Here is a 70,712-nt window from a genome sequence, read left to right on the forward strand (position 1 = left end):
TATATTGTAAAAGTATTTAAGATTTTTAAAATAATGCTCAAATTATTGTTTTTTATAATTGATTTTTAAAAATTCTCAAAAGTAATTATTCAAGAAAAATTTGTTTTTAAAGTCAATTTAGACTTTAATTAGGAAAAAATTAAAGTTTGAGGGTTTAATAACACTTTTTAGGAGTTAATTTAGTTAAATCAGTGGTTTAATTGTATAAATATTGAAGTTTAATAGACAATTAAGAACTTGATTGAAGAAATTCAAAACCAAGAACCAAACTAGAAAAGACGTATGAATATAAGAACTGAAATTGATCAAATCAAGAGCTAATTTGAAGTAATTGGAAGTTTGTTAGTCAATTAAGAATCAAAATGTACAAATTTAAAATTAAAAACTAAAATAAAAAAGACAGTTAACTTAAGAATTGATATTTGAGTCTAGCGGGTGTTAAATTACATGCAACTAAAAAGTTTTTGTTTCACTTAATGTTCATGAAATATATTAATTAAGCATACAACGAATGTAATTTTGGTTTGTTTATGTGGCTTTAATTTAATAAGATTAATTACATTTATCAACTTGTTTTTACTAAATAAATATGTAGAATAATAATAATTTTTAATTTGAAAATTAGATAATATTTATATAATCACAATACATGATACATGTATTAACTTTAATATTTTTGGATAAAAAATAAAGTACCATGATAAATTATTTTTTATCAATTAGTATCTACGTTAATAAATTAATAATATATCAATTAATTAATTTTCTATAATTCTAATAGTATTAATTTGTAGAAATTTAACAGAAAATGTTTCAACAATTCCAAGTAATTTAGAAGTAAAACTTATATGTTTGATAAATAGCCAGCACCTTCGTTATAGCAATCTTTCTTCTTGATCAAAGCGGCTTGTATCCAATACCTATCTAGTACTTGGTAAGATAATGTAATTAATACTTGTAAAAGGTTAATTTTTAATGGCTTTGAAAACTCTTTAATACTTAAATAAATATTTTTTTTAAAAAAGATAATGATGTTTTAAAGAGAGATGCTCTGAAAATATATATACAGTAGAGAATAAAGATTTTGAATCATTTATTTGGATAATTTAAAGGGTATTTATAACCCTTAAATCTTGTTGTTTTGTTGAAGGGATGGAGAGTTTCTTCCTCTTATTACTACTAAAAATATCACTACTAAAAATATCATTTTTATCAACATTAATATTGATAAAAATAACTCTTACACAGTATTAATATTAATAGAAATATCTCTTATACAATATTAATGTTGATAGGAATACAACAAACTCAGAATATTTTCATACAATATTATTTTGCATACATAATATTAATGTTGCTAGAAATAACTTTTATATAATATTAATATTGATGAAAAAAATAAAAATTTTAAAATTTTTATATATTTAAAAATATATGAAGAGCAAAATTTAAAATGTAGCTTTTTCTCGAGGCTAAGCCTATGAAAGCTCATTCTTTTTCTAAACTGAGCTTTTTCTCGAAACTTAAACATATAGGCCGAGTTTAAGGTGTTGTAATCTTTTTCAAGGTTGAGCCAAGGAGAATTATACCCACACACGTTGTTGCCTGGGTTTTGAGGGCTTTAGATTTAAAGCTGGACGTTAAATTTAGGTTTATCATGAAATTTTCTAAATCAAAAGCTATTAAACAACTCAATCAATGTGAACAAGTTATACCGAACATTCATTTGGCCATATGCTTTAACTAAAAGTGTGTACTACAAAAGGACACTTGAATTGCAACACCCAGCAGGAAGACAAAGTTAGCAATATCAGTATCCAAACCATTCTGCAAATTCCGCATCATTACTCCATCAAGAAAAAAAAAAATCAGACTATCTTGCTATCTTCAGAATAATAAGGAAGATATCAAAACTACTACTAATAAGAGTTCTTGCAAAATCGATGCATTAAACCTGTCTTCGTTTCTCTTTGATGACATCAGCCCTATTAACTCATGTTCTTTACCTTTTCCAATTTGGATTAAGAGTCTTAGTGGACTTAAAATTCAGGAAAAACTAAAAAAAGACTTGCTGGGGTGAATCAAACAACATGCTTGGCTTAGTATTGGTTGGGCAGCAACATCAAAGTTAAAGTAGTTTTAATTTAGTATTTCCAAATTGTAACTGGGGTTAACCAATTCTTTGTCCTGGCCTATTGGCCCTTTCATTTCCATTGAGAATCCCATATAATTATCCAATTTATTCTTTGATATACAGAGAGGTCAAAACTGGAGGCTGGAACGAGCCAACCACCCTGCGTCATCCATGGAGAGTGATGTTACACCTTGGCTTTATGATGATTAAAATAAGTAAAGTGTCGTAGGACACATATATTATGTTTGTTGAAAGACAAATAAAGATGCTCCAACAAATCCTAACGATAAATTCCATGAACTACTGAGGCGGGCAATATTGATCGTGTCGGCTAACTTGATCATCAAGTCTTCAAGTCCTCAATTAAAAAAAAAATTGATAAGAAAAAAAAAAAAACTTCGCTAGCTAGCTTCACTAGCTTATAAATATGGCACTACTTTCAATATTGTGATCGAAGCCAAGACACCAGGTTGATAACTAGAAAAATGTGGACTGAGCTAAGCGCTACCATATCTAGTCTAGCGGTTGCTTTCTTCATGTTTGAAAAATATTTTAACTATTTTCCTTATACAATTCGTGGGTATGTTGAAAGAAATTTTCGGAATGTGGTTAATTTTGTGAACCCTTATGTCGAAATTTCTTTCCATGAATTCACAAGTGAACGCCTCAAGCGTAGCGATGCCTTCTTTGCCATTCAAAACTATCTCAGCACCAGCTCTACCGAGAATGCTAAGAGACTCAAGGCTGATGTTGTCAAAGACAGCCAATCTGTAGTCCTCAGCATGGAGGAATATGAAGAAGTTACCGATATTTTCAACGGGGTCAACGTCTGGTGGGCATCAGGCAAAATGCCCCCCCAATCAAAATCCATTTCTCTGTTTCCTGGCTCTGAAGAAAAGAGGTATTACAATGGGCACAAAGAAGAAAGATGAGATCAAGAAGGACCTTTTCAAGTTCAGCAAAGGCAAAGACTATTATGCAAAGATCGGAAAGGCTTGGAAGCGTGGTTATCTCCTATATGGTCCTCCCGGAACCGGCAAATCATCTATGATTGCTGCTCTGGCTAGTTAATTGGATATGATGTCTATGATATCTAATTGACAACCATTAAGGACAACAGCAAGCTGCGGAAGCTACTCAATGAAACGAAAGGGAAGTCTATTGTTGTGATTGATGATATCGCTTGCTCAGTTGATCTCACAGGTAAAAGGAGAAAGATGATGATGAAGCAGACAAAGAGAAGGATACAATTTCCAAGATGAAAAGGGAGGCAGAAGAAGAAAGCAAACTCGGTGGTAAGGTTACTTTATCAGGGCTTTCGAACGTTATTGATGGGATTTGATCGGCTTGTGGTGGAGAAAAGATTATTATATTCACTACCATGTACGTGGACAAACTCGATCCTGCTTCGATTAGGAGGGGGAGGATGGATAAGCATATAGAAATGTCATATTGCTGCTTTAAAGCATTCAAGGTGCTAGCCAGGAATTATTTGGATATTGAATCGCATGAATTATTTGGGAAAATCGAAGAGTTGTTTGATGAGACAAAGATGTCCCCAGCTGATGTTGCTGATAATTTGATGCCAAAGTCTGACGAACAAGATGAGGAGACTTGTTTGAAGAGATTGGTTGAAGCTCTTGAAGCTCTTGAAGTTTCAAAGGAGGAAGCTAGAAAGAAATCAAAAGAAGAAATGCTGAAGACCAAGGATGGAGTAGTCACTGAAGGTTAGGACAGAATGGAACCGTTTGGGATATGAAGCAGCTTGGTTGGATCACAGTGTTGTTGAAGTGAAAGCGTATTCTATGATGTCTTCTGTTAATTAGTATTGTATAGTATGGTTTCGCAGTCCAGGATATTTGTTCCAGTAAATGAGTGTCATGTCTTTCTCTTGTAAATCTGTAAGACTGTACATGAGAAGTGGAATTGGGTGTATTATTAATTATATAGTATGATATTGCAATAATCTCATCTAGTTACCAGAGTGGTCTCCTTTCGTTGCATGCTTGTTTCTTGTACCTTATATTTCTAATCTTTTCAGCTCCTTGTCAATGCTCATGCACTGATTTGTGGCTATATTTGGCTAGCAAAGCTTTTTTTACATGTTTTGCACTGATCAGATAGTGCTGATTTATTTATTTATGTATTTATTGTTATATATCAATTGAAGAGTTTTTTGTGGAGACTTAGTGTAAGCAACTAAAACTCCAAGGATCAAATATATAAAAATTAAAAAAAAAAATCAAATCCAACTGTAATCCAATTGGTGAACAGTAACACCCATCTCTAGTAAAGCCCAATAACTTGAAACTAAGTTGTGAAGGCCGCCATCAGTACAAACAATACAATAGGGCTTATAGTCCACAAAACGTTAAAAGCAAACAAATAAGTCCAAAACTGATACCTAAGCATGTTCTTGGTGACGATTCCTCCGTTCTCCGCTGCTCTGTTCCACCCTACCTTTAGGGATTGAGAGTTGCTTGAATTGAATGATCTTCAAAAACGTTGCATAGGTAAGTAGCATTTTATCTTCTAATAGTACTTTCACAAATTTCGATTCCCAATGTTTAGATTTCTCTGCAAAAGCTTAGAGTTAGGCTGTTCAAATAGAGTTAATTTATTAGTTCATAAAGAACTTCACTCTTTTCTTGAAAACCCTTCAATATTATCATGTCTCAGACACATTTCATCAGTGAATACAGATGATATAAAAGAACATTCCTTTACAGTCTCATACCTTATGAACAAATGCGGGTTTTCTCTAAAATCTGCTTTAGAAGTGTCTAAACAAGTTCATTTTGAAACCCCAGATAAGCCTGATACTGTTCTTGCCGTTTTCAAGAACTGTGGCTTCTCAAAATCCCATATTTTGAACCTTGTGACGAGACGGCCAACGGTGCTTTTGTCTAAACCTAACACAACACTTTTGCCCAAGCTTGAGTTTTTCCAATCTAAAGGTTTTTCCAGCCGTGATGTTATCAAAATCATATCATCCTACCCATGGGTTTTGATGTACAGCTTAGAAAACAAGTTAGTCCCTGCTTTTGATTTCCTTGAAAACTTGCTCCAATCTGATGCCTCGGTCATCAAAGCAATCAAGCGTTACCCTGGTATTCTATATATTAATGTTGAAAACATGGCACGTGTTGTTGATGTTTTACGAGACAATGGAGTCCCTAAAAAGAATATTGCTCTGCTAATCCGTTCCAAGCCTTCTATTATGATTTCAAATCTGGAGAATTTTAAAAAGCTTATACAGAAAGTGGCTCTAATGGGATTTCGCCCTTCAAAGAGTCAATTTGTTTGTGCAATCATGGTGCTGATGTCCTTGAGCAGATCCACTTGGGAAAAGAAGTTTGCTGTGTATAGGAGGTGGGGTTTGTCTGAAGAAGAAATTCTTACAGCATTTGTAAAATTTCCAATGTTTATGCGCATATCTACAGAGAAGATAGCTGGATCAATGGATCTTTTTGTCAACAAATTAGGTTGGGAGTCTTCCTATATTGCCAAAAATCCAACTTTTTCATCATATAGCCTTGAGCAAAGGCTAATTCCAAGGGCTTTGGTATTGCAATTTTTAGTTTCTAAAGGCTTGGTTGAGAAGAGTTTCAGGAGCCTTGCATTCTTCAATACACCTGAAGATAAGTTCCGGCAGATGTTTATTGATCATCATGCCGAATCTACCCAGATATTGAGATTTTATGAGGAAAAACTTAATCTTTCATCAGTTGTAAACTCTTCTGCATTTTAAATCACGGTCACTCTACATTTTGTCTTGTTTTCTTATTTTGTTCTTTGTTTCAGGATTTCCATAAATTTGGCATTTCATATTGCAATTTTGTTTCTATATCATTTGTGTTTCCCTCAATCAAACCCTGAAACTTGTCCTCACTGATGTTTTTACAGCCGTCTGCCCTAATAGGATAGATGCACTTCTCTTGCCTCGTACAAAATTTGATCACGTGTACCATCTTATTGTTGCTTGTTAACCATGATTTTACACGATAAGAGATGATCTAATCCAATTCAGGTATATGCTCACCCTCATTTTCTTGGTGATTGCTTTCATGAAACAGAGAGGCTCGGACTTCATTCTGATTTGATACTGTATAGAAGTGGAGGTCACTCATGCTTCGCATATTAGATCTTCCTTTCTACGGATTGTTTATACTAGTCGAAGTATTGAAAACATAAAAATTTGTTTAACTTTGAGATTATCGGAGGATTTAGAAAGTTTCCATGGCTTAAGATACTTCCAGTAACCTTCATCCTATGAGTGCCGGATTTGATTTCTGATGCAGAGAAGATGTTAAGCCATTGTCAGTTTCATGGATTCATCCCACCTGACATTAATTAAAGGGTTGTGCTAAGACCAGCTTGTGTCTCAACAAAGTTAGAAGCTTTGCAAAGCCAACCTCAGCAGAGGACATTAGTCACCCAAAAAAATGGATGCATAAACTCCGACCTTGTTTATCATCACTTCATGACCAATGCACCTAAAGAGCTAGACGTTTTCCTATCCCTCAAGCTGAATAGGACCTATCTTATTGAAATATAATTACAAATAAAAGTAGGTGTCAAAGTTCATTATATTTGAATCATTGAAAGAAAACAGGATTATCGGGCACGTGTGGCACAACGAGATATTAGAGTTAAGGAGTTGTCATCCAATTATGTGGTTTAGGCTCATTAAAATTAAGAGATTTAGATGAATTGATTTTATTAAAATTTTCAAGGTAAAAGACTAAGAAAAATATTAGTACCCTTTAACACATCATACCTGCATAATATAAGATATATTATTTAATCTAAATATGGTTTAAAACTCACATTAGATTGCACCTTACCATGGATGTAGTCTTGCACCTATTTTTCTTGGCATAACATCTTCTCTTTAGTCTATCCTTACATTCTTCGGGTTCTATGAATGCTTGATAAATGTCAAAAATAATCTTATCAAAGTAAAATTAAAAATCAAACCCTAAAACTTAAATATCATGCATGAAGAAACTAATAATATATAGTAAAAAATCAAACTCTAAAACTTAACGATATGAAATTAATCTATATAAGATCACATATATACAGATGAGTTAATTAAGCAATAAATCTATCTTCATTGTTTCTCTTTCAAATCTCATAAATAAATAATTAGCACACCACTAATTAATAATCATATATTTCAGCTAGTTTTAACTAGCAAATTAAAATAAGACTCTAAATCTATTCGAGCATGCATTTATATAAAAATATTTTGACTTCAAATCTTACAAACAAAGAATAAATAAATAATTAACAAAATATTAATCAATAATCACATATTTCGGCTAACTCTAACAAAAACCAAATTAATGAAGCTTAAAGCTAAGAAAAATCAAACTCTAAATCAGACATATTATAAGAAAATGTATCACTCAAATTTCTTTTATCATATAAAGATTGATTTACCAATTGATAAATTAAAATCAAAAGAAAGAGAGAGTATATATTATTGTTGTTGTTCTTCTTCTTCTTCTTGTTAAGAAAGTAAGTAGAAGCAAGTAAGGTTTTTTATGTAATGAACAAGTAAAGGAAAAGGGAACTTCTCACTCTCTTATTAATGTATACATCTTCCTACTAGAGGGATGCATGAGCAGAAATTTTTTTAATAAAAAAAATTTTTTTTGAATATTAGGACCAAATTTCTTGATCAAATAAAGTCAAGCGAAATTTTCAAAGAAACGACAATCAAATTAAAGTAATTATTTAGAACATCTTTAAGTTAAATATATTTATTTTGAAAACATTTTTATATCAAATATAAAAAAAAAGTCGAGCAAATTTGTTCTCGTTATTTTCAGTAGTTAAGGTACTTTTTTCTGGAATATATTTGAATGGAATTTATTTATTTTAAAAAAAATATTTTTTTAAAAAAAAAAAAAAAAGTCTAGGCTCACCCATAACTAATTACTACCCCAAATAAACCCCAATTCAATTTAAAAACATCAAAGTATAATCGTTCAATTGAATCAATCCATGCTTAAATTGTCCAATGCAAGAAAGCTCAAGAATATACCATAGGTTGCGCTAAATCAGAGCCCAACCCATTTCAACATAGAGAACTACTTGATTCACCCGAGCCTTCGTCGCTGTTGATCTCCCTCTCTAGCTGGCCGTTAGATATAGGACCACTATCAATGGACAAATGAGATTGAGATCTTTCTGTGGGTTTTTCAATGCGTCATCATCCCACCGGGATTGTTGTCGGACCATCATCAACCGCGGTTTGTGAGGCGCACACGCCAAGTGAATAGCACAATGCACCGCAATGGCATTTTAGTAATTTCATAATTTGACCGGATGCATTTTGATCATTTCATAGTTTGACCATGGGGATTTCAGTGATTTTGAAATCTGATTTTATTTATTTTAACTTATTTTATTTATACTTGTAATTTAAAACAATTATCTTTATATGCTTATTTATGGATATTTGATTAAATAAAATATCTGCAGCTCACCAAAGCATGCCACACCTGATGTTTGTAAATGTCCTTTAACGGAACCAGGAGGGGGGTCGGGGACACAGGAATTTTGACGGGAAAATAAGGATTGTAAATGTCCTTTAACGGAACCAGGAGGAAGAGGTTGTGATTTGATTTTTTTAATATCCTGATGTTTGCTGAGTTGATATTTGAATGATTGGCCGACCATTAATTTGCATGATTGATAATTTAATTTATTGATGTCATGCATGATCACCTTATTATTTATTGATCAATTGTGTATGATGCTTCTTCGAAAAAAATATTTTCCAAGCAAATCCTGAAATTTGCATTATGATCATGAATGTGCGATATTAGTAAATATGAGAGAATTCAATAAATATTAATGCACACTAGTAATACAAGTTAATTTTTACTATAAGATGACTTGATGAATATTGATTGCTTTACTATAAATTCTTTTATGTCTTTATTATTGATATTAAATTAATTTCAAAGCTTGTTAATTATTTTTAAAACTTATATTTTATGATCGATTCATTTATAAATAGTTTATTTTTATTAATTCTTTTTAAAATATTATATTTAACAACGGTATTCGTTAGCGATTTGTTTAGATAAATTAATTTCAAAACTTATATTTATAGACCGGTTCATATTTAACATATATTTTTTAAAATATTATATTTAATTAATCCATCTATGAACAATATAATTGGACCATTTGAGTTATAGCCCTGACCAGTTTAACTATCCTTGTGATAATCATAGAGATAGACCCAGCGAGTCCAGTTATCCTTGTGATGATCATACTGATAGCCCCAACTACTGATTAAATAAAAAGTGCCTAAGCAGCTTTGATCTTTTCTAATTATTGGGTTTATAATTTTCTAATTTCTTCATGATTCATGAAGATCAAAGCCCAATAACCTGAAGGCTGTCAAGGCCAGGCTATCAACACAAACTTTTGAATAGGGCTTTTAGTCGCGAGACGTTAGAAGAAGTGCAAAAATAGACCCAAACTTGTTCTTCGTCAGGGTTCGTCTATTCTCCTCCCCGATGCCCAATCTTGTATGCACTGCTCCGCTGTTAGGGTTTAAGAGCTGCTTCAATAGAATGGTAAGTAGCATTTTACTCACTACGACTTTCTCACGTTTTAATTTCCAATGTTCAGATTACTCTGCAAAAGCATAGTGATAGGGTCTTCTGTTAGAGCTTCATCAGTTCATTATTTTCTTGAAAACCCTTCAATATTATCATGTCTCAGATACATCTCATCAGTGAATACAGATGATGATATAAAAGAACATTCCTTTACAGTCTCATACCTTATGAACAAATGTGGGTTCTCTCTAAAATCTGCTTTGGAAGTTTCTAAACAGGTTCGTTTTGAAACCCCAGATAAGCCTGATTCTGTTCTTGCCGTTTTCAAGAACTATGGTTTCTCAAAATCCCAAATTTTGAACCTTGTGAGGAGACGGCCACCGGTGCTTTTGTCTAGACCTAACACAACACTTTTGCCCAAGCTTGAGTTTTTCCAATCTAAAGGTTTTTCCAGCCGTGATGTTATCAAAATCATATCATCCTACCCATGGGTTTTGATGTACAGCTTAGAAAACAAGTTAGTCCCTGCTTTTGATTTCCTTGAAAACTTGCTCCAATCTGATGTCGTGGTCATCATAGTAATCATGCGCTCCCCTCGTATTCTAAATAGTAATGTTGAAAGCATGGCACGTATTGTTGATGTTTTACGAGACAATGGAGTCCCTAAAAAGAATATTGCTCTGCTAATTCGTTGCCAGCCTTCTATTATGATTTCAAATCTGGAGAATTTTAAAAAGCTTATAGAGCAAGTGACTCTAATGGGATTTCATCCTTCCAAGAGTCAATTTGTTTCTGCAATCACAGTGCTGAGGTCCATGAGCGGATCCACTTGGGAAAAGAAGCTTACTGTGTATAGGAGATGGGGTTTGTCTGAAGAAGAAATTCTTACAGCATTTGTAAAATTTCCAATGTTTATGCGCAAATCTGCAGAGAAGATCGCAGCATCAATGGATCTATTTGTCAACAAATTAGGGTGGGAGTCGTCCTATCTTGCCAAAAATCCAACTACCTCATCATATAGCCTTGAGAAAAGGCTAATACCAAGGGCTTTGGCGTTGCAATTTTTAGTTTCTAAAGGCTTGGTTGAGAAGAGTTTCAGAAGCCTTGCATTCTTCAATACATCTGAAGATAAGTTCCGGCGGATATTTATAGACCATCATGCTGAGTCTACTCAGATATTGAAATTTTACAGAGAAAAACTGAATCATTCATCAGCTGTAAACTCTTCTACATTTTAAATCACAATCACTCCACATTTCGTATTGTTTTCTTTTGTTCTTTGTTTCAGGATTTCCATAAATCAGGCATTTGATATTGCTATTTTTTTTCTATATCATTTGTGTTTTACTCGATCAAACCTTGAACCTTGTCCTGGTTGATGTTTTTACAGCCATCTGCCCTAATAGGATAGATGCACTTTTCTTGCCTCGTACAGAATTTGATCACTTTTACCATCTTATTGTTGCTTGTATGTGATGATTTTACATTGTAAGAGATGATCTAATCCATTTAAGGTATATGCTTACCCTCATTTTCTTGGTGATTGCATTCATGAAACAGAGAGGCTCTGGAGGTCACTCATGCTTCGCATATTTGATCTTCCTTTCTACGGTTTGTTTATACAAAACATAAAAATCTGTTTCACTTATAAATTACTAGTCCATTGCCCCCCATTACGCGGAACAAAAAAAAAATTAAAAACACTACTAAAAAAAATCTGAAATAGATTTTAATAATAAATTGATTGATATTTTTATTAAATATTAAGATGAAAATATATTATATTAACTGAGATAACTTGTAAAAATTGTGTGGATAATTTTGAAAAAAAAACAATAAGTTGTAAAAGTCGCATGGGTAATTTAAAAAAAAAAAAACAAAGTGAAAAGCTCACAATCCAATTTTTTAAAAAACAAAGTGAAAAGCTCACAATCCAATTAACTCAATCCAATTAACTCAACGTTAAAAGAAAAATGATAAAAAAATAACACTTAATTAATTAAAAAAAGCATAAATGAACTCAAGTAAACTAAGTAAATCTGTATTGCAAGTTATAGAAGTCTTTGGATTCAATAAAAAAACATATATGGAGCTTTTATTAATGATAAAATTGAATGAGAACTTTTTTGTATAAAACATATTGTTTTAAAAGGAAAAAAAATCATAATAAAAACATGTGGTTGAGATAGTAAAAGTAGATCATTAATAATAAATAATAAATTTTTTTTTTTTAGTTTTGAGCTAAGTAAAAAAATATATCATGATGAAATTATATTTTTTAAAATTGAGAGATAAAAAAAGTATTAATAAAAAAAAGAAGAAGCAAATAATAGCTTGAATGTCTCTGATCAAACTTGTTAAAACTATAACTTTTTCATGATCTCAATTAGATTTGGTGATTTTTCTTAGCAGGATATAAAAAATAAAAATTAAAAAAAAGAAGAAGCCGAGGTACATTCGGCCAAAATACCAGCCCAGCCACACTCCGAGACTTAGTTTTTTTTTTTTTTAATAGATAACTGTGTTATCTGTCCTGTTTGTCTTTATTTTTTAGAAAATATAATAGCAGATAACGCATCATTTGCTTTATCTAACCATCAAAAGTTGCTGGAAAAATATATGTTGTTAGTTTTTTTGTGAAGGATTATATCTCAAGAGCATCGAATATGTACTAGTTTCATATGCAACTGAAGGTCCGCTGCTGGAAGAATCCCTGTGAATAATTATTTTCTCCTTAGGAATTGCTTGCGTGATCTTCCAAGCTTGTGGTCAGAGTATACACGAAGCTTGTTATAGAACATTGTGGCAAGATCTTGTTCTGAAGCTTCTTTGGAGTAGAAAAAATGGATTTCAGAAAAGAAAAAAAAAGAGTTTTTATCAGGATTAATTACACCAAAAGGGTGTGTTCAGGCTATTTCTACCAAAATAGTAAGAAATACATCAAGATTACAACTATTTTCTTATAAAAAACCAAATTCATGATTCATAAGGCGTTTCATTTGTGATAATCTAATATATATATGAAAATATTATATTATTCATTTCATTTCTTTATTTGAAAAATAAAGGTGAAGAATCTTTAAAATTTGTTTTTCAAATTTAATATAAATTTGGTAAGAAAATTTTTTTTATAGAAAAACATTATATTGAAACAGAAAGTCTTAGTTTTCTTTTACCAACTTTAATTTTCTGAAAAAATAGACCTTTATTAGTTGCTTGGTCTTTTCTAACTATTGGGCTTATAATTTTCTAATTTTGTTATGATTTATGAAGATTAAAGCCCAATAAGGTGAAAGTTGTAAAGCGCAGGGTATCAATACAGGCATTTGAATAGGGCTTGTAGTCCAGAAATGTCAGAAGAAGTACAAAAATGAGACCCGGACTTGTTCTCGGTTAGGTTTCCTCCATCCTTCTCCAGTCTGCTCTGCTGTCCTCCACTGTTAGGGTTAAAGAGTTGCTTCAATGGAATGGTAAGTGGCCTTTTATTCACTACTACTACGACTATTTTCTCACTTTTCAATTTCCAATGTTTAGATTACTCTGCAAAAGCATAGAGATAGGGTCTTCTGTTAGAGCTTCGTCGGTTCATTATTTTCTTGAAAACCCTTCAATATTATCATGTCTCAGAAACCTCTCATCAGTGAATACAGATGATAATATAAAAAAAGCACCAATTTGAGCAAGGGAATGTCTCAAGTCTCAATGATAAAAAGATTACTCATACCTTATGAACAAATGTGGGTTCTCTCTAAAATCTGCTTTGGAAGTTTCTAAACAGGTCCATTTTGAAACCCCATATAAGCCTGATTCTGTTCTTGCCGTTTTCAAGAACTTTGGCTTCTCGAAGTCCCATATCTTGAACCTTGTGAGGAGACGGCCAGCGGTCCTTTTGTCTAAACCTAAAACAACACTTTTGCCCAAGCTTGAGTTTTTCAATTCTAAAGGTTTTTCAAGCCCTGATGTTATCAAAATCATATCATCCTACCCATGGGTTTTTAAGTACAGCTTAGAAAACCAGTTAGTTCCTGCTTTTGATTTCCTTGAAAACTCGCTCCAATCTGATGCCGTGGCCATCAAAGCAATCAAGCGTTTCCCTCGTATTCTAAATGTTACTGCCGAAAACATGGCACGTGTTGTTGATGTTTTACGAGACAGTGGAGTCCCTGAAAAGAATATTGCTCTACTAATTCGTTCCCGGCCTTCTATTATGGTTACAAATCTGGAGAATTTTAAAAAGCTTATAGAGGAAGTGACCCTAATGGGATTTCATCCTTGCAAGAGTCAGTTTATTGAAGCAATCAGGGTGCTGACGTCCATGAGCAGATCCACGTGGGAGAAGAAGCTTGATGTGCATAGAAAGTGGGGGTTGTCCGAGGAAGAAATCCTTCAAGCATTTGTAAAGTGTCCATGGTTTATGTCCCTATCTGAAGAGAAGATCATGGCAGTTATGGATCTATTTGTCAACAAACTGGGCTGGGAGTCTTCCTATATTGCCAAAAATCCAACCTTTTCATCTTATAGCCTTGAGAAAAGGCTAATTCCAAGGGCTTTGGTATTGCAATTTTTAGTTTCTAAAGGCTTGGTTGGGAAGAGTTTCAGAAGCCTTGCTTTCTTCAATACACCTGAAGACAAGTTCCGGCAGATGTTTATAGATCACCATGGTGAGTCTACCCAGATATTGAGATTTTACGAGGAAAAACTGAATCTTTCGTCAGTTGTAAACTCTTCCGCTTTTTAAATCACGATCACTATACATTTTTTTCATATTGTTTTCTTCTTGTGTTCTTTGGATTTCCGTAAATTAGGCTTCGTGTATTGCAATTTAGTTTCTATTGTCACCTGTTTTTCACTCAGTCAAACCTTTGAAACTTGTGATGAGACTGCCTTCGGTGCTTTTGTCTAAACCTCACAAAACACCTTCGCCCAAGCTTGAATTTTTCCAATCTAAAGGTTTTTCAAGCCCTGACCATGTCAAAATCATTTCATCGGACCCATGGATTTCGAAGCGCAGCTTAGAAGACCAGATAGTCCCTGCTTTTGATTTCCTTGAAAACTTGCTCCAATCATTTTTACTCATGATGAATGATGGTTTTTACACCATGAGAGAGATCTAATCTAAGTTAGGTATGTGCTGACCGTCCTTGTTTTCTTGGTAACTGCATGGTGGATCGGAACGGCGGAGAAATGGAGGCCAATCTGGCATTGCGTATTTGAGATCTTTTCCCTTCTACAGTTTGTTTTTAACTATAAGAATTATTCTAAACACAACATATTTTTCTCGAGTATAGATTCTTTTGGGGTTCGGAAGGTTTCCGTGGCTTAAGATCCTTCTAAACATGAGACAGAGGAATGTTTACCGTACAGAGCCATTTTTGAATGCTAAGATCCAAATCTTGACGTTGAGACATTGCTAGTTCAAGGATTTTTGTTATGGAGGATTTAATGTCAAGAGCTTCGCTTGGATAATAGTTTCATTTGCTCTAGGAACAGTCCTTTTTATTGATGGATTAAGTGTTCTACAAAGCTTCTGTCCTGATATAGCACACAAGGGTAAAAAGAAAGCAGAGAAGGCAGGAGAAACTGATAATAACCAAACAAAGTCTCGAAAAACCACCACAAACATTTTATTTTAGTTGGAAGCCACAGGGAACAGCGGCCGTCGACACGTACTGGGATAGCTATTGGCTGCTGTCATGGATATATACAAATACTGGCATCATTATGCATACGCAGATAGCGAAGCTTAGATAGTAAAGGATCCAGTATCCTCTATTTATGCAGTTACTCTTCCTTGTGGAGTTCTTTGAGGAGGTCCTCATTGTCAACCAGAACCTACAAGTACGATCCAGTATCCTCTATTTATGCAGTTACTCTTCCTTGTGGAGTTCTTTGAGGAAGTCCTCATTGTCAACCAGAACCTACAAATAAGTGTAAAGAAAAAATAATAATAATGCAGATGCCACAACTAAAATCTGTGCATCCGAGGCCAATTCAGAACACCAGAAACGATTTAACATTCCATTTAGGGAAGCCTGGCACAGCGCATCTACACTCAGTCCTGCGCCAATTTCTAAGTGTTTCTACCCCGAACAAACAAAGCTTTATCAACACATACAACTGCAAGATCTCACATGCCATTTGTGACTATCAGACCAACATATATCTATTTTCCCACATACAGGGACAACTGATTCATCTTATAAGACCCATACAAGTCTAGCTATTAACTCAATATACAAACAAATTCAACTCAGTTTTCCCACTTCCAGTCACACCTGATTCTTCTTATACAACTCACAACTAATAAGGAAAACAATCGAATGGGCGAAGAACCCATTTGTTAATAAGGGGCAACCGCAGGTGCATCCGTAAAAATCAACTAAGTTGCACCCCAAAAATCAACTAAAAGATGCTTTTAACGAGGTACATCCACAAACAAGCCCGTATGGTTTGAAAAAAGCTAAACAACAAGAATAAAACAACAAGAAAAACTCCAAGAACAGTGATCTGAATTTGGGACCCAATGGTGGGTTCTAATGGTTCCCGTGCATTCTTTAAGTTTCTTCTGCTTGTTTTTTCGTTTAGTATTACTTACATTGTTTGTGTGGTTCGGATTTTGTCCTGGATTTTCCTAATTGTATGTAAAATTTTTGGTTTTAAAAGTCTCACTTGTCACATTTTTGCTACTATTCAATTGATAAGTTGGATAAAGAAACTTGGAATCTAGAATTGATTATAGGAAACTTACAGATTTCCAGCCATCTGGATCTAGAAAAGAGGTGATTTTGGTGTTGATTCCAGGAATTGGTCCTGGTTGACGTGTTATCTTACCACCAAGCTCTTGCGTAACAAGGTTGACAACCTCAGCACTTTTGTACACATCATCAGTACTAATTGCAACCTGTAGGAAGTACCGGAGTCATCAATGTCTAAACTAGGGAATCGTTTAGGGGTTCGAGTAGCTTGGAAAAATGAATTTTAAAAAACCTGTGCATATGCATTTCCCTTGGTGTATTCAGTCACACCATAGTTGTAAGTAAATTCCAGAACAGTTGTCTCATATTCATCAGCATACCCCACCATGGCCAATGTGTACTGTAAATTGAATCAACAAGGTGAGGGAGCTCCAAATGCCTACTCCTTATCTCAAAGCATAAAGAGCACACCTACTATTTATGTATTAACTGAGAGACAGCATTATACCTTGTACTCAGGTCTATCAATCTTCCTCAATAGCTTCATCCCCAAGGCCTGCACGGAAGGAAAACCATGAAGCTTGAATCAAACGTGTTATTTAGTATTGTTGCTAAGTTCCCCAATGCCTGCAACATTGTAGCGTAAAAAATGCATAGAACATTGACTTGACTGTATTACTAAACAGATGGGATGATCATAAATCTCTAATTACCCCCAGCATATCAACCCAAAAAAGGTATTTGGCTCAAGAGCAATACATTCATAGTCTTCATTTTTTCTTGTACCAAAACAAATTTGTAATGTGTAATTACTTTCTTTATTAACAACCTCAAGATGAGCTTGCACATAGTAATCTATTACACAGGCCAATCAATCACTAACCCAAATATAATGGATTCTTTACTTAGAAGCCCAAACATTCTTTCATTCTTTTTGCTCATAAATAACTGCTCTGCCCAATGCCACAAACATCCCAGAACAGACAAAAATCAAGTAAAATGACCAGCTATACCTTTTCATAGAACTTGATAGAGCGATCAAGATCTCCAACACGGAGCATTAATTGGCAGAGGGGCTCAGGAGTTGGACCTCTCTGGATGAGCTCAAAAGCATAGCCATCAGGATCCTTCACGAAAGCAATTACAGATGTTCCACCTTTGACCGGACCAGGTTCCCTAGTAATGTTACCACCAAGGGCACGGAGCTTTTCTACTAGCTTATAAACCTAAAAGACCATGAAACACAAGATTTATTCCAAGCACCAAGGAAAAATCTAATCCTAATAACATAATATCACACTTACATCCTCAGTTGCAATTGCAAAATGACCAAAACCTTCTCCAATATCATATGAAGTCACCCCATAATCTGTAAATCAACAACAAGCTATATAAACTCCTAGAATCACGGAGGTGAACGAATCAAAAGAGTATATATGATTTTTAATGCCAGTCCTACTGATTCCTAACCCCTTTGCTACTAAAGCAAGGCTCGAACATCACAAATAAATTAAAAAAAAGAGGAAACAAACAGAATCCATGCAACCAGTAAAAAAACCAAGGAATCCACTGCCACTCAACAATATAAAGAGATTATGCAGCTTATCTCTTCTATTATTCATAATACCTACCATAAATCCACCCTTTTCCCATCTAATTTACCATTCACCAACTAACCGTCCATAAATAACTAATGAATTCAATAATAATAAAAAAAAAGACTCTAAAGTAGGATCAGGTTTTGAGAGGGAAATACTGTAAGTTAATTCAACAACAAAATTAGACTCTTCAGGTCCAAACCCAAGAAATGCATTGGAGTATTTCTCTTCTGGTATATCCCTGTGCCTCAATAACTTCATTCCAAATCCTTCTGTATAAAACCTACACCATCAACAAAAAAGACAAAACTTACCAAAATTTCCAAAATCACAAAAAAAATCCAAATCCAGATTATTTACATCAAATGCATACTTGTTCGTTCCATATCACACCATCAAGTACTTAAATCCACTAAAACAATTGCAGAAATTAACGAAGCATAGCATAAGAAATCTAATTTATATTATACACATCAATTATAAATTTGCAAATCAAGAGAAAATTAACTGCAAAACAAGATAAAAAAGTCGAATTAAAGTAAAAGATTTACTCACTCAATAGTGCGATCAAGATCACCAACACGATACACGGCATGAAGCAAACGACGCTTGTCTTTCTTCGGCCATTCCAGCAACTCGGCGTTTGGCGTCACTGCTTTCGCTGCCCCCTCAGCCATACCGTAATTCTCCATGACCACACAAATTAAGCAAACAAAATCAAACGATAATCATTAAATTAATTAATCAATCGCTCAATCGAAACCCTAAATTTTTAGATTAGAGAGAGATGTTACCAGAAATTAGATAGTGTAGAGTGGAGAGTGGAGAGTAAGAGCTGAAATGATCGTAGCACCTAGAAGGGTATTTAAAAGAACAAATATTAGAGTGACGGGGTTGTTACGTTGTGAAGTTGTTGATGTTTACCACGTGTTGGATTTTGTGGGTTTGGTGCAAGATAATCGAGTCATATGTGTCTGTCGTTAGAGTAATAAGATGCATCGCTGTTAGCTTAGTGTTTGACAGGTCTGGGTAACGGACACAATGGGGGAAACGTGGCGCTCTTTTTGATTGTTAGTGAACTGGATAGCGTCACGTAACGTGGAAAGATTTTTTTGTTTTTAATTTTTGGATTTTTGTTTTATGATGGATTTTGGCGTTAATTTGAATTTTTTTTCTTGTTCATAAATCTTGATATTGAAAAATCGGATTTTCATGAAATTCTTAAGATAATGTGACTTTGAAGAGATTGGAAAAATGAATTTAATAATTACGTACCATCTTACATGCTCCAAAATTTATATTTCAAATATATATATATATATCTTTAATTGTTTTTACAGGTATACTGTTAGATATATAGTGTTTTGTTGTTATTTTGGAAATAAAAGACAGATTGTTAAGACAGAGAATTTTTTTTAAAAAAATATATATATATATATAAATTTTATAAAATAAATTTATTTTATATTTTTATTTTTGTAAATCAAATGCATTCATCTCCATTTCTATGAATCTTTATATTTTATCGTGAACTGTAACCAAATTGACATTTATTTTATTTTTTGCTTTAGAAGGCGTTGCTAAGCTTTTTTGAATGATGGGTCAATTCCTAGTAAAAAGGAGTGGCTGCCAGCCATAAGACCTTTCACCGATCCTTTGGTTGATAGTATTTGGAGTCATCCTAAAAATACTATTCAGATTCTTTTGGAACCTGGTGAGTTATTGCTTTCAACAACTCCGGTAAATATTATTTATTTAAAAATAAATTAAAATAATAATAATAATATTATTATTATTAATTTTTAACATTAAAAATATTAATTTAAAGCTTTTTAAAATTTTAAAAATATAATTGGACCGTGATTTGATATGATAATATTAAAAATTAAAAAATACAGTGATTTGCACTTGATTTGATCACAACTCCTATGACTAAGATTTATAAAACAAAGATATATAAATAAAATACAGTGATTTGCATTTAATGTGATAGCCTTCACATGATTTCATCCACGTGTCCTGTGCTTATTAAAAATAAACAAGATTTTTTAAATTGTACATCACAGAGTTTAAGTTAATTGTGTTGTTATAGTGGTTATTTTTTAAATTAATTTTTTATTTAAAATATATTATTTTATTTTATAAAATTATTTCTTAACATTAACTTGTTAAAATAATTTAAAAATACTAAAATTTTATTTAAAAATAAAAAAATATTATTTTTTAATAAAAAAACAAGTTAAACTATAGCCCACGCAAAGTAGTAGCAAGATTTTTATGATGATAGGAAATGGGGAAAGAAATAATTTGTTAGGATTTATTTTAACCTTTCGTTCCTTTCTAAAGATGCTCCTCATCACAATTTTAAAGGCTATTTTAAGGCAAGTTTAATGGTACGATATAAAAGAAAAAAAAAACAAGAAGAAGAAGAAGGAGGAGGAAATTTTAATAGAAAATAGCTTAACTTTAGGGTGATTTATGAAGTAAATATTGACCAATAAAATCGTAAAAATGATGATTTTTAAAAGGTACGTTTAGATAGGATCTAACTAATAGATCTTGAGTTTTATTTTGAGTAGCAATGATGATGCTCTCGGATGGAGTCTTGCACCCATTTTCTTGGCATACCATCTCCCCTTTGTCCGTGCTTGAATTCTTCAAGGTCGAATCAATCAGGTTCCTATCTTGATGATGAGTGTTAAGAATAATCTCATCAAGCATGTTCTGTTACGTTTAATGCAAGCTCAATTATTTCTGAAGGTTACCTTGTAAAACCAAGGATTTCCACCACCTTAAAGCGTTGATGAGAGCACTTTTTAGGCTTGATCTGTTCTGTTCTTGTTATGAAAGATCCATCAACATCTAACTGAAACAAGAAAAAACGCAGAGATACCTGCAAGATAAATCTCTGCTAAAAAGGAGCTGCGCGCCTCAATCAACGAGGTGATGCTGAGAAGTGTGGTTTCTACATTGCTTAAACGAGCTATCAACTTCAGTTGCTTGAGGTTGGTCTCTATATGATACAGATATCTTGAAAGTCTGTAAAAATTATGAACAATATACTCGCAATAATCTCCTCCTATATATCGACAGTTCAGCAAGTTGGGGAGCATGCTTCAAAGGCATTCTGATAATCAGTCCACAATAGTTGAACGATACAAGATTCATGGCTGACTGAGCAGCAAATTCAAACCTTTTCTTTATTTAAATTATGGATTAGCATGGTAATCTAATGACACTTTTAAAGGAATAATGGAAAATCCTCCGGATTCACCTGACTGTCTGCAATCGAGAACTCAGGCCTCCAATCCTTACACCTAGAAACTCCCATCAGGAGGAATGAAAAGAATTTTGAAAGAGAAAATCAAGATCATGCCTTCAGCACATTCCCTTAATTTATCTTGAACCTCCAGATTCATCTAGATCATACATAAGTACGGTGATGAAAGCCGAATCATCTCTTCATTGCAGATTCGGCCAGTATCTGAATAGCTGAATCCATCGGATAGCAACCGAGAACACGAGTAACAATTACCAACTCCAGTAGAGGGGGAAACAGAATAAATTTTTATGGAGTTCTTGTCTTTTGTATTTGACGTGGAAATTTCAGTTGACTGGAACGAGCTCCTTTGGGGCCATCACATATTCCTCGAAACAGATTTATTCTTGGTTAACAATCCCATGTAGATTGATTATGTACCAAGGAAAGGAAGATACGCATGGCCAGGAAGACAAATTTAGATTCTACTTTATGCAAACAAATGTTGGAAAACAGATATCCTTTAAAAGCCTTTTCATAATATCTCAAAGGAACATCTTCATCTATAAATACTGGAAGCTGGACGTTGGATGTCAACCTGACTTGCAATGCCTTCCTAACAAGAACTCATAAAGAAGACAGCTTCATTCCCAAGGCCAGAAGAAAAAACAAGAAGGAACTAGACTAGCTTAAAATTCATATAGTTTTCTATTATTTTTCGCATGAGATATATTGGCGAGCTTATGGAATTTGATTAGAGTACAACAAGAAAAATGATTCATTCGTAAACTAGCAATCTTAACTGGTGTTCAAATGTTTTAGATAAGGGCTAATTATACTGAGAAAAAAATAAAAATCACTGTAAAACAATATTCTACATAAATTAAGCTTTTTTGAATTTGTTTTTAATAATTAAAGATAAATATTATACTTACATGCTAAGAAATTGTCCAGTATATTAATGCTTGTTATTAAAGGTAAAAAATTAAGACAGTGATTCGAGACTCACCAAGGCATCACAATCAGATCCTCACTTTTGAAATACACGACCACTCAAGTAGAGAAATCATACCAAGGGAAGTCTCAAATTCCTCTCTCTCGTTTTCTCTCTTCTCTAAGCCTTTTTCCCTACTGCTAGTATTGATTATGCATTGTTGTATTGGATATGTTAGTGAGGAGTGAGAGAAAGGCCATACGAGTTTGGTGGTGGTTATGTGATGATTGCGTGAGCAAGGGCAGCTAGTGTGTGGTGGTTTGGTTCTTGACGGATCAGCATGAGTGATGGTGCTTCTGCGATGATTGCGTAAGGAGTGATGTTGGTACTGTTGATAATGCATTATTGTATTGGATATGTCAATGAGATGTGAGAGAAAGGCCATACGGGTTTGGTGGTGGTTCTGTGATGATTGCATGAGCAAGGGCAACTAGTGTGTGGTGGTTGGTTCGTGACGGATCGGCAACAGTGATGATGGCGTTGCGGATGGCTAGTAGAGAAGGGTTAGTTTGGTGTTGTGGGGTTGTGCTAGTGGTTATGGAGGCTATCCACCGGATTGGTTCTTGGTGGCAATTGGTGGGGACGGTGGCTGAGGTTGGCAGTACGTGGAAGAGTATTATATATTTATATATATAGGTTTCGGTGGTCTGGTCTCTCCGTGTCTAGTGCATACTATTGAGGGCCTTGTGAGATTGAAAAATATTGAAAAACTTTTTTGTTCTCTAATTTCTTCTTGAATGGATGAAGACCTCAAAATTTGGAAACTTTGTAGTTAAAAATTAATTTATTTTCCTTTCTCGAACCATCTAGGATCTCTTCGAATATCTTCATTAAAACTATATTGTTTTTCCAATTTGAAGCATAATCCCTCTTTTATTTTATATTTTTAATCTTTGAATTATATTATTTGATTCCTATTATCTTATTTGATACTCCAAGACTTTGGAGTTTGTTTAGGTCCTCTTTTTCTTGCTTGTCTGCCATATCACTCCCTTTTGTTTTAATTTTATGAAAAAAACCCGCCACGCCAAATAAGACAAGTAAAAATGCCAGAAATCATGAAATGAGGGTAAAATTCATAAAACCACATAATTTGCAGCAAAACAGGCTTGGAAAATAAAATCAAGACATATAAAACCAAACTATATGTTAACACGGCATCCTTAATAAGCCACAAAAAGAAAACATCTACTGGATTCAAGGGAGCAAGAGTGGGACGTTGAAGCTTTTACTTTCTTCCTAACCATTTTGATGGGTGAGAGTACTAATCTCCTCTTCATCTGTAAGCTCTGTTGGGCTTTCTGCTATCCAGGATGCCTCCTAGGGTGGCCAAGGCATCTTGGTACTTCGAAATCTTGAGGAAACCCCTTATCATGGTTACTTCATTGTCTGTGAACTTTGCTTTCTCCATTACCATATCAATGAGCTTAATCAGGGTTCCCACCATAGCTAAAGAAAAGAGTCCCTCGGCCAGCATATAGAAAGATGAGAATTCAGGTACATATCCTCTCTCTAGCATTTCCATAACGAAATCAACAGCTTCTCCAATTGGTCCTCCACCCTGGCACAGCCCACGGAAAACAATCTTATATGTGACAGCATCTGGAGCCTCAGCCTTCTCTATCATTTCCCTGAAAAGTCTCACGGCTTCTTTTGATCTCTTCCGTCTAAATAGTGCTTGAATTACAGGGTTATAGGCATGTGGGGTCAGATTTATGCCTTTCATTTGAATGGTTCTGAGGAGCTTAGTTGCAGCCTCAACTCTACCTGCCTTGCACAGTCCTGCAATCAAGGTCCCATATGTGACAATATCTGGTTCACACCCATCGGAAGCCATAGTTTGAACAATATCTGCTGCTTTTTTTATGTCCCCTGCCTTGCAGAAGTACGTAAGCAGAGAATTGTAGGTGAATTTGTCAGGCCTCAACCCTTCCATTATCATCTGGTCCATCAATTGAGAAGCCTCCTCCACCCTCTCGCTCTTACAAAGACCGTCAATAAGGGTATTGTAGGTCACTGAGTTTCTGGAAACCCCTTGGAGTTCCATCTGGTCAAAGATCTCCTCTGCTTCTGCAATCCTCTTGTTTTTGCAAAACCCATCAATCAAAGTATTATACGTTATAACATTTCTTGCACAGCCACTCGCTTCCATTTCCTTAAGCAGATTCAGAGCTTCCTGAAGCTTCCCTCTAAAACAAAGGCTGTCAATCAACATATTGTAGGTAAACTCATCAGGATGGCACCCTTTAGTCTTCATCTCCTTGTACAATTCCATTGCAACGGTATGATTTCGACTCAAGCACAAACCTTGTATAAGAGAATTATATGTACAAACATCTGGTAAAATCCCCTTACCAGTCAAGACAAGAGCAAGTTTTGTAGCCTCTTCAACTTGGTTCTCCTTACACAAGGTACTAATAATAGTGTTATAAGTAACCGTATTCGGCGAGCAATCCCTCTCAATCATCTGGTTGAGAACTTCCACAGCCTCATCAACCTCACCCAGCTTACACAAACCTGAAATCAAAGAATTATACGTGTATATATCCGGATCAAACCCTTCCCTGAGCATCATATCCATAACCTCTAAAGCATGCTTAACATGACCTGTCCTACTCAACCCATTAACCACCATATTAAAGGTATACTTGTCTGGAAAAAATCCCGCCCTCAACGACATCTCTTCTATAAACCTCAACGCCTCCTCAATCCTTCCCTCTTTGCAAAACCCATTAACCAAAACATTAACAGTCACATTAGTCACAACACATCCAGCTTCCACCATTTGCTCTTTCACTCTCATCGCACCATCTAAATTCCCTTCCTCAATAAACCCTTGCATTATAGTAGTAAACGTTTTCTCGTCCGGCAACAAACCAAAATCTTCCATCTCCTCCATCAACAAAATGGCTGGCCTAATTTGATGAGCTCTACACAAAGCTTTAATTAAAATATTAAAAGTCGAAACATCAGCCCTAATTCCTCTACTAACCATATTAGAATGCGCAATTTCAACTAACTTCAACTTATTTCCATCAACAAGAACATTCAACAAGAAATTATAAAAGTGGGTATTCGCCACTACCCCAAATTCAACTTCCATCGCATCAACGAACTGAAGAATCTCATTATATAATCCAAAACTGGCATAACTTTCAATAAAAACAAGTAAAGAGTCATTATCAATGACAGACAAATAAATCTTCATTTCTTTCAAGATGTCTTTCATTGCATCAAATTCACCTGCTTTACCAAGTTTATGAAGAACTTCCTTGAAGATGGATGAACTGGGCTTGAAATTTGGCTGCTTTGAGGCCCAGTAAAACAGGTGAATCACGGCGGAGGAGTCTTCTTCGCTGCGAAGGGAGTGGAGGAGTTGGGTTGGAGTGAAATTGGGAGATAGACGGATTGCTGAGTTGGTGGTCGTGGTGAGCGGCTCATGGTTAGTGGTAGCAAAAGAAAGAGTGGAATTGGAGGTGGGTTTGTGAGAGGCGAGGTGGTGGTGGAAGGGAAACCAAGTGTGGTACTTGAGAGTGGAAGTGAAAGCCATGGCGGGTTCAGTTCTTCGGCTGAGTTGGAATTTTTAAGACACATCCAATGAGAGAGATAGAGATAGATGTTGGCTGGGTTTAGGGCTTTTCAGGCTAAGCAAGTATTTTTGTTCTTGAAGGTATCATTTTCAGGGTTATAATCCAGCCCTGAAAAAAATTCATTTACAGATAAGTAAAAATAATAATAAAAAATTGTCTTAAAAGGGTTTTTTTTTTAAATTAAATTAACTCAGATTAATTAATCTATTCAATCAGCATCCTAAATTTTAAATTAAATGCCTGTTTATTTAGACTGTCAATCAAATTTCAAACTGTAATTCGCCACAATAATTATAAAAAAATATGCTTTTTGCAGCCGACTATAATTTAAAATGTGGTTGACCTTATAAACAATCGTACACTAAATCACTTTTCAAGTCAAGTTGTATAGATATAATCATTTCGAGTTTAAATTGAATGATAGGTCACAAGAAGGTAGTATATATATTCAATCCACATATAAAATGATTTGGTTTTGACCCAAGGTAGTTTATACATTCAATCTAAATGTAAATGATTTGTATAAACCTCATCAGTTCTGATGTATGAAAAATAGTTTTGATATAAAACATCCACACAGAAATAAATAAAAAGGAAAGGAAAGGCTTTGAGCAGCTCAAAATCATGGCAAAATGCTCTTGTAGTGGAATGAAATTGTTTATGTTGCTCAAGAACTTGGATTGATCCTCAGCCTTGTCTGCTTCAACACTTGCGGAAAAAGTTATAATATCTAGGTTTTGTTCATTTAGGAGTGATCCGTTGAATTTATATTTTGCTCTTATCATAGTTTAAAAATATTTAATTAATCAATATATACCACAATTTTGCATAGATATTAAACCTACTGAAAAAATTGCAATTTATAGCTTTTTTTTTAATTTATCTTTTCAAACTAAAACCGCAAAAATTATCAATGCAACAAACACATTACACTTACTGGAGGAAGCATGGCTAAAACTATCAATGCTTTAAAGACCATGTTACTAAATCTTGCAGGTCCAAAAATATTGGAGGAGGGATGAAAGGGATACACATCTCATGCACTAAATGTTTAAAGAAACCGTGTGAATGCACCAGAGTCTATTTAGGCTTACAATGGTTACAACTTACACCTTGAAACCCCAATTTTGGGGAAGTGAAAAGAATTATGAAAGAGAATTGAAAATGGAGGAGAGATCATGCCAAAGAGAACGTTTCCAGGATCTCTTCTCCAACTCTAGATTTATCTGAATCATGCATATGTACAGCAACAAAAGCTGAATCATAATCTCTCTGTTTCAGGTTGGATGACCATCTAAAGAGCTGAATCCGTTGCATAGCAGCCAAGAACACGAAGAAATCTAGCAAATTCCTGTATGAAGATAAACAAGATTCAAAATAAATTCAGTTTCAGTCTACAAGTTCTGGCACATGGTTTTTAGGATATGCGAAACACCAAAATAGGCAGCACATCAGAGAGAGATTCAACAAGCAGAATAATATGGAGTAGAAGTCAGGAGAAGAAATATCTAATCAGGGTTTCGCTTCTTCAACAAGGATGAGTTTTCTCAGATGTATCAGGAAATTTTAGACTCACTGACCTGCAAATGTGCCAAAGCATGCTGAGCCCGAGGTTCTGCCATGGAAGCTTCAAAGTCAATGTAGAAAAGGTAATCAAAGTACCTGTTGCCAGAAATACATCATTACTGTTACACATCCTCCAAAAATCAAGAAATGATATCTTCATCTGAAACTACAGAAGATAGATGGACCACTTAGTTGCAGAGAGGTTGAGGAACAAATGAGACTCCACTCATCCAGAAGCAGGTTCAGTCAAGTCTAAGTCTTTTGCATGCAAAACTTTGGATGCAAAGGTAAATGGAGACGAACAGTGTCTTTTAAGTTTTAAGCACCAATTTGAGCAAGGGAATGTCTCAAGTCTCAATGATAAAAAGATTAAAAAAAAAAAAAGGGTTAACTCTTACCTGGCACTTGCCTTGTTAGAATCATCAACAACCCTTAATGGACGCTTTCTTTGCGGGCGACTCTCTATCTGGAAGGTGGTCAAAGAGAGAGAACAAATTGGTTTTTGGATACAACTAAAAATAATGATCTCAACTAAAAAAATTACCTTTGTCAAGTTAATGTCCCTCGAAGCAAACACCGCTAGTGCTTTGAACAGCATGCCAGGACCTTCTTCGAGAGTGAAAACAATGCTTGTCTAAGATGGGGAAACGTCATGACTCGGTAACAAATGTTTATAGAAAAATTTCTGTTGATATGTCAACGGAAAGTACATAGCACTGGGAGACAGATAGTAATACCTTATGGGGCCTGTCAGTTCCAGGAATTATAGGTTCTCTTGCAAGTATCAAAAAGCGGGTAATATTATCATCATCATCCTGACATGTGTAAGTGAAGAAAATTAGGCTACATTTTGATTTCGCAAAACTGAAAATCAAAACAACAAAAGTATGGGCATTCAAGACAATCTTGTACATGCTAACATATTTATAGGCATAATCAATCGGAACTCCTCTGAGACTAGATCCCAAACACATCAGTCATATTTGCACAGCATATTTGGTGGCTTTAGAAGCATAAACCAGAGTGCATGTATTGAATCTCAAAGCATGTTTTCCAACATTGTAAAATTAATCATTAGGATTTTCTGAGAATGTCAATGAGTGAGCATCTTTAGAGGTTGTGGCTTAACAAATATGATGACTAGCACATATTTACAATTGGCATTCTCCACGAGAGAGATCTTTTCAGCTAATTCCACATCCAGCAGCAACCCCATTAACATGAACAAGAGCACATAAGTGACAAGATTAGAATCTAATCAGATGTTGCCTCAGATAGCTTGAACATCTAGGTCCTAGCAAATTTAGCTGGTAAAGCCAGTTGGCATGATAGCAACCTGGGAAAGAATCCCACACTCAGACTAGGGAGGGGGGGGGGGGGGGGGGGGGGGGTGTGCGCTAACCAAAATGCCAATGGACCAACTGGTACAAAAGAGAGCAACAATAACATCTTTTACTTCGCTTTGCAGATTATTGCATCTGTGGAGACAAGATTACATATGTTTGGCTGTTATTGTCAATAAATGACCAAGCAGGTCAGGTTAATAAATCAGCACTCAGTAGATGCATGTGATAACAATTTAAGTTTTCAGTACGAGGAATGTATTTAATTTGAAAATTCATGTGATAAACAGTCATGGGAAACTTAAAGGAGAAGTCTTGCCTGGATTTTTTCCAACAGAATGTTAAGGCCATAAATGCCTGCTGCACGATCACTAGCGATCACACCAGAATCTCTTTCACCACTTGCCGCAACCATCTGTCCCCAAACATTTTTAGATTTAGTACATAGACAGTCTATAGCATGATTCAAGCTTGGTAAAAACAAGATCGAAAAGATCTGAAAATTACCTGAGCAGCACCTGCAGTATCATCAGTACTAACTCTGACAACACCTAATTTGGTCAATATCATGTCACATTGATCAAGTGCCTACAAGTTAGAATATTTTTTAATAGAGCATCATATAAGTTTTTGAATTTAGCCAAAAAGTCCAAGCATAACCAGTCGGCCTCATATGAAGTTTAGAGATAACATGCTTGAAATGTTGGAAGCAAAAGTTCAGAAATTAATTAGATCACGCTGTCAGGACCCTACTTTGGCTGGATTAGCACTAGTTAATAGGTGTTGTACAAGTTTAGATACAATCACCTTAATGGAATCAGTTTCAAAGTTTTCAATAATAAATGAAATTTCACAAGCACTTTGACCACATATTGATGGATCTCATGGTGTACATCAGTAAATGTTTTCTAAAACAAACCAAAGTTACCAAAAAACACTCATTGGAGGGCATCTCCCAATCTAAATCAAACTACCAATAAATTCCAGCATACAAATTTTGGCTTTGAAATCATTTAGTATCACTTAGTTTATCAATAAAAGAAAAACAGTGATCCCAACAATTATTAGTTAAAATAGTAAAGGGGAAAAAAATGGTAATGACATAACATTTGCAGAAAAATCAAAAAATATTTGGTAATCTGATGCACTCCTCAAGGCAAATCATGTTATTGCATTCCATAGAGCAAACATTCTGAAGAAGATTACCATGATTTACTGTCTCATACAAGCAGCACACACCATTTTCAGAAAATTAATCAGGAAACTGGGTGTTTAGCTCCCTCATCTAACTTTCATATGGGATCTATTTGTAAAAACAATATGCTGACCCCATTAAAATGTAAGAGAGGGGAGTAGTATTCAGAGTTCTAACGGTCTTGTGTTAGATAATTTTTCCCATTCCAGAATTCATTCCATACCACAATCTTCAGTGTTTTGTGACTTTGAAACAATAACAAAAAAAAAAGAAAGATAACAGATTAAAATGTAAGAAATAAAACAACTAACCTGGGGGTGGCTCAAAACACGTTTCAATTCATCCTTCTGTACACCAGGCAATCCCAAAAGGCAATGGTTAACTATCATCTGCACCTCCCCTACTATATGCAGCCTATGGCGAAGGAGTAAATCATAATTGCGGTGGATGCTGCCACCCACTGAACTCTCAATGGGGAGGACTGCTTTATCCACTAGCCAGAGTTCAACTGCCTGTTCAATTGAGTAGAGAAGAATATCGGTGACAAGCTGACAATCATTTGTAGATTAGTTCAGCAAGAAAAGTGATACACAGGAATTATTTGAACCTTGAAAGCAGCTTCAAACTCTTCACACGGGACAGTTTCACACTTTGGATATGCTTTGAGCGCAGCAACCTCACCGTAGGCACCTGGCATCCCCTAAAATGGGCACCAAAGCCAGCTTAAGAATAGCATAAAAGACATAGATGTTTGAGTGAAGAATATTCAAGTTCTTACCTGATATGCAACCCGTACTTTTGCACCATTTCCAGGAGAAGAAAAAAGACCTGTAGCAGATAACGGTTCTGCAACACAGAGCAAAAATGCAAAACAGATCAACCAACAATTGTTAGAGTTTAGGAAATCACCACCAGCTTAATGAATTTTCTCTGTCATTATTGTACTGGCACAGTGGATTATTATCGCTTGGTCGACCTTAATAGGCAACATGGTAATTATCTGCCATGTGGTTGAAGCTTACAAATCAGAACAAGATCTATCACAAACCTCCAAAAGATCTAACATGCCCAGAGTACTGGACAAACTGATACAAATATGGAAACCACTGATTTCACATTAATGATTGAAAAGAAATAATATTAGGCTACTAAAAAGATCGATCATCAGACCAATTATGCATGCAGAACATGACAATTGACCCAAGAAATGCTCAAATGCATCCACTCGACGAGCATCCCTAACAAGGTTAACGCCTTCTATAGAAGTTAAAAATTCTCAGTAGAAACTTCTTCCAATATAAACCTAGAAATGCCTGAATGCATGTACACTACAAGCATCAACTTTATCGCATCTTATATGGCATTTCAAAATTCTCAACAAAATCTTCTTCTAATATAAGCCTAGAAATGCCAGAATGCCTGCACTCTACACGCATCCAACACCATCAGCATCTTATATAGCATTTCAAGATTCTAAATAAATCTTCTTACCATGAATTGGTCAAACACACAAAATCATTGTAATAGCTTCAAATCATTAGTTATCCTCCAAATATATTTAGAAACACAACATTGATTCCATCAGCTAAAAAAGATAATTCATCCATAATCTCATCTATAGCCACAATAGCATTTGCTAAAAACTACAGAACAAAACAGAAAATCAATCTGCGTTGCCAGCCAATTGATTATGTTTTGGTTTTCAAGTTCAAACCAAATTGATTGTTAAACTAGAGATATATATTAATTAGCAATCCACCAGGGAAGCAAGGTATTAGTTTATACTAAAGCAGGCTGTTTTGCAATCCAAGTGCACAAAAAGCTAACAAACATAAAACATAAAACATCAGTTCACTATATAACAATCGAATAGGAATAAAAAGGGCTTAACTACAAAGAAAAATAGTGATTGAACATGCAATAACTCACTAGGAAGAAGGTTCAAATCCTTGTGCAACCCCCTGGACTGAGTGTTCTGAACCTGATCAATTGCCTCAGAAGTCTCCACCTGAGGAATTAAAGGCTTCTCATCTTCAACAGGAGTGATAGCTCTTTGCGCCAAAAGACTAAAACAACAACATTCCCATCTAGGGAGCCTCTCAAGATCCCAATTGCACCTCAAATCCACACATCTCCTTAACCCCAAATCTGACACACCTACATTAGAATGAGGCCTTAAAGGGCTAAACCATATGTGAGAAGCAGCCATTAAAAAGTGAAAAGAACTGCAAATTTCACAATGCAAATGCAAACCAAAAAAAAAAAAACCATACAAAACAAAACAACCCCTCCAACAAGGTTATTAAGAGAACATAAGAGAAGGGTTGTTGGTGATGGGGTTGTTGGAGGTGTGTTTTGGTGAAATCTATCTCCTACAACATTGTCAATGAAACTCAACTCTATGGACCCCACTAACCCAAGAAACAATATAAGCAAAACCCATAATTCAATGGTCTTTAAAACCAAAAAAGACGTAATCTTTTTCACTCGTTTTTGTCTTATAAATATAGTATGACACAGAATTGGTCTCTTTAAGGGATATTTAGTGAGGTAGGTGAGCCAGAAAGCTGGCTACACGGTTTCTCAGATTCTATAGAGACAAACAAATAATAAAAAAAAATAGGCACTAAACGAGACAGCTTTGAATGAGAAATTTTGAGTTAAATGTGTTTACCTGGCTTTCTCTAGCTTCAGTTATATTTGTATACTGTGATGTGCATTTACAAAGACTTAACCTTCTACAGGTATTAACAAAGAAGATGAAGAGAGAGCCGTCGTTTTATTTTGTGGGGCAGGCCTTATTTTTGTCCCTATAGATTCATCAATGTTTCACTTTTCTCCCTATATTTTAAATATTACCTGTGTAGTTTTCAAGAGATCAATAATACCCCTAATCATTAAATAGCTTTTTTTTTTAATTTAATTTTTTAGTATTCTTAGTATTTTTACGAAATATCCGATTTGAGAGGAAAGAATGAGAGCAAACAAGTAAAACTATTAGAATAATATGAAGAAACGTGAGTAGTTGATAGTTTGTTTAAGGGTTTTAATTAAAACTTTCGAGATTAGAGGATTGAGATTGGAAAAAATAAAACTATTATTGTAGGAGTGGAATATTGATAAGAGTATAAGGTTAAAAAAAAACAATAGATTACCTTCTTTTCCTTCAATATTTACTATCATTTTAAGTATTGTAGATATTTTAAGCCGTAATAATTAATTTTTTATAATTATAAATCAAAGTTACTAAATACAGTCAAACTCAACTCATGACTGCTTCAAAATAAAAATGATTTGCGAGGTGAAGTCCTAATTAGCCCTCTAGCAGATAGGTAATTCTAGATTCGTGAGGTGCTATCTTGTGTCATGGTATTAATTTGCTGTTCAATGTATAAATTTCTTTGAAAAGTAATTTTCTGAGAATATTCTGTACATTTAACTTTACTTAAAAACATATCTTATTAATTGATTCATCCATATCACTGTGGAAATGGGACAAATTGTTTTCTTTTTCTTAAAAAAATAATTTATGTTCATCATAGAGGCTTCATATAATAAAATTATCATGATTTTGTCAGATGGGATATCATGTTATTATCGACAGTTAAAATAGGAGAGTGCATCTCAAGTTAATTTTTTTATATATAAAATAAAGTTACCAACCACAGACATTTTGTCAAAGTTCAAAAGTTTTTCTTTTCTCTTTGTCAATCTGATGTTAAACCCCTCTAAATAATATTTTATTGAAAGCAGTATCTCAGATCAAAACTCTTGACCCTTTATATATACATGATTGATGAATTTTCTCCTTCTAGATGGCATGGTGAAGCTTCAACACATGAAGATTATGGGTTTGTTGTCACTGTTAATCCTCACCTGGCAGCAGGGCTGCACGGCCTGCAATAATCATACATTTCTGCAAACCTAAATGGCGAGGTTTGACTTCATGGAGAACAATCTCCCAAGTATGATGAGAAGGCAAGAGGACAAATGGATGACAGGGTAAACAAGGACGTTACTCATCTTCTTTACTCTCCACTGAGGTGGCTTCTTCTCCATTGAAACCCTGCTGCAGTCACTGGATTGGTGGAATGTTTGGGAAGTTGGTGAAAGATGGCCAGCTGACAATAACCAGTCAGCTAACTATAACAGAGTCGATAAAATAAATCAATAAATTATAATTATAATAGAGTGTTGGGAATGCGATTTCAAAAAACTATATGTGCTGTCTTAGGTAAAATAAATAAATGAATCTTAGTAATTGGTATTTGATTATTCAAAAATTTATAATAAACACCCAGTATTTTAATCATCATGATTCTTATCTGTAATCTAAGACTAACATACAAATATGTAATATCATGTAAACATCCTCCTATAACACCCACAAGTCAATGCTGAATTTAATGTTTTGACAACAACAAGGGAGAGCCGCTTTGAAGTTGTCGAATGGTACATTTGCAACTACTATAATTAAGGTTTATATAACAAGCTGATCAACTCCAATCTTTTTAGGATTTATTCTAAATTAAATATAATAAGAGTTAATTTAGTTAATTTTGATGGGCTCAGTCAAAATCTAATTTGATTTAAAAAATTAAAATAATATTGTTTTGGATTGATTCAGTAATAAAACTTAGCTTTGTATATAATATGATATATATATATATATATAATATGGTGAAAAAATTAATATATATATATATATATATAATATGGTGACAAAATTATAGTAAGTCAATTAGATTACTTTAATTATATCGAACCCTATATAGCATTTTTAAATCATTGGATTATTTACTGGTTTACAGGAAAAAGCTAAAACTAATCCTGGCAGCAACAACTGGGTTTTAATGAGGAAGAAAAACTCACCCTGCTTTTTCAGATCACATATTCCAGTTTCGTTATTTATTTTAAAAAACATGGGAAATATATGAAATATTTATTCTTGAAAATATTTTAAACTTGATTTAAATATTTATACGGTGGTGGTGATTTTTTAAAATACGTATGAGAGGTAGAGATAGAATGAAGATAAAAGACGCTTTGGAAGTTTAACCTTTCTTTCTAGACATGTGCCTTTATATTTTTTCTGAAACTTGCTCATCAATCTATAATATTTACTATTTTATAATTGTTTTAATTTAATTTTTAATACAATGATTTCCTTTACATTCATGCACTCACTCACTACAATAATATTTTTCAAGCTTAATGACTTTCATATATTTTTGCCTCCTTTATCTATAAATCCTAAATTTGCTATCTTTTATGAGTATTTAAGATGTAATACTTTTTAACATTTATAATATATGTATATTCATACTCTCTTTTTTTAATGCACGACTCGTATACATGTAATTTTATGTACATGTAATGTAGCAAAAACCCAAATCTTAAATGATCTACAATACACACACACCCTCCCTCCCACAGATTCTCCTGTGGATAGACCAGTAGACGAATCATGTTGTGGGATTATTGGCAGATAGGGTAAAAAATGATACAAATTTGATACAATCAAAGGAATTATCTAGATGACTGACTAATCGTAGTTGAATATCGATCTCCAAGCTAATTTTATTATTTAGGATGTTGCATAAGTGCTACACCTAACTAAATCTTAGTTTCTTGAGGAGGTAGGTGTTGAAAAGTTTATGGTAAAAAGTAGAAAAGTTTAGAACAGTTTCTCCAGGGAGAGTCATAGGAGGACCTCTTGCTAAGACGAAGAACGTAGAGACTGATGATTACAAGCTAGCTTTTCAACGTAGATTTCCAAAGATGGAAGTGACGCCCTTTTACCAGTTACGTTCATTGCATCTGTGGAGAGGACAATGTAGAGTATCATTTTCCTCTTCTCACATTGTGAGCTTCAAGGGATGTCTTGCACCTAATCTCTCTTCAGCTTAGGTAATTGATTGTCTATTATTTACTTAATCGTGACTTCTCTTGTTCTGTGCATGGCCGTGGGTGATTGTGGAGGTCGAGAGTCTCGTATTGGCTAAGTAATGTGCATGTGTTGATAGCATCATCGTGGTTTTGTTGAGTTTGTTCTCCTGGGTAAAAAGAATCTTCAAGTTGGCAGCATCCCCACTCACCATGGTAATCCACCAACCCAATCACGGGTTTTGACTAGATTTTAAATTAAATTTTATGGTGATTGATGATTTACTCAGCCAAACAAACCTAATTAATTTGGTTAAAATCCAATTAAAATATGATTTGATTTAAAATAATAATTTAAAAAGACAATATCATTTTAACTTTCTAATAATTAAAAATATGGTAAAAAAACATTATTTTGAATTGATTCAAACTAATCTATGATTTAACTCTTAAATTGAGTCATGAATCAAGTTGGATTTAATAACTTTGATTTATTAATAATATTAATCTACCCACTATTTATTATATATTTGATATTGTGATAGTTTTTAAAATTATAATTTAAAAATATATGTTTAAAAAAGCTACAAATTGTAGTTTTATCTTAACTAATATTTTAAAAGGAGTTTTCAACGAGATCATGTAAACTATAATATATATTAATTAATAGTTTTTAAAACTATAATTATGATACTACATGGTTTCAACCATGTAATTATGATAGTACATAGTTTCAAACACATCACAGTATGCTCTGAACCGACCCTTAATATGGTGTGAGCTATTGAAGGCCAAAAGTCTCACGCAACTACAGAAATTGTGTGTTTGTTTACATGAGTAATCATGTTTTGGCAAAATTTTACAGGAAAAGAATTCACTTTTTCTTCAAGAAGTGTATTTTCTTTAGTTGGAGTGCCAATAATATATCATAGCATCTCTCTAATAAAAGACTAAATAGATAAGAATTGTGAAGATTTAAAGAAGGAAAACAAAAAAAAAATCACCAGTAAAATTGAACTGTATAAAATTAACTTGTATGTATAAACTACAAGTATCTTGTTTATCTATGGAGTTTGTTGCGTTTCAAGTTTTTTTTTTAAAAAAAAAACATTATTTTTTTTTTATGTTTTTTGGTATTTGAAATATAGTTTTGCTCGTGTAAACAAACAGCCTGAAGTCAATTATTATGTGGCAAGAGCTTTAGTCCAACCCTAAAATTACAAATAAGAAACATGAAATTTCCTGCTAAAAGTATTAAATAACAGCTTAAATTCAACAGATAAGTACATGTTAAATGAATATTGGTTTTATGTGCCCTAGCTAGATCATAAGCGAGGAAAATCTAGCTCCAACAGGAAATTATGTCATAGGAATTGGATGACCTTTTTTAGCCTTGCTCTTCTCCAAGGACTTGTCCTCTTTGTCGAATCTGCTTTCAGCACTTCCTTCTCCTTCAAATGCAATCCTGCTAGAATCCGAGAAGCAACTAAAGAAACCAAATAACAAAGACATTGATAAGTTGCTGGATGTCAAGCTCTCAAACTTTGTATAGATTGAATTTTTTTTATTTATATAAATATTCAGATCAGTTTACACACACCACAATTAATCTTATAACCCATTGAATATTTTATAAATCAAATAAATATATAAGATATCGCGGGGATGATAGATATATATAATAAAATTCAAACTCGAATACAAAAAAAAAAAAAACAAGTATCTCTCATCGTCTAAAACCTTAAATGCAGATTGAATTCTTTATTGCAAGGGTGTGTGTGTAGCATTTCTTCATTTATATACATGCTAGAATTCTTGGCAAGTAATTGTCCTAATTTATGTGGCAGTTGCTAGATATTTATAGAAGAGAAGGCATTAGACAGAAGTATTATTAAACTTGCCCTCAACGCGGAGTTAAACTTAAAATCTGGCTTAGTTTGTTTTTTAAAAAAATCATGTGAGAATTAATCTAGTTAAACCTAATTAAAATCTAGCTTTACTTTTCAAAAAAAAAAAACTCTTAAAACAACAATGTTATTTAAATTAATCCAAATTAACTAATCTAATTTGTAACCCAGCTTTCAAGTTGGATCATGAACTTATCTGATTTTAATAATTTAGCTTTTAAGTTGGATTATCAATCAAGTCTGATTTCATCATTAGTTATTTTCTTGAACCCATGTGTTAAATTATATGTTGGGTTAAGAGGTGACAAGGAAAGAAATATTTCATATTTGGCAGTGTATTGCCCTAGCTATGGTCCATTCGAGTGTGGTCGAAATTTCATTTTCACATGGTTTCCATGAGGATCAAGATACTTTGCATGAAAAATTGACAATATTAACTCATTGTGTCAAGAATTTCGTTTCCATGGTTTTGGATTGATCTCTACAAGGGCCAGAGATAATTGTTTGTCTTTGTGCTCATTACAAGGCCCATTTTTTATGCTGAATGTTAGGACTCCAAATATATTTTTGGACCTAAACAAAACACCCGTAGGCTCTAAAAAATAATTAAAGGGCCTAATCTGATGCCTTGAGAAAACATATAAAATTTCTTGTGTTCATTAAAGAAAAAATGTCTTGCTTTTTATTTCAATATTTTGTTAAAAAAAAACTTTTCTTCTAACGAACGGCCTGGATTTTCAAGCCTTGTAAATTAAGAATAAAATAAAAGATACCTTCTAATTATTTCTTGTAAATTGAATGCTAGTTAAATCCTTACGTATCTAGTGAGATTTTCTAACACTCTGTGATCTATAAAAGGGCAAGTGGTCTTATAATTCTAGCTAGGAAATAAATTGAATTCATAATGGTTTTGATTTGCTTGAAAAACCCTTTTCTTTTGCTCATCCTTGTGTTGAATTTGTTGCTGATAGCTTTCTTGAGGAGAAAATGGATCCTCCCATGGAGGCTTACAGACGAAAAAAATCAAGGGAGCTCTTTACTTGGATGGGCTGAGATTGCTTTTGGGGTGTTTTCTTCTACATTGAAGCCCGTCTCTTTTGCTCATGTTCTTGTTAAATAAGATTTGATAATATTAATAATACACTTAAGTATAGACATCATAAATGGTTTCTTATATATTTGGGATATGCCATTGCACATATATATTTTTTATGATAATTTCTAATATTACATTTATGAAATAGCTACACACTCTTAAGGATACTCTAGTTCATTTAGACAGTATAGATAGTAAACTATATAAAGGGTCTAAAGCTATCCAATTTCATTATGCTTTTATTCTCGTAAATACAAGAAAATAAATAAATCCAAATATTGGAGGAAAGATGTATTGTTACTGAAAACCTTTTTATTTACTCTTACAAACTCTTTTTGACAAATATTTTGGAAAGGATTGATTTTATATTAACTGATAGACATATGTATCCAAGTGGACTTTACAGGCTCCCAGGCCCCTTCCCGCCCTGGGGCAGCTCCCCCTGCAGAGACCTGGCCGAAGCTAGCCACACCACCTAGCTATTTTGTAATTGTGGCTTGCAGGGACATCGAGGCTCTCCAAATTGGCAATTTCTTTTTCTTTTTTTTTTTAACAATGAATATAAAGGCCAGGTTACACACACCTTGACTATAGTTTTGGTACCAATTTTGTATCGTATGTGTTGAATTACATCTCTCATGATGCTAAATTAGCGATTTTGTATCATATATGTGTTGGTCCTAATGCCTGAAGGGAATGGCAAATCTCCAAGATGCAACATTGACGTAGGTTGCTGGGAATACACAGCGTTAATCGACGACTCAAATCTCATCATCATTGCAGGCCATCTCACCTAGAAACTCAGGAAAAAATAGTTAAGAGCTGTGTGTGTGGGGCATGTAAGGAAGTGAAATCCTTCATGGTTTGGTCTTGGTTGATGCAGACATGTTTCACTCTTGTTGATTGCTTAATGTCAGCACAAAGGAAATGCTTAGAGACTGCTCTTTTTTCACTTAACCCCATCAGTCATTTTAGACTTGCGTCCTCCAGATTTGATTAAGATCTTGTTAGCTGTCCACTGTTTTAAGCTTTAGTTTATTAAGGAATTGTGCACTTACTGTTCTAATCTGAAGATTAGTCAACTTGATTAGTAGCAAGGTCACCATCCACAGAATGACACCTCATCGTCCACTCTGTTTTTGCTGCCATTGTCTACAGAATTCAACCACATTTCCTTGGTAACATGCTCTTGCTCAATAAAGATTGGACAAGGTAGAGACAACATCAACATAATTTTCAAATCCTGTTCCAGTCACTTTTTCCCTTCATTATAATCTCAGTTACTTGTGAGCAAAAGCTTGAGCAAAATCATTATGTTCTATACTGATTAAAGCAATAAGCTTGCCTTCTTCAAATCAAAACAAATTAATGTTGCATTCATACTGCATTATTATCATATACGTAAACAATTTTATAAGACAAGATTCGAGGGTTAATTTAGCTCAAGACTTGAGTTGTAGATGTAGTAGTTAACTTAGAACAATATATATTTGTTCTTTAAAAAAACCATGTAGTAGTTAACTTGGATCAATATATATTTTTTCTTTTAAAAAAACCATTAACGGGACCGAGTCAAACCCTAAATCTCGATAAATCCATCCTGCCAGGGCCCTCTTATAACCATGCTTATAAACATGGGATTGTCTTCGCATTTGTACCACATTAATTTACTAGAAAATCAATGAAGAGTTTGTTGTTTCTGATCTCTAATAATTAACGGCCAGCTCCTGTCATTTCTGAACAAGCTCAACATGCCCCATTATTTTTCCTGAGAGGAAAGGATCAAGGAGCAATTGCTTTCACATTTACAGCTATCAATGATTGTGATGATTTCTAATAATGGAAGAATGTCTGTTCCTCTCATTTCCAGTCTTCATCGAGGAATTTCCAGCTCCCAAGTGGATGTCAAGGATCTGGCTTCCCAATGAACAAAACCAGACGCCAAAAAAAAAAAAATTCAAAGCCAACCAGCATCTTCTCCACCTTAGCTCAAGAACATAAAAGAACGAAAAAGCAATTGATGGCGAAACCAGCATGATCTAATTCACTAAATGAAGCAATAAAATTTTTTAAAAAAATCTAGGCATTAGTTTACCTTCTAATCACTGTGTTGTCAGACCCATCATTGACCACACAAATCAAGGGCTCAATATGATTCCATTTATATTTGCAAGCTCAAATTACATGAATGCAGTTAATTAATCATCACCAACCATCTACTTTCTTATCTTTGCCCTAAATGAATTTCCTCATTGTGTCTTTTGCTCATTCGCTACTTAGATTTCCTGACAGACTTGGATTTCTTCATTTTGCTAGACTTGTCATCAACACTTGTCCATGTATATCCACTTGGTATAGCAAAAGGGTCAGCTTGCTGCTGCAGCCGCCCCACTGAAGAACCATGTCGGTGGTGGTGCTTGCTCGCAGACTGGCTGCTGTTTCGCCGCAACCATGAGGTCGAAGTTGAAGACGAAGACAACGGTAATGATGAATAAAGTGTGTCTGATTTTTTATCATCATCTGATATTCCTGCTCTACTTCCTACAAGACCACCAAAATGTCTTGGACTTGAAAGTGGAGTGTAGAATTGTTCAGTTGGTGGTAACTCGACAAATTTAGTGAATGTTATCACCACCCTCACTGTCGGGACCACCGGGATCGCCACCTGCATCCACCAAAACACACCACCACCACCGCTACCGTTAACAAATATATATACCAGATCAAATAAATAAAAACCCCATCATGCATGTGAAAAGTAAAATCACTCGGCCCCTCTCTCAAGCACAAGATATTGCCACTTTAGCATCTGATCAATCCCAGATGACGTGGCAGAATCGGGGCGATACTATTGTTTTCTAGTCAAGAAAAGAAACAGACAAACATGGGACCCATAGGGCTTAAGCTCCATACCCTGCTTACAAGAGAAGGAAAACCTCGGATCTTTAGGGTCCCACCCACCATCACCGTCGATTAAAAAAAAAACCAATCACAACATCCCACGTCACATCACCGACCGCTAAAAAGCCCCAACCCCACCTCACAAAAGTTCCCTCCTCTGCTACTAATCAGACAAGAGAGACTCCTTTTCTTTTCCTTAGCTTACGCCAAGAGCACAATGGGCCGCGCAGAATTCCTCAACCCCGGGGTCCCGCATATCCCCATACTTATAGATTAAACGACAACTAAGTCATATCCAAAACCATCAAAACGACAGCGGCACCAAAATTTATTTATCAGACACTTAATTACCACAGTAATCCTTTTCCAAGTTCATTAAAGGTCAAAAACAAAAAACAAAAAGGCCCCACAAAACCACTTGAAACGACAGAATTCAATAGTCAAACAAAACTCAAAACGACACCCAAAACACTAATCCCAAAATCCGCTATTGACTAATTAATGTAATTAATTTACCTTAACCGGAAAAGTTCCCGCCGGGAATTTAGTGGTGAGCAATTCACGCATTCTCCTCACAGCTTTGACTTTATTCGCTAAGATATCAAGTAACGGCAATAGCTCCTCAATCTTTAGCGGAAATTGTTCCGTTAACCAAACTGACGGCTTCAAACTCCTCACATACTCTTTCTCCTTCACTTTTTCGGGCACCGCCACCACCCTCCTCCTCTCCGCCACCGTAGAGGACGGATAAATATCCACACTTTTCCTCCCTACACTCACAAACTCCCTCTCCTCCCTCACAAAACTGCTATGCCTCCTTTTACTCTCATTTCCGTTATTAAATTCAAAATTAAGGAAGCTAGGATTTTCAGCCACTAAAAAGCCGTCACCATCTTCATCAAGCTCTAACGGCAAAACTTGCTCGCTTCCTGCGACGTCGTTTTCGCTTACTTTACGAGATCGAAAGCTGAAAACGACGTTGTTTAATTCGTAAACTTTAGCTTTCCATTCGCCAACAGATTCTGTTTTCTCTTGTCGTCGCCAATTCGTTCGGCTTATTAATTCGGCTTTAGTGACATCCATCCCGGGACGGTAAACGCTCGTTTGGGAACAGAATCCGGCGATATCAGACTCGCTCATCGGAGATCCCGCTGATTCGAATGCATCGAAGATTTTACGTTCATCATGGTTAAGAACTAAGAGAGAACCGGGAGGAATGGAGTGAGTTTGTTCACCGTCGCCGAGGAAGAGGAAGCTTTGATCGGCGCGCTGGATTTTCAAGCCGTCGAAGCCGGCTAAGGTAGTATCGGCTCGGAGATTAGCGTCACGTTTCCAGATCTTGTACGTGTCCGATGGTGCGAGTTTGTTTACAAAAGGAATGACTGAGCTTTCAAAGTGGAAGGAAATTTCCATGTAGAAGTCGCGCATTCGGCGAAGGACGGCAGTGAGACGAGGCAAGCGGCGTCGCCACTTGGACCAGGCGGAGCGGTGGTGGAGACGGAGAAGAATGAGAGCGATTTCCGAGTACCGGCGACATAATGCCTCCTGGAGGGGGTTCCAACCAGCGGAGTTCTGTAACGACACGTCAGCTCCAGCAGCTGCAAGGGCTTTGGCGGCGAAGAGGTCGTTTAAGCGGACAGCAAGGTGGAGAGGCGTTTCACGGTAAGGGACATCACGGCGGTCGACGAGAGAGGATATTTTGTCGACAAGTTGTTCTTGACTCAGCGAGTCAGACTCCGTGTGGATTTTGGTGGGATCGGTGAGTCTGGGGAGAGTGGAGAGGAGGCGTGTGAGGGTTGTGTGGTCCCCCAGCACGACGGCGTAGTGGACTGGACTGTGAGAGTAGGATTCTGGTTTTATTGAAGGAGACGGTGTCGTTGATGCTGAAGAAGACGACGTTGAGGTGGATTTGGACATTGCTTAGCTTAGTTTAGTTTTGGTCTTGTCCGAGAGAGAAAAAAATTAAGAGAGTTAGGGAGGGGACAGGCAATGATTTTGAAGAGGGATGGAAGGAGACACTTATGCTTGTTTTGTGTCTTATTTCTTACTGAATGATATGAGAAAAGGAAAGGGTATAATTGTCTTAAAAAAAATTAAGAGAAAAGTATTTATCACAAATATATCAATTTTATTGCTATGAAAATAAAATACAAATTAAATTCAAGAATTTAGGTATATTAAGATGTTATTCTAAATCATGGTCATGAGAAATTAGATACATTTTTAATATTATTTATAATTATTAAATATTTAAAATATATTAATATTAAAATCATAAATACTAAATCTAGTTTGTTTCCGTGATCAATCTAATAAATTATTAATTTAAAATTTATTTTAATTTAATTTTAAATCTAACATGTTAAACTACGTTAACTTGAATTAATTAAAATTTAATTTTATTTAAAAAATTATATTAAAATAATATAATTTTAATTTAAAAAATTAAAATGATTTTGGTTTAATAACTTTAGGTGAGATAATGACATTCATAAAATATAAAATCTATGATCAAAATTGCATGATATATATTGATATTTAATATGAATGATTTAATTTAAAAAAATATTATTAAATAATTAGAAAAAGAAAAATTGTATGATGGAGATTAAATTTTATTTTTGATGGATCTCAAAAGAGTTTAAAAGAGCTTGTAATTTTTTTTTAATTCAATATTCTTGAAATTCCATTTTTCAACTTCAAATGGTAAGGTTTAAGGATGTGTTGTATAGGTGCATGGCTGCTTTGGTCATCCAACATATATAATTTAATATTTTTATTATATTTTATTTTATTTTCCTTCCCGATGATCTTATATAACGAATATACGTGATCTGATGATGGCTTGGGATTGGATAGAATTGTCTTTTAGAATGTTTTTTATTATTATTATGTTTTATGGGAGACTGTGTAAAAGAGAAGAGGGGAGATGGAGAGATACGCGCAATCTTGTCTTGGCTCGGCTTTTCTTGATTCTCTCTTGCCTGGCAGGAGACAGAGAGAGCAGCAGCAGGAACTCGTGGATGTTTTCTTTACTTGTCAGTGATCCTATCGACTCTCTTTTGCCTTTGGTTTTTCATGTCTTTTTTATTTTATTTTATTTTTTTCCAGTGTGGGGGTGATGATTTTTGACCCAATGATTGAGCATGGTTGTCAGGATTTGTTGAGAAGAAATTAAGAATATAGATTATTGGATTAATTTATTAAATAATTTTTTTTTATTTTTAGATTTCTTTTGGTGTTCTTGCAACGGGTTTGGATGAGTTAATTAAATTTTATTATATCCATATATTGTTTGGGTTAATTAAAAACTTAACCTACAGAAGTCATGATCTAATGGTAAAAGATGTTTTGATTTTTAAACAGAACATGAAATTGTTTGTAAGGAAAATGGAACTGTCTGGTTTTTTTTTTAAAAGGAAAATGGAACTGTCTGGTTTTTTTTTTTTTTAAAAAAAAGAGCCTTTATGTGGCCAAGTTTTGTGTACTAAATCATGTATTGGGACAATGCGATATAATTTACTAAATACTAACACAAAGTTCTTGCAGCATGGTATAAAGCATCTAGACATTTAAAATTGTGAAAAATCCAATTCATAATTTAAAAAAAATATATATTAAACATTACTGAAACTATTGTTTCATTTGAACTGTACGTAGTAATAGATTCTATTAACATATGAAGATGAAGAACAATATAAATGATGAGTGCATGATCTGACTTTTTGTATTTCATAAAGACATAGAGGAGCTGATGATTCAATCAAAATTTATATTAACCTGTTATCTAATTAATTCAATTAATAGATTTTTTAAATAAATATTTACTCAATCTAATCTATTAAATTTTGACTTGAATATTATACCAAATTATCTCTAAATTAAATTTAATAATTATAAATAACATGATTGTATATCATAAAACAATAAAAAAAGTTGATTCTACATGATTCAATCAAAATTTAGATTAATTTGTGATTCAATTAATTTAATTAATTAATTTTTTAAAAGAAATATTTACTCGAGCTAATTGATTGGTTCTTGACTTGGTTCTTATACCAAGTTATTTCTAAATCAAATTTAATAATTATTAATAACATGATTGTATTTCATAAAAAAACAAAATATAGAAAAAGTTGAACATGCATGATCCAATCAAAACCTAGGTTAATTTGTGATTCAAATAATTGATTTTTTAAAAGAAATATTTACTCAAGCTAATTTAGTGATTCTTGACTTAAATCCTACACCAAGTTCCGTCAATTGAATTTAGGTTCACTAGGGATCTAATTAATTTAATTAATTGGTTTTTTAAAAGAAATATTTACTCAAGCTAATCTATCGATTCTTAACTGGAATGATCCTATAGCAAGTTATTTCTAAATCGAATTTAATAATTATGAATAATATTCATTCATTAACTTTATTTTTAAATCAATAGATGGATAATTGAGTTAACTTAGAATTTTGTCATAATTTTATTTTTATATTCAATATTAATTAATATTATTTAATTAAAATCACACACAGATCTTGGTATCTACACAACTAACAGTAGCAGTGCTAATAAACAATAATGAGATCGGTAGCCTGGAATATGAATGATGGGCAAGACAACAGTAAGAACACAATTAAGGGCAGCAAAAAGAGAAGGGATGAGGAGGTGTCCCTTTGTAAGTGGGCATCTCGTACTTAATCAAATTGACTAATCTTGATTTAATGACTGTAATTGGACAATCTGTGTGTTAAACTAAAGCCAAAACTAGTGCTGGTCTTGGATTACGCTGGTCTGAAATGATTAGTAGGGTTAAGTGGAAAAAGAACAGTCTCAAAGCATTCCTTTGTCGTGACCATAAGCAACAAACGACAGGGAAACCTGTCTGCATTAACCTAGACCAAATCCTAACGTATTTCACTCCCTTTCATGCCATACAATGCAAAGGAAACCAGAGCCAGCTACAGGCCATTTTTGGCTCAAGTTTCTTATTTCTTCTTGGGCCCTTCACGTTCCTTTCTTCGTACAATATGGTTGATTAATTTGGGATTCCATTTTTCTGTCATATCTTCATGGCTTGCAATTTGCTTTGACCTAATTATCCAAATAATGCCACCCCATTCCTCTTATAGTTTTGGCAGAATGGCCCACGATAACACATAGCTGGCAAATAATGTTGGACTTACCAGACCGCCGTTTATTACCATGGCGGCTAGGATTTGAGCGTGGATTTCCAGAATAACCTGTGTTTGGGTGGCGGTGAGGGTATGATTTGGAGGGAACATTGCGGGGCGCAGAATTGAACTGGAAGCCTCAATGCGTTTCAAGTAGCTTTCATGGCCAACCAGCATGTCATGTAGTTCTTCAAACGTAGGATTGTGGGCATCGCTAATGACGGATAAACAGTGGTGCTGTCCAGAGATAGCCCTGAAGGTCGTTACCGATGAGCAAGGACATCAATTGAGCACGACGCGAAGGAAAGTTGGAGGGTGTCAGTTCCAGGGGAACCGGAGAACCGGCAAGGTGAGTGTCGATGCTGCTATACAGAAGATTTCTCCGGGATGTGTTTTTGATAAGTAGATGTCCTATTTATAAGGACTGTACAAGATGTTGTTGATACAAATTCAAATACAGGAGAACTACTCTGTTAACTTAAAAAGAAGATCCTAGGATATATAAGAAATTTACAGGAGATAGTTAAGATATTACCATTTTGATAAGAAATCTAATGGTTACAACCTTTTTATTTCCTTCGTATATCATACCTTAATTGACTGTTTTCCATATGAAGATATAGGTCATGGTGTTATCGAGTCAACTGTTGAATTACAAGATCATCAAGTGTTAATTATTTTTATTAAAATAATAATGTTTAGTTTTATTAATTAATTAAGTGTTGAACTTTCGAATTTGAATCAGGTTTGATTAAATTCCCAACAACTTAATTAAAAGGGTTTGACGAGTTAAATATTTTATCTAACTTAATTTGAAACTTAATACAAGTGAATCTTTGAATTTTGAAATTTCTAAATCACTTTATTCACTAGCCATGATTATTATATCTAAGGGATCCTTTTGTTCTAGAAAAAGTTTCTTGGTCCTAGCATTTTCCTCATATAGCATTTTCATCCCATGAAAAGTTCTAAACCACTTCACTCGCTGGATTTGTTAGCATCCATATATCCTTTAGTTTTGACAGAGTTTATATTTATATGCAATAATGGTATCACAGTATCACTGTTCAAATTGTGTTAATCTTTTTACTGAAATGATAAACATATCATGACATTACATTTTATTTTATTTTAGTACCCAAATCACATAAATCATAAACTTTTAGTATATCTCGATTTATTCAATTTTAAAATTTTTTCACACTAGTTAGTTGTCTTTATCATCCAAAATTTAAGGTAGAAAATGATAACGCCAAGCAACATTAATAATCATCATTTCCTTCAATGGAAGGTCCACTAGATTAAATAGTATCTAATATAAAATATTACCATAATAATCTAATTAATAGTATATGCCTTAAATATATTGTTTTAAATTATGGATTATCATAAAATTTAAGGTGATGGTTGAAGGACTCTAAATACTTATTTTAGAAATATATAATTCTTTAAAAAAAATGTATGTGATCTTTTTAGTGATATATGCATCAATATTAAAGGTACATGCTTGATCCTCTTAATATTATATGCATCATTTTTCAAGAGATAGACGCAATCTTCAAAGAATGGATGTAATCTCCCTAATGTTATAGTGCTAACCAGATCCAGCCTTGAGTGGACTTGACAATGTGTCAAGTTTAATCCCAAATGAGCTTAAGTCTATCATAACCTGCAATGAATGGAATACAGGTTACAATGTAATTCAAAATATCACAATGATAACTTTATACTCCAGCCCCTTTTAATCACACAATGACTCAACTTATGAGTTATAAATATACTATGAGACCTTTAGAATAACGGTTGACAATCTTTATTTTCTAATGCATATATATTTTGAAAGCATCTCTCTCTAGAGTATTATGGTGTTTTTTTCTTTCTAAAAAAGATGCTTATTTGAGTATCATAAAATCCTTACCTCCAGAAAAAATTATAGTATCAACTATATTGGCTTACCTAACATCAAATATAAGCTATCAACCACTTTAGCTAGGAGAATAGATAAAATTGCTAGAACCAATTGATTCATCGAATATCCAACTTAAAAGTCGTGTTTCTAGGTTACTTGAATTTTTAAGACATCATCACTTTCTCAGTGTAACTTAGATATTGAGTTTAGAAAAAGAAAAGTTTTGGGTGAGTATCTCCCTCTCTCTCTCTCTCTAATTGTTTTAAAGTTACTAGACTATGTATTATTTACAATTATATATATATATATCTTTAAAACAATTAAAACTATAATTTTGAGTATCAACTAAAAATGTGTTGGTAGTTTTTCACCTATTAGTAAGCTTTTTTTTTTCTTTGATAACCTTTTTATTGAATTTATTGTTAATCAATACTTTGGTGATGAAATGTCATGTAATAATAAGACTCATTCTCATGGAGGCTTCTTAACAAATGAGATTAAAAGATTATTTGAGAAATATAAAGGTTGTGTTTGGTTACTGTTTTAGAATAAAAAAAAATACAAAAGGAATATAATATTGAGGGGTGGAGTGGGAGACAAAAAAAAAAATCACATACAGTCTTAAAGTGAATTTCTATCATTTCAAAATAGAAAGAATAAAAGAACATATTTTCTTTGTCTCAACTATTTTCATCTCTTCTATTTTGAAACAACAATGAAATGATATAAAAAAATGATGGGCCAATTAAGTTTTAGTGTTGTTTGGGATTTGAGTTCTTAAAATTAAGATTGCATCTAAAACTACAACTTTGATGGTGCATTTTAAAAACCATGGTTTTCAAAACTCAATTCCAAATAAAACAAAACTTTACTTGATCTACCATCTCATTATTATTCTACACTTATTCAATTATTGACGAGCCTTTATAAGAATGAGTATTATCACCATATGATGGATATCCACAAGAAAATGATTAACGATATATTTAAAATAAGGATAAATAAAGAAAAAAAGTTTACCAATAATGAAAAAACCACAGGCAATTTGACTCTCGATTAGAATAAGAAGCTCACTAAGATTTTTATGGATTTGAAACATGGACTTAGAAAGTGTAACAAGATAGGTAACTCTATAAAAATACAACATGTAATTCATAAGTAATAACTGGATATTTTTTGTGTTTCTTTAATTTTATTCTTAATTTACAAGGTGAGAATCTAAGTATTTTTAATGAAAAATAAAAGTGGTAAATTACACAGACACACATATATAAGAAAAGTTTTTTCTTTAAGAAACAAGAAAATAAATGTCAAGTTGTCCAATACACACCATAAAATTGTAAATTTATGAGATTTATATACAATAATTTTAGTATAAAAAATCATAAAAATAGAAAGCAAACTCCTATTCTTTGAAAAAATTTATGATGATACCAATAGTACAAAAAATAATATAGCATGTAAGAAAGAAAATGGAAAAAATAAAATAAAACTATAATGCTTCAAACCCTTGTTGAAAAGGAAAAAAAAAAGATCTTACACATATAAAAACTTGAATGAAACAATACTTAATGACTTAGAGCTTAAACTTCTAAATCATCAATTTATGTTTTAACAATAATTGCTTGGGGTATTTCAAATATTTGGCTTATGAATTATGGTTATAAAACATAGATATAAAAATTAAATCAATATCCTGTTGTACCCTTACTAGAGCTCAACATTGCGGCGACCCTTCTTGGAGCCGGGAATTACTTTTCAGGGTCTTTGTTTTGTGTAAAAGGGAGTCATCACCTAGTATTATAGTCACTAGAAAACCTAAATAGTCTTTCAGAGGTTCTAAGGCAAGGAAATAATTGCGTAAAGGGAAGATATTAGCACCACTAATACGCTTACCTAAAGCAAGCTACTTGGTATTTGGTTTTATAATTGTTATGGTGTTAGTGTTTTTTATAAATAGGTTTCCTAGTATAGGTTTGCTATGACGAATGAATTTGGGTTCAAAGTCTAAAAGCAAGAACCCTTGGCTCATATAGATCATACTTTTAGATATGTCTTCAAAGTACCAAGGAGAACCAATGCAAATCTTCTGAAATTTATGTTTGATTCAAAATAAATTTATTAAGATATAAATCCAAGGAGATTCCATATGCTTTAAAAGCATATTTTTCTCTTAGTATTTCAAGAGTTTGCGACTCGTAAATCGTAAGAAGAAGGAATAAAAATTTAGGAATATAAGAAAATTCAGGGCGCTTTAAAAATCTATTTTTACCTTAGTGTTTCATACTCTCACGGCTCGTAAACCATGGAGTCAAAATTGAAATGTTCTCAATTGTAATCAAGGCTTCTTTCAAGGATGTGTGATGACTTATTATTCCTATAAAATTATTTTGGATATTTATCACTAAGGGTTTCTTTATCCAAATATTAACAGAGAATAATAATAAATTATTCTCAATAATACTTTAGATATTCATTCCTTTGGGATTTCTTTATCCAAACATTAAAGGTGAAAAATAGATGAATTCCCTCTAAAATAAGATTTTTATATTTTTTTAAGAATATTGGCCAATAACCTTTGAAGTTTTACAAACATGTTGTAAAATCCAGGAATGTTAGAAAATAATTTTGTTTGTTGTATTTAAGAAATCCATGTAAAAACATATTTTCAAAACTTCAAACAATTGTTTTTTCATAAAAAAAATTCAAAATATATTAGGGTATTGATCGTATACACGAAAATATTTTTTAATATATATATATATATATATATATATATGTTTATCACATTGTGTCGAACAATCGAATATTATAAATGCAAGATTGATATTTTTTTGCAATATATAAAAAAATTATAACCTTAAAATAATATGCCAAAAAATCATAAATCTCTTTTTTTTCCTAGAAAAAAAACAAGTTGGAACCAGTAGATCCAGCGGGGTCATTTACCCAAGCAAGTGACCTGGCTAAACACAAAAGGGTGCGATCTTCTTAATGAAACTAGCGAGTTATTGTTCAAGTGAATTAATTCACTTGAATAGTATAAATACAAAGTAAAATGCATGCAAAGAGACCATGTTACTGTACAAATGAATTAAAATTCACTTGAATACTGCAAACACAAAGAAAAAAATGTATTCAAAGAGGTGAAGAGAACAAACTTGGAGACGAAGAAGTTGTAGTGACATTGAAAGCTTGATGGTTGTTCGGTTTTTGTTTGTGTATTTCAACCCTTTTCCTTCTGTTTTGTATTTGCATATGTTTCTTGTTTTTCCTTTCTACTTCGTCTTCGTCACTCTCTCTCAATTGGTTCTTGCACTTTCTTCTCCCCTATTCCATAGATTTTATTTACAGAAAAATAGAGCAAAGATCAAAAGTCAGTCTTTGTTTCTTCCTTATTTCTCTTCTTTTTTTTTTCATTTTTTCTTTTTTCTTTTTTCGTTTCTACTGCCTACCTTCCTGATCTCACAACAACACAAGGATGAAGGAAAGAAACTGCCTCTGTTCTCTATATTTTTTTCTCTCCTAACTACATGCTTCACTTGTGTTTGTTTTTCTTGTCTTTTCTTTTCTCATCCTCCCTTTATCCTACTAGAAGAGGTTTATATAGCCTAACATGCAACTCTATTTAGGAAACAAATATTATATTAATTCTAGGTTATAATCACAGGTGAGCAAAAAATAAAAAACCAAAATATTTGATTCTGATTCTGTGATCATCATTGATTTCTTTCCAAGTTAGAGGATGGTGCAACTCCTTTTCATCCTTCCATATCTGGAACCATGAAACACTAACTGTTTCCTTTGAAATGAGGAAAAAAAAACATGGTTTGCAAATGAAAGAAAAGAAGATAATCGTGGTAGCTATGCAGAGAAAAAAGGAAGAATTGCAGATAGGGAGTCATAATTTTTCTTTTTTGATCTAATCCCTGTTCTTCAATTTATTCATTTGACAAAATTTATTCTTATTTTATTTTCAATCAACTCTTTTATCTAGCACCTTTTCCATTTGGTTCTTAGTTCAAAAAAGGGGCTTTAAATTGTCCTGGAATTGATCTCCAAACTTTAAGCATCTTGCAATTGTGTCCCTGCAAACTTGGACAGAAACCCTTCTCACGACAAGATTCCCTACTTTTATACTAGATATTCAAACAGGAATATCTTGAGTTTCTGATATTAAAATCAAACGATTCAAAAGCCCAAATTCATCTACGTGTTCAAGACTACAAATTTGAGTAATGATCTAAAATTAGATAAAATCATTTTAAATAACAAAATCTAGCTACAAATTGATTAGTCAAAAGGGATCTCCTGATCTGATTCAGAAATTAACCATATCGAGCATCGCAAAATGACTGAGAGTATAACCTAAGAACAAATCAATAAAATTTATGATGGAAATAGAGTCATTAGTGTAAAACTCAGGTTAGGATCTTTCTCACGACAGACTTCTTTACTTTCACATTTTATATTCAAATGGGAATATCATAAGCTTTTGATATATAAAAAAAACAAGCCATTTAAAAGGTCTAAATTCATCTATACTTGTAGAGCTACAACTTTTATAAAGGATAAAAAATGAGATAAATTTATTTTGAAGAACAAAATTGCAACCAAACTCGACTGGAAACCTTCTCGTGGCACAATTCTATGTTTTCATGTTAGATTTCAAATAGGAATATCTTGAGCTTCTGATGCTAAAATCAAGCAATTCAAAAGTCTAAATTCATATACATTTCCCAAAATACAAATTTGATAAAGGATTCGAAGTGAAATAAAATCGTTTTAGAAAACAGAATCTGGCGGGAATTTGGTTGGTCAAAAAGGTTTTTTTGATCTGAAAATACGAAGCATCCAAATCTAACTGAGAGTCTACCCTACGAACAGTGACCTTTGGAACCCAATAAAGGTATAGGTCAATTCTTTAACATGTCATGAGTAACAGACTATAGCAAGAATGGTTAGATATTGTACGAAACCAACTCAGAATCAGTGTTTAAGTTGGAATAAAAAATTATAACAATAGCAAAATCATTTTTTTTTAATGCAAATTCTAAGTGATTTACAACCTTAAAAACAAGATAAAGAAGGAAAGAACTTAGTATTATAAAGACTCCTAGTCGGTATAAGAAACATGATGATTTTAGCAACAAAATGGAAGAATAAAGATGGTGGAAAATAGCTCAAACAGGGTTTGAAAAATATTTCTTTCTTTTTTATTTTTGTTAATTTTCTAACAAACATAAACTACACTCTTGCACTTGGTTCAAAAGAGGTATATACTGTCTCTAGCATGTGGGGTTCATAAATGAGTAATAACAATAACCATCACTTTGAATAAATTTCACTAAGATTAAGTCACATAAATTCTCGAGTTCAACACTTTCAAGAAACACAAGTTTACCCCCCTACCTATTAGCCTGATAGTGCATACTAAGCGAAGCTATTAGGCATGACAACACTCGCTAAACCTTAAAGCTAGGTCTGGAGCCATCTGCCAGACTCAAACAACAATTGAGTATGGCCAACATCAGACTCAACAATATATAGGTCTAACGTAGCCTTTGGATCTAGCAATGACCAAATCTAATATGTCTAAACTTGGCATATTATCATGCCTAATTATGCTAGAGTCAGGTTAGCATCAAATCCAATCATATTTGTATTTGGCTTTTGCTAGACCTAGCATGCCTCCACTAAGACATATTTATGCTGGCACGTGTCAATATATGTTTTTCTTGATTTGATATTTTTTGATGAAGATATACTGAAAAAATCTTTATTTATCAATTTAATTTAATTTTATAATTGATTTTTTTTTCAGGGATGGAGTTATAAAATTTTATTTAGGGATATCATAATAAATATTATAAGATTGAAGAGTAAATATATTATTTTTGAAGAAGCTAAATGCATATTCATTATGAAAACTTTAAAAAATTAATAACTAAAATTAAAATATTTTAAAACGTTGGCGTTATCCAACTCTCTCCAAACATAACGTAGGTCTGCCTTTGCTTATGTATGAAATAGATTTAAATTATAAAATTTATTTGACCTCGTAATTATTGGGAGCTCATTTAAAAAAAAAATGTTTTTGTGTATATAATTGTTTGGATGTACCTACCCCAGGTACAACCCAATGTCCAGCCAGGACATGATGAACACAACTACGTCAGATTAAAATTTTCTAGGGGAACATAACCAGAAAGGGTTACGGTTAGTTGGATGCCAAATTTAGTTTTCTTCGTAACAAGGAAATAAGAAACAAGTGAGTTGGAAAGTCTTTTTTAAGCATAGAATGGAGCTAAAGACAGCCTATCAACAAGTGGCTTCTTTTCCTTTTCATTTGTTCAAGGGTGCTTGAGTCCTTGATCATTTCCCATCAACTCTTCCTTCAAGTTTCTCAATCTAAGCCAAGGCTGATCACCACAGCTCCACAAGGTAAATCTTGTCTTTTTTCCTTTGACCCACCAAAATAAATATGATATCTTGATCTTCTCTTTGATTGTGTTCTTGTCAATGTTTAATATGTTTATGGTTTGGATCTGTTCTATTTTGACATGCAAAACTCTTGTAAAATAACAAAAATCTGAGGTCTCTTCATGCATTTGAATATGATCTCTAGTTGTTAATAAAGAATGGCTTGTCTTCTGTATGATTTTCTTGAAATGCTTGTAAACGTGATCACAAAATGTAAATCTCTTGATGCTTGCTTCTCATAGGTATATGGGTTAAATTGGATCTGTACTTTTCTTGTGATGTATGCAATATAGGTTATTAAACTTTGGCTTTGTTGTTAGATTCTTGGCTTTATTGAAGGAAAACAAGAAACAATGGCAAGTGAGGCTCCCAGCTGGGCAGATCAATGGGGTGCAGGAGGCATTGGTTCCATGGAAGAAGACAATTACACAACCAAGCAAGATACCAGCAACGAGAAGAAGTCAGATGGCAAAGGGGGATTAAACAAAGCCAAAACAGCTGCTATGTCTGGGGCTCAAAAGCTCAAGAGTGGAGCATCCAGTAGCTTCAAATGGGTCAAAAGTAAATGCCAGAAAAAATAATCTCCGAAATTATTTATATGTAAACAAACTGGCCTCGTGTTATTATGTTATGGCCTGCTATTAATGCTCCCTTTGTCTTCCTTCTTTTTTGTTGCGTGTTTATTTGTCTAGGAATTTGTTTGATTGCTAGTTGGCTCACAAAATAAACAGATCTTCACCCAAAGAAAACACAGTTTCCACCATTGCAGCATCCAATTGCATGGTTGTCCGTTTTGCAGTTTAACTTTTTCTTAACCAAGGTTTCAAAGAAATTTTTGGTATAATCCATATATATCCATACAAAATTGTGATGTATATTGATCAACCAAAACACTTTCAAATATATGATTAGGATAAAACGCAAGCCTCACCACACTGCACCAAAAAACAAATTGAACACAAACTGTTATTTTTGGAAAGTTAGCGGTAACAGCAAGGAAATGCAGGCTGCGAGATGCCCTTCACTACAGAAGGCCAATTGAACAACTCATTCTGGTTGAGATGAGCAAGCAACCTCGAACATTCCAGCGTTAAAGGGTAGAGACCGGCTTAATAACAAAACTAAGAAAGAAACAAGTCAAAAGAAACCTTCCACGAATTTCTTTTCATTGCTTTTGGTCATTTATGATTTGTTCACACTTTTATTGCTTCAGGAAGAATCAAGAGAACAAGTTTCACTTTGAATCTTTGCACCCCAAACAAAGACTTAACAATCTCGAAAAAAGATAGCTGCAATGATGCCATGTTATCCATTCAATTCCATGTCATAAATAACTTCCATCATCCACTCAATGGCATAATCAAAACTAAAGGGAATAGATAAAAACAGTCAGAGCTTATGCTGAATGCTAAGAATATACTTCTTCCAGGATTCATTTATACAGATTGATGACATAATCTAGTGCAATCCAAAGGTATTCTCCCCACTGTATGTCATGTAAAGAAAACCATCTTCATCCTTGTTTTCCTCATAGATTGCAGACATCAATGAAGCTGGAAAAAAGAAGACGAAGAAAATCACCAACATAACTCATAGAACATTGACTTACAACTCCAAAATTACAGAGCACTACTCACCGGTAGAAGGCAGAGTGTTTTTTACAAAGACAAATATAGCCTTCTCAGGACCGAGCTTGATCCTTTTCCGGACAACATAAACAAACTGACCCACAGTCAAATCAGCTGGCACGAGATATCTGAATTTACAACAACAGAATGACAATTAGAACAAAAGGAGTATGGAATAAAAATTGAAATCCCCTTTGTGGTGTACAGAATTTGAGTCGGCAGTGCCTTATAATGCTGCTAATTATTAGATTTGTTAACTGGATACGTACATAGAAGTTTCAAAAAGTCATAATAGCAACAAAATGTCCTTGCTAAGAAAAAAGAAATTAATCAGAGTTGTCTAAAAAGATTATAGTAATTAACTATTATCTAACTGGAGCTCCTTCAAATAAGATGAGCTCATGCTGCAACTTAAAACAGGAGAGAATATGAAAAAAATGGAACTAACTTCTTCTTATCAATGTCAGGGATATCACTCCTTTCAGCCCTTTCCACAATCACCTGCACAGTGCACAACATGGCACATGCCGGTTAGAAGAAAATGTATTTTCAGAATGACTAGAATATATAGAATCTAGATTGCCAGCTGATGTTCTTACAGGTACTCTATCAGGATATTTCTCTCTGATGCGAGAAGCTTCTGCTTGCCTCCTCTCTGAAATAAGATCAAATTTTAGATAGAAGGTAGACAAATTTATATAAGATCAACACGCTGACTTCGTTTTCGAAGCATATGATTAAGATGAAATAGCAAACCATAACCAAATTAAAGAACTACAACATCAATAGAAACCATTTGAACCTCATATTTAATTTGGATTTAAAAAAAGAACTTTCTATAAAATGTTCAGGAATCAAAAAGGAAAAAAAAAAAGTAATATTCATTTGTTTCCGAAAGAAATTCAACAAATTAAGTCCAATCAAAGTCACCACATTCAAATCTGACCCTAAAGTTCATTCCTTTCATGTCATCAAAGAAAATAATAGACAAAACAGTAGATGAAATTCATGGGAGGTCCCGAGTCTCAACTACACCAAACAATGAAATTTGCCAGATGGCCTGATCACGCTAGTCCATTGCTCATACCGAAAATAAAAATACATCCAATCTCTGCATATCAAATTGGAAAGCCCAAGATATTAAGAAATAATTATATTCTCCTTTACATATCAAACTAAAATCACACCAAGCCCAGAATATCATTCAAAAAGTAAACCTCTCTTATCTTCATATATCAAACTAAATAGCTAGCAAAGAAAAAAGTACAGTATGATCACCCCCCCCCCCAAAAAAAAAAAAAAAAAAAAGAAGAAGAAGAAAAAATCATCAAAACAGTAAGTTCAAGCTTTTTTCTTTTCTTTTTATTTCAAATGCAATAACTCAGCTCAAAGGCTACATGATTTTCCACAACTCCTCGAATAATCCAATAAACACGAGATTGTGACTGGGAAAACAAAAGCATGGGTCTTAACAATTCAATCAAAATAGAAACAAAACAAAACTAACCCAAAGTATGATCAAGCTTGAATGAACTTCTATCCATGGTGGTGGTATCAAGATTGGAACTTTTATAATCCACTGCAAATTTCAAACACCAAAACATCATTAGAACCTTTTCTTTCACTAAGACCCCACAAAAAAGGATTCAAATTTTTTATCAAACACATTCATCCAACTGCATAAAGTTTCAGTCTTTTTATAAAAAATAATGAACCCGGATAAAGTTTCAAACTTTACAACATACCTAACAAGAAATAACAAAGATAAATTGAAGGTGACTTGGGTTTCAATTGATTGATCAATCGAAATGAAGGTAAAGAAAAATGGGAGGGCGAGGTAGAGGGAGAGGTAACTTGTCAGGGTTTTAATTTGATGCCAACAAGAAACCTATTGGTTTTGTACCAGGAGTGTCTTAGGTGATTGAATTGGATCACAAACAGTACTTAGGTAGCCTACTTGTCAAGAAAGAAATCTGGTTTGAGTCAGCAATTTTGAGAGCGCATGCTGGCTGGGCTTGGGTTAGCAAACTAGGCATGCGTGATGCATTCAGGGTCCAAGAGAATTCTATTGATTAAGTTAACTAGGCTTCTCTCCATAATCAAAGTATCTTTATGATTATATTGAACTTTAATTTAATGAAAGAATGGGAAAGGGTAGTTTTCATGAATAAGTTGATGAGGGTATCAATTATATACATTAATTTCTAAGATTTAGGTTTAGAGACTATTTGTTTTTGGATTTTAAAAATATTTTTGAAAAAATCTAAAATTTTATTTTATTTTATTCTTTTTTAAAATTAATTTTTTTTATGTTTTTTATTTTTTTTATATGTTTCTATCAAAAATAAATTAAAAAATATTATTTTTATGTATTTATAAGTAAAAAATACTTTAAGATATAAATATTACTACAAAAACCAAAGCAGTATTTTAATAAAAAAAATCATAACATAATGGTATTTTTAATTCTCATTAATTATTTTTTGAAAAAAAGTGTTTAAGGTTATAACTCCATCATGTGAATAGCAATAAAAAAAGAACTATAGTGTTCTTCTCGGTTGGATTATAAAGGTTTTGTTTGTTTTATAAAAAGTTATTTTTTAAAAATTATTTTCTAAACTTTTTTGTATTTATTTATCTTTAAAAAAATTCATCAATGAAAAATACTTTCTAGTAAAGAAAAAAATAATTTTGTTTTTAGTAAAGTTTTTTTCTTTTATTTTAGAAGGAAAACAATTTATAGAAGTTATGAAAAAAATTAAAAATATCTAGTTATTTATTAATTATATCAAGTTTGGTCCTCAATATTTTGATTTTTATATTATCAAGTTTGGTCCTTAATATTTTGATTTTTATATTTTATAATTTTTTTTTCAATTTCATCTATTAGAATTTGATTTAATTAGATTTTTATATAAATTTTGATCCTCATTCTTTTTATTATTATTTTCTCTTATTATTTTCTTAATTGAAAAATTTAAACTATTATATTTAGTCCTTATTCTTTTGATTACTATTTATTTTTATTTGAAATAATTTATAAAATTGTATTTTTTTTATTTCATTATTTTTTATTTTTTTTAATTGTCAGATTTGGTGTTTATTATTTATTTTATTTAAAATAATTTATAAAATTATATAATTTTTTAATTTTATCCTATAACTTTTTAATCTATAAGATTTAGTATTCATTCTTTTAATAAACTTGAAAAGAAAATATTGATAAGTTATTTTATAGTTCATTTTCTATGACTTAATCAAACACTACAAAATCTTTTCTTAGTTATTTTCTATAATATTAACAAACATAAAAAAAATAATTTACTTTTCAGGATTTATTTTATATAAAAATTACTTTTCAAAATAAAAAAACTTTCCAACAAAATTCCAGGGCCAAAACTTGTCAAAATCTAAAGTTTGGGTCATGGATTAGGCGATTCAATTTTAAATATTGTTGTTTTGAATTTTTTTTAAATTAAAATAATTTTTTTTTAATTTTTTTTTAAATCAAATAAAATCTCATATAAGTTTTAATTTCCAACTTAATTTAATATAAAATTTGAGTTGCAATAAGTTTTTACTTGACATGTAATCAAGTTGCCCCATCAAATAATAATTCAAGTTTTGAGGATTGGATGAGTTAATATTTTACTTTTAAAGCAAGAAGGGGATCTTAGAATTCACATTCAAATCTTTTCTTTGGTAAAAGGTTTGATTTGATTAAGTTTTAGAGCTGGTATATAAGAAAAGTTATTAAAATTCTTTAAATGCATCAAATTAATATAGAATTGCTTCTTTAAAATTATTCAAAAACAGAACTTAGTATTAATTGATAAATAATTCGACCGTATGATACTTTTTATTGTTAAATAAAAAAGGTTTGACGTCTTGGTTTGTTGTGAAGTTGAATAGGCTGAAAAAACTAACATGATAACAAGTAAAATGGATTCCCAAAGAAATATATACAATATGAATTCTCTCAACTCTAAGCCAAGAAAATAATTGTGTTTGGTCACAAATTCATACTTCTATGGAATCCCACCCCTATTCAAGCACAGTTTTGGGTTAAGCAGCATACATCTGGGCTGCTCAAGATGGTGTCTGTATGTACAATTGGGCAACAAAATGCATATCAAGCCCAATTAATCACATTAAATTTCACTGCTACAAAGAATTTGGACTTTTATAGGAATAGGAATTTACATACATGATCTCAACCTGTCTATTGCTATCCTTCTAACATTAAATGTTGAACAGTATACAAACAAAAACTTTGCCTAGCTGAGTCCACTTCAACAGCAAATATAGAGAAATGAAATGAAACCATCCAAAATTTCATCTCAGAATATAAAATTAGTGTTCTAACGTTCCAGGGCATTGGCGTACGTCTCCTACATCTCTTCTTCTCTCTTCATAAAGTCTCCAACTGAGTCTTGTTTTGGGGACACACCAGACACCAAGAAGAGCTGTGGATGTGGCCCATCGAGTCAACACCAATAAAGAGGATCTCCTAACCACTCGAACCCTGCACAAATCTCTCCCTCTTGCGCTCTCTCTTCTTTATTAGAGTTTCTCTATGTGGTTCCTTAATTGTGGTCACAATAAGTTGGAAAAGATGGATCGGTGTTATTCTCCATCGTCATCGTCAACACAAGGAGGGCACGGTAGTGGAGACCATGATCAGACTCCTTCAAGCTTGAGGAAAAGATGGCTGCTTATGGCCAGAGAACAAAGGTGTAGGCTCTACATCATGAGGAGGTGCATCATTATGTTACTATGCTGGCAGAAATACGACAAGTGTTGATACTAATAATAACACTAAGCTTATTACATACTTGACATGCCAGTGGCCTTGTACTCCTTGTCTATTGATCATTGTATCAACTACTTTAGGGCTCCAAAACCATATGAAGGTTGAAGAAACATCAAAGAAAATCTTCCAGGGAAATCAACCATTTCTAGATATGAATTATGGGGTTAATTTGCTCAATATATTCTCTTTTGTATGCTAGATTAATGCTCTTAATTCTGAATATGATCGTGATTTTTGTGTGCGAATTAATGATCACGGCATGTGTGTACATGAAGGGTAAGGTTTTGTGCACCGAGATGGAGACGGGATATGTTGCGCAGGGTTTTTTTCACGTGAAAACATTGATGAAAGTGGGGCTTCGTTTATTTTCTATTTTATATTTTTACTGTGAAGGAAAGCAAGGAAAAGACACCCATTAATTCACTTGGAGAGAAGGACAGAAGATCTTTGGGGTATAGACACAGGCCGATTTTTGGTAGGGTTTGAAAGACAAGGGTGTGGTTTGGATTATTGGCTACATGCACTTTCTACCTTTCTATGTAAACCCACCAAGCTAATTGAAACCCTATTTTTGCTTGGGTTCAACTGAATTTAATTGTTTCATATGTTCATATGTTGGCAAATGAGGTAATGTTTAGTGAAAAAGAACTAGTTATGAACATTTAATTTTTTCAAAACAATCATTATTGTATTTTACTTTTTAAATCTTAAAATGATATTATTTTAAATTAATACAAATTAACTTATGATCTTGCGTGTTGTAATTCAACCTCGAGATAAGCCATGGGATCACAAGTAGGTTTTAATAACCTTTACTAGACTAGTATGTAACTAGTTGAAATATAAGAAGTTAACAGGAGCTTCAAAAGAAGAATTTGAAATCTTAAACTTTTTAGCAAATCCAAGAAGCTCACGTGACATTAGGAAACCAGAGGGAGGGTAGATTGGTTTTAAGGATCCAAAATTATTACTAGTTTAATAATCATAAAAAGCCATTGCTACTAGTAGATCCCAGAATATAATTATCGCTTAGCCAGCACAACATGGTCGAAGTTTTGTGCCTCGTGAATGTATGTGTCCAAATTCGCATCGTGGAAATAAGACGATAGATTCTCACTTTCGTGCTTCTTCTTCTTCTTCTTCTCCATTTCATTAATTAATCAACAAGAACTCCACCATAACAAAGTGGGACACATCAAGATTCTAAAGCAGCTTGTTGAGGCAAGCCCGTTTCTTGCCATGAGCGCGCCCTTCTGTTTCAAATCTTTTTGGAAACATTGAAATTAAAATTATCAGTGTAGGGAGATCAAATATAGATGCTCTTCGCTTATTTCAAATATCATAGCTAACAATGGTGTCTTGCCTCAGTACTGTTAATTTGTTTCATACTGGCACCGTCCCTCTAGGGCTGGACTGCCTTGAATGTTAGGGGAACATGCTCCAAACATTCAAATCCTTGTAGAACATGGGTTCTGACAGTAGCAAGATGTGAATTTAATGCATATCTAACGTTATGGGGATGCCGACTGGCGAGGTCTTCTCTAGGAGACCCCATGCTGGAAAGATTTTCAGGTTCATATGATTCCATTTTGTTTTGGTCCATGGCCACTTGTAATTCCTCTTTGTTTTATATCCAATCCAACACATTATTCCACCATTACATGTTTGATTGTATCTGTGCCCATGCTGTCATTAATTCGAGTCTTAATTTACGGAGAGATTTTATATATATATATATATATATATTGATTGCTTGATATCAGATCATAAAAAGAATTTAATCTTACCTTAGCCAAAAATTATACATGTGCTGTCACTGACCAATATACATCAAACTTTTAGTGTGCCATCAATTTAGGGCCCATAATGTTCTTATACCTTAGTATTTAGTGTTCGGACATGTTCGAGAAATGTAAGAAATGGAGCTAAAATCTAGGGGATGTGGAATATGGATCCAATTAATTAATATATGATCCCTCCTTGTGTTAGAAAAACTTAAACAATGAAATCCCTTGTCACTGTCAATATCGAACATTTGTCCCACTCGAAATAGTGGGTTCTCAGAGGAGACAATTTTTTATATTGTCACATCCTCCCCTTTCCTCGCCAGCACCACCTTATTTAGGTTGTGTTTTGTTTGCGTTTGAATCTTTTTTCTTTTTTCTTTTTTCTTTTTTTTTTTTCATGATTTTATAATTATTTTAATATATTGGCGTTTAAAAATAATTCTTTAAAAATAAAAAAAATATTATTTTTATATATTTTTAAATAAAAAACATTTTAAAAAACAGTTTTAAGGAGCAAGGAGATCTGTATATATGAGTATTCCGATTTTTATATCCTTACATCCTCATTCCTAATCATCAAACCAATATCTCATACGTAAGATCACTCAAGTTCAACTTTACTTGTCACAATCTACGAGGGTGGATCATTGGTTGAGAAATGCCATCAAAACTTGTAAAATTATTGTTCGAACCTCACCTCTCTATAAAACATTCAAAAAGAAAAAGAAAAAGAAAAAGAAAAGAGATTATACACATATTTGGAGCTTTATTTAACTCTTAGCCAGACCTTATATAAACACATTAGGAGTAGAGAAGACATGTTTTTTTTTTATTTTAAAAGAATAAAAATATTTATAAAATTATTCCAAAAACATATTTATTTTATATTTATACCATATATCTCAATCAAACTAAATTTATATTATATTTGTGTATGTTTTTTTAATCTTAAAATATTAACCAAACACAAATTTTAGGCGTGGGGTCTAAGCCGTGTAGTTGAATTTACTCCTAATAAATGCCCAAGGTTCTATCCGGAGCATGACCTGAAGCCATGACCTTAAAGTCTACTATAATTAAGGATGCTTGTGTCATGGCAGCAGCTGCACAGCCAGGGCTCACCTTTTTCCCAATTAGCTAGCTAGCTGGCTAGCTCAGGTGCGTGAATTTGTAGCCTGTGGAAGGTAGTACTGTGCTCATAGATGGTCTTTAATGACCTGTGCAGTAAAAAAAAGACAGAATTTTGTTCCTCAGAAGGTCTAATTAAAATTGTACCTTGCGAGTACTTTCTAACCCCATTAATGTATGATCGTGTAATTACAAAAATTAATTGAAAATTTAACATAAACCCCTTATCATATCTAAAATTTTTCAGATATGTTTTTTTTTCTGGGATTTTTTTTATTTTTTAATTAATTATTAATCCTTTCCAAAATTTATTATATAAATAATAGATAAATATTTTATTTTTTATATAGGATTTCAAGTTTTTTAAGACTTTAATACATACATGCATACATACATATTTATAAAAAATATTTATTTTTTTAACATGAAATTTGAAATCCTATTATATGTTTACAACAAAAAAAATATTTTTCTAATATAGAATATATTTTTGTTTGTTTAAATAATTTAGCTTAAAATGATAGTATGATATATTTTTAATATGAAATAAAAAAATTTTAAAATAATTTTTATATTTTATTATTTTTAACATGTATATTCAATATTTACATAAATTATTTTTTAATTTTTTTATATAAAATATTAAAATTTTAAATTTTTTTTTAAATTTTTCCAGTTAACTCGTACATGCAGAAATAGCTAGGTGAATTCCTGATACGGTATCCAAATAGTGGCATATGCAAAGACTTTGCTGGCTATTTGTACTAGTGGTTCATGCTTCCTTCACATGCCTCCTGATGGGACACAATTAATTCATCATATTCCTTACCTTTTCAATTTGGACAAAAAAACACCAACATAAACGGAGATCCCCTTATGTTCCTGAAAACGTGAAAAAAATCATATTTGTAAAATCTTTTTTGTTGATTTCAAATCAATAGTTAGATTTTAATTATTTCAAGTTTGAATAACCACTGTTTATGTATGAAATTTGAATTAAAAAATGTGTATTTTACATATGATCCATCATGTTTTTTTTTTTAAGAAATTCAGATCCCCAAAAATGAGCTCAATGACTTGCACTAAACAACATTAAACCAAACACTTACATGGTGTTTGCTTGTTGTCTCAGCTTATAAGGTGATGTTTAGCTATTATTTTATGAAAAAAACAGCATGAATATGAGAATATATATCCATATTTAACTCTCCAACCAATTCAAATACGTTTATATCTCTTTTATTGTCAAAGGATATATATATATATATAAGCTCCAATTAAGTGCTAACTGTAAGACATAGCTACTAGTATTTATATTGGTAGTTCATGCTTCTGTCGTATGCCTTCTGGGGCCGCAATTAATTCGTCTATGTTATGTTGTTTCAATATGAACACACAAACATGCAAGCCATATGAGAAGGAATCATCAAACCTCACTATTATTTTCCCCACAAATCCAGGCATTTATGCACCCGACCTGTTACTTTCCTTCAAAAACAAGTTTGCCATGTTTTCAGTATTTTCAAACCAACTTTGCCACCTATTTGTTAAGTAAAACATCAACTAGCTAGACTACACATAACCTAGAAAATTCAACCAACCAAGATTAAACCTTTCCTTTGCTTTGCCTTTTCAAATTCAAAATAATGACCGGTGGCATGGCACCATACCAATGCCAACATGCCCTCTCCTCCAAGCTCTCTTTTTTAAGTCATAAATACAAATTGAAAGCTCAAGGGACCTCAGGGTGCCTTTTGCATTGTTTCTTTAAGCTTTAAATTTAATATACTCACCTTCCCTTTTGTTGTTGGGTTGGTAGGGAATTAATTGCCAACTTATGCTAGCCTATACATCCCTCCTTTCATCCCTTCCTCTCCTCTCCTAACAGACACAGACATACACATTAAGTAATGGATTACAGTCTCACAGTCATAGATAGAACATTGCTTCACCTTGCAGAAAACAAATCCCATTTGCTTTCCCTCCATTGCTTTTTTTCCCTCCATCGATCCTTTGACTCTTCTATGTCTCTGTGCGGTAAGTTTATTTACTCGAAAGCTTCCTCAAAGCCCTTAATTCTGTTGACATTCACTCGAAACCATCTATTTATTCCTTGATACTTGAATATCATGTTTCTTGGAGCTATTTAGGGTTTCATGCTGCATGTGCTTGTGTTTGTTACTTCATAAACTAAATTTCAGTTATATGTATACATTGTTATTCGTATGTTTCTTCAGAGAAAACGGGATATTGGTACGGTTCAATCAGAAAGTAATGCTCCCAAGAGTATAGAGTACTATTGTTTGATTGAGCGGTGCCAATATCACGTACGCTCATCTTCCTCTCGAGGACCGAGCTCTTCCAAATATCGAGCTCATACATATTTGGAAGGTATGATTCCTAATCCTGATCTCTTCTTCGAGTTATTTCCTTCTCGATCTCCAATACATTTCTTGAGCCAAAAACAGGTCTTGTGCGACTCAACGCACAAATCAATTCTTTATGTATTAGTAATCAAGACATTTCCTTTATCATTTTATCTTAAGAATTGTTGTTTCTTTGTTTCTGTTACAACTTAAGAAGATATTGAACCTAGATCTCTTACAGGAATGAGTTATAAGTTAACTATCATTACTGTTTTTTCTTCCATCTTGCTAATTATGCTATTGGAACCATGTTTCCATGCAGAAATTAAACTAATCCAGCAACCCGTCATTGCAAACTTGATGGGAAAAACACAGTACAAATTTCCTTACAAATCTTGTTGGATTTCTTTTTTCTCTTTGATTACCAATATACTTCGGTGGCTTTAAAGAAGTAATGATCATGGAACAACCAACTGATCTAACTAAAGTGACTTGCTTAGGTGGTAGGCAAGAACTATTAATAGTTGTCTTTGAAAAGTACTTCCACTTTTTTGACAAAGTGGGTATCAGTAGGTGACAAAGATTCAATCTCCTTAAACTGTTCTCTTCTCATTATTCTAAAGCTCCAGGCATCACGACTTTCCAAATGTGTGAGACGCTTTAGCGCCAGAAATTGAGGAATTATATTGTTTTTTTTTAATCTTTTCCATCTAAATCCTTTTTAAGTTTATTTTGTAAAAGTATTTTAATTGGAATTTTGCCTTGTAGAGTACAATTTTTGTGGCAAAGATTTCAACCTTCGAATTATCAAATGCAGTCTCACTTGGAAACCATAAATTGCTTAGTGTTTTCGGTCATATACTTATCCAATTGAAATGTATTTGTAACGTCTCCCCTTTTTTGTTTTTCCAAAAAGGGAAAAATGGATAAAATCTTTAACCTATGGAAGTTTAGATCAAGCACTATTCCTCCCAAAATAACTGTCCTCGGCATGTTAATGAAGACTATTGACTTCTTGATGGTTTGCATAATATGGGGTTTTAGACGGCACACCTGATTTAAGGATTAACTTGAAAAAAGATTTGGGTTAAAGTTTGTTTCGCAGTGGATGTGGGTGTTTTTTTTAAAAAAAATTATATTAAAATATATACTAATTATATTTTTTATATTTTTCAAAAAATATTTTTAATATCAATACATCAAAACAATCTAAAATATATTAAATTTTAATAAAAATATAAAAAAATTTAAATTTTTTAATAACATAGTTTGCACCTCATTAAGTTATTGGATGAACTTAAGAGTTGTTATTTCAAATTATTTTTATTAAAAATTATTTTTTTTCAAATTTTTTTCTTTGATATTGATTCGGTTATTTACATATTAATCCAGTTGTTCTAATCAACTCTAAAACTTATTTGAAAAAAATCTAAATCATTAAATAATTGGGTTAGCCCATAAGTGATCAATTATTTTTATTAAAGCATTATTTCATTTTTTATAAATAAAAATTTCTTGTTTTTAATCTCACCAAGTTAACTATATCATCAATACTTTATCTAATTTATCTAGAAATTTAATCCCGGTCATGTTTTGAGTCTCAAATTTCTTGGATGGGTAAGGTTTAACAACAAAGTGTATAACGCATACCAATTGAGTGGACACCATGAACCCTTGAACGTTACTTAGAATAATTTCTTCCGAGACTTGGCATTATGGCTCATTCAATGCAGGTCTTATTTGATTTGATGTGTCTACTACCTAGTTTCTCATTGTCGACAATGGGGTTAATGTCCATGGAGTTTTACTTTCAGTTTCCTGAGTCAATATGATCCATCAGATTTTTCATCACGTTCTCTATTACTGTCTTCTTTAAATTTGAGGTCATTGACCATTCATTATCACGGACAACTGAGATTCTTAGTGTAGGCCAAAAGGGAGATGGAAATAATGCAGAGGGAAGACAATTGGGGCATCCCACTGTTATTCTACGTCGTTGTGGGGTAGCGATGGAATTTGCTTTCTCCATCCTGGTGTTGTTAGGTTATCCAACAGACAAGGCTGCTGACTTGCTGCTGTAGATGCCTAATGTTTCAAAGCTGGATCTCATCATTTGACTGGGAAGCTATGTTGTAGCCATTGCAAGAGGCCAGCTGCACCGTAAAGATATTATGATCTCTCTCGGATCCTTTATGTTCTACAGAATGGACCTTAAGCATGAAATGAAAAGAAGCATTAAAAAGTGAAAAACCATTAGCAATCTGAAGGAAAAACTCAACAAGGATTTTTTACTCTGTTGTATATTGTATTGATCCATAAAGCAAAAGTTGTCCATCATAAAGATTATTCTAACTTATTGTTTGCTATTAGCAGTCATGGCAGAGAACCAACTAAACAGTCCTCCAACCATTCAAAGAATGGAAGTTAGTTTGTTACAGCCTCTCCTTTTACTGTCTTACCACCATCTAGGGCTGGCCTCCTATGGATAAGGGCCCGTGCAGCAGCAAGGATCTCTATTCTCTTTGACTGTAACTCTATAATTTCTACTAGTATATTACACACAGCTCTACAACTTACTTCCCCATGTTGTCCTTTCTGAGTTTGGAGGGATGGTATCTGATCTCTCAGAAGCTTGCATGCTCTAGAGCATTTACATCTTCACCACATGTCCTGTGAACTTCCACCATTCTCTCCACGGACCTGCAAATCCCGCTACATTTCCAATCAAATGAAGCAGCACAGACACTGCCAAGCTGTGCCTTCCACTCACAATCTGCAGTAACGAATCACATCATTATCTCTGTAAGGAGTATTTATATTTATGCTATATTCTCACTCTTTAAATTAATCAATATATGCAGTTAAAGGATGAATGGAAACTTGTAATAATTCTGAATATGTCTGTTTATAATTACAAGAGCTTACAGATAGCAAGAAGAACCTTTAAAATTAACACTATAATAAGTTCAAAGAAGCAAATTGTCAATTTGGATCTGCTTTGTTCTACAGAATGAGCATCTGTCCTCAGAGGCAGGGAAATTTTACAGGTATTCAGGTGTTGCTTTCTTCTTTTCGCCTACCGACCAGAATAGATTTCCCATGTGAAAACTAAATGAATAGTATATAAACATGTACCGCTAGCAATGTCAAATTTACCTGGTGGAGTACCACAACAGATTCTCTTATCATCAACGTGCTCCACATCTAAACCGATAAACCAAGATCCCAGAGAAACATCTTCATTGACATATTTATGCAATATGTGCCTGAAGATAAGATTAAAAGAAAATTGAAGTGCATATTTAGCAAAACAAATTCACAATCTGTAATGCTTAGGAATCAAATACATGGAGCCAGAATTAGAACCCCCTTTTCCAGATTCTTGGTAGCAAACTGGATTAGCAATCAATTTCAGCCCATCCAATCATTACTCATAAGAGACTTTAAGTTTTTCTGTAAACCAAGTAATTTGTATGACTGGAGGGAGACTTACTGGTTTTCAGATATATAGGTAGCCAAATCCTTTGATATAGCATAAAGTTGTCCAGTAGCATGTCGGAAATACTTGTTTCCAGCTTCTCCGAATTTCCAATACTCTGGTTCGTAATATTTCACTCCCCTGTTTCATGGATATGTAAGAAACCATACCTTACCAATATTGAGCTAATTCAAACAG

General features: G+C 33.2%; 9 protein-coding genes, 2 long non-coding RNA genes and 1 pseudogene across 12 annotated transcripts in view; 6 read left to right on the top strand and 6 right to left on the bottom strand.

The window, feature by feature from the left end:
- The first annotated feature begins 2,619 nt into the window (after window positions 1-2,619).
- On the top strand, window positions 2,620-4,001 carry LOC105134887 (probable mitochondrial chaperone BCS1-B; annotated as a pseudogene).
- Window positions 4,002-4,461: 460 nt separating this feature from the next.
- On the top strand, window positions 4,462-6,453 carry LOC105134780 (uncharacterized). The gene is made up of 2 exons (XR_844068.1): window positions 4,462-4,647; window positions 6,211-6,453. It is a non-coding gene; the product is annotated as an uncharacterized LOC105134780 (long non-coding RNA).
- Window positions 4,642-5,957, top strand: LOC105134779 (uncharacterized). The gene has a single exon (XM_011039317.1). The coding sequence runs from the start codon at window positions 4,698-4,700 to the stop codon at window positions 5,883-5,885; it is 1,188 nt and encodes a 395-aa protein (XP_011037619.1). The 5' UTR covers window positions 4,642-4,697; the 3' UTR covers window positions 5,886-5,957.
- A 3,144-nt stretch (window positions 6,454-9,597) lies between the features above and the next one.
- Window positions 9,598-11,089, top strand: LOC105134778 (uncharacterized). The gene has a single exon (XM_011039316.1). The coding sequence runs from the start codon at window positions 9,786-9,788 to the stop codon at window positions 10,959-10,961; it is 1,176 nt and encodes a 391-aa protein (XP_011037618.1). The 5' UTR covers window positions 9,598-9,785; the 3' UTR covers window positions 10,962-11,089.
- A 2,358-nt stretch (window positions 11,090-13,447) lies between these two features.
- On the top strand, window positions 13,448-14,487 carry LOC105134777 (uncharacterized). The gene has a single exon (XM_011039315.1). The coding sequence runs from the start codon at window positions 13,451-13,453 to the stop codon at window positions 14,459-14,461; it is 1,011 nt and encodes a 336-aa protein (XP_011037617.1). The 5' UTR covers window positions 13,448-13,450; the 3' UTR covers window positions 14,462-14,487.
- A 710-nt stretch (window positions 14,488-15,197) lies between these two features.
- Window positions 15,198-18,894, bottom strand: LOC105134781 (putative lactoylglutathione lyase). 2 transcript variants are annotated; one of them, XM_011039319.1, is made up of 9 exons: window positions 18,811-18,894; window positions 18,572-18,702; window positions 18,175-18,299; window positions 17,723-17,787; window positions 17,432-17,644; window positions 16,927-16,974; window positions 16,711-16,818; window positions 16,472-16,624; window positions 15,198-15,641 (listed from the first exon to the last, which is right to left on the bottom strand). In XM_011039319.1, the coding sequence occupies exons 2-9, from the start codon at window positions 18,691-18,693 to the stop codon at window positions 15,591-15,593; spliced, it is 885 nt and encodes a 294-aa protein (XP_011037621.1). In that variant the 5' UTR covers window positions 18,694-18,702; window positions 18,811-18,894; the 3' UTR covers window positions 15,198-15,590. The 2 variants fall into 2 exon arrangements, with proteins under 2 accessions (XP_011037621.1, XP_011037622.1); XM_011039320.1 differs by having other exon boundaries at window positions 18,572-18,703; window positions 18,819-18,881.
- Window positions 18,895-21,022: 2,128 nt separating this feature from the next.
- On the top strand, window positions 21,023-40,550 carry LOC105134784 (uncharacterized). The gene is made up of 3 exons (XR_844069.1): window positions 21,023-22,783; window positions 32,735-32,736; window positions 40,540-40,550. It is a non-coding gene; the product is annotated as an uncharacterized LOC105134784 (long non-coding RNA).
- Window positions 23,317-25,931, bottom strand: MEE40 (Pentatricopeptide repeat (PPR) superfamily protein). The gene is made up of 2 exons (XM_011039322.1): window positions 23,537-25,931; window positions 23,317-23,502 (listed from the first exon to the last, which is right to left on the bottom strand). Exon 1 carries the CDS (start codon window positions 25,817-25,819, stop codon window positions 23,546-23,548), a length of 2,274 nt encoding a protein of 757 aa, XP_011037624.1. The 5' UTR covers window positions 25,820-25,931; the 3' UTR covers window positions 23,317-23,502; window positions 23,537-23,545.
- On the bottom strand, window positions 26,812-32,617 carry LOC105134782 (arogenate dehydratase/prephenate dehydratase 1, chloroplastic-like). Its single transcript, XM_011039321.1, has 11 exons — window positions 31,893-32,617; window positions 30,742-30,809; window positions 30,571-30,663; window positions 30,275-30,475; window positions 29,276-29,356; window positions 29,088-29,183; window positions 28,163-28,240; window positions 27,970-28,059; window positions 27,824-27,891; window positions 27,440-27,521; window positions 26,812-27,210 (listed from the first exon to the last, which is right to left on the bottom strand). Exons 1-11 carry the CDS (start codon window positions 32,170-32,172, stop codon window positions 27,154-27,156), a joined length of 1,194 nt encoding a protein of 397 aa, XP_011037623.1. The 5' UTR covers window positions 32,173-32,617; the 3' UTR covers window positions 26,812-27,153.
- Window positions 40,551-40,873: 323 nt separating the features above from the next.
- Window positions 40,874-43,794, bottom strand: LOC105134785 (ankyrin repeat domain-containing protein 13C-like). Its single transcript, XM_011039323.1, has 2 exons — window positions 42,270-43,794; window positions 40,874-41,517 (listed from the first exon to the last, which is right to left on the bottom strand). The coding sequence occupies exons 1-2, from the start codon at window positions 43,668-43,670 to the stop codon at window positions 41,125-41,127; spliced, it is 1,794 nt and encodes a 597-aa protein (XP_011037625.1). The 5' UTR covers window positions 43,671-43,794; the 3' UTR covers window positions 40,874-41,124.
- A 12,797-nt stretch (window positions 43,795-56,591) lies between these two features.
- Window positions 56,592-58,962, bottom strand: LOC105134786 (autophagy-related protein 8B). Its single transcript, XM_011039324.1, has 6 exons — window positions 58,688-58,962; window positions 58,450-58,521; window positions 57,542-57,597; window positions 57,391-57,443; window positions 56,952-57,070; window positions 56,592-56,867 (listed from the first exon to the last, which is right to left on the bottom strand). The coding sequence occupies exons 2-6, from the start codon at window positions 58,484-58,486 to the stop codon at window positions 56,773-56,775; spliced, it is 360 nt and encodes a 119-aa protein (XP_011037626.1). The 5' UTR covers window positions 58,487-58,521; window positions 58,688-58,962; the 3' UTR covers window positions 56,592-56,772.
- Window positions 58,963-69,298: 10,336 nt separating this feature from the next.
- LOC105134787 (probable beta-1,3-galactosyltransferase 3) overlaps window positions 69,299-70,712 on the bottom strand; it is a 4,896-nt gene continuing 3,482 nt past the window's right edge. The window contains 3 exon segments of the mRNA XM_011039325.1: window positions 69,299-69,809; window positions 70,193-70,302; window positions 70,530-70,655. Of these exon segments, the coding sequence (XP_011037627.1) occupies window positions 69,661-69,809; window positions 70,193-70,302; window positions 70,530-70,655 (385 nt within the window). The 3' untranslated portion in view covers window positions 69,299-69,660.

The sequence above is a fragment of the Populus euphratica genome, unplaced genomic scaffold (assembly GCF_000495115.2).
Source record: "Populus euphratica unplaced genomic scaffold, PopEup_1.0 scaffold120.1, whole genome shotgun sequence".
NCBI classification, from domain to species: Eukaryota; Viridiplantae; Streptophyta; class Magnoliopsida; order Malpighiales; family Salicaceae; genus Populus; species Populus euphratica.

What these genes read in the sequence shown, in the direction of transcription:
- LOC105134779 (XM_011039317.1), top strand. Translation starts at nt 4,698, where the DNA reads ATGTTTAGATTTCTCTGCAAAAGCTTAGAGTTAGGCTGTTCAAATAGA.
- LOC105134778 (XM_011039316.1), top strand. Translation starts at nt 9,786, where the DNA reads ATGTTCAGATTACTCTGCAAAAGCATAGTGATAGGGTCTTCTGTTAGA.
- LOC105134777 (XM_011039315.1), top strand. Translation starts at nt 13,451, where the DNA reads ATGAACAAATGTGGGTTCTCTCTAAAATCTGCTTTGGAAGTTTCTAAA.
- LOC105134781 (XM_011039319.1), bottom strand. Translation starts at nt 18,693, where the DNA reads ATGGCTGAGGGGGCAGCGAAAGCAGTGACGCCAAACGCCGAGTTGCTG. An exon ending in AGGGAAATGCATATGCACAG is followed by an intron (nt 16,625 to 16,710) that starts GTTTTTTAAAAT and finishes TACTTCCTACAG; the next exon opens with GTTGCAATTAGTACTGATGA. An exon ending in ATCCAGATGGCTGGAAATCT is followed by an intron (nt 15,642 to 16,471) that starts GTAAGTTTCCTA and finishes ACTTATTTGTAG; the next exon opens with GTTCTGGTTGACAATGAGGA.
- MEE40 (XM_011039322.1), bottom strand. Translation starts at nt 25,819, where the DNA reads ATGGCTTTCACTTCCACTCTCAAGTACCACACTTGGTTTCCCTTCCAC.
- LOC105134782 (XM_011039321.1), bottom strand. Translation starts at nt 32,172, where the DNA reads ATGGCTGCTTCTCACATATGGTTTAGCCCTTTAAGGCCTCATTCTAAT. An exon ending in TCTAACAAGGCAAGTGCCAG is followed by an intron (nt 27,522 to 27,823) that starts GTAAGAGTTAAC and finishes TTCTGGCAACAG; the next exon opens with GTACTTTGATTACCTTTTCT. An exon ending in ATGCTTTGGCACATTTGCAG is followed by an intron (nt 27,211 to 27,439) that starts GTCAGTGAGTCT and finishes ATCTTCATACAG; the next exon opens with GAATTTGCTAGATTTCTTCG.
- LOC105134785 (XM_011039323.1), bottom strand. Translation starts at nt 43,670, where the DNA reads ATGTCCAAATCCACCTCAACGTCGTCTTCTTCAGCATCAACGACACCG. An exon ending in CGGGAACTTTTCCGGTTAAG is followed by an intron (nt 41,518 to 42,269) that starts GTAAATTAATTA and finishes TGGTGGATGCAG; the next exon opens with GTGGCGATCCCGGTGGTCCC.
- LOC105134786 (XM_011039324.1), bottom strand. Translation starts at nt 58,486, where the DNA reads ATGGATAGAAGTTCATTCAAGCTTGATCATACTTTGG. An exon ending in AATATCCTGATAGAGTACCT is followed by an intron (nt 57,444 to 57,541) that starts GTAAGAACATCA and finishes TGCACTGTGCAG; the next exon opens with GTGATTGTGGAAAGGGCTGA. An exon ending in AAACACTCTGCCTTCTACCG is followed by an intron (nt 56,868 to 56,951) that starts GTGAGTAGTGCT and finishes TCTTTTTTCCAG; the next exon opens with CTTCATTGATGTCTGCAATC.